This window comes from Vipera ursinii (genome assembly GCF_947247035.1).
Source record: "Vipera ursinii genome assembly, chromosome: 6".
In the NCBI taxonomy this organism is placed as follows: domain Eukaryota; kingdom Metazoa; phylum Chordata; class Lepidosauria; order Squamata; family Viperidae; genus Vipera; species Vipera ursinii.
Window position 1 is genome coordinate 68,901,653 of NC_139515.1, and position 50,520 is coordinate 68,952,172.

A 50,520-nucleotide genomic window follows, 5' to 3' on the forward strand; every position below is an offset into this window, starting at 1 on the left:
TGATTTAAAATAATGTAAAGGGAAGTTCCCAGTCACAAACACATGTCTGTCAAAAAATGACATTTTCTGTGTTTCACCATCATTCCGTTATAAGGAAATTGGGAAAGAGATGCCAAGGCAAAAACTAGCTCAGAGAAGACTGCATAGATCACATAATGATAGTATGCCTAACTACATGTAGCAGAAGCAGATAGCTGAAACCTGCTGCCAGCAAAAAGGTCAATCACTTTAGAAGGGAAGTGTTCAGATTGATAAATTAGTGAGACTGGCAAACGGAAATTAATTTATCATTGTTTTCTATATGGTACAGTGAGGAATAATGGGGCTGATGCTGCTACTGTGATGCCATTTTCAATGTGCCTATACCATTGCGCAGTTAACTTTCCTCCAGATAATATGAATCTAGGGAATTCTGCTTGCCTCTCTTTTATCAGGTTGGAAAGCTGATTATCTAGTGCGATTACTTTCCAAGATAGGGAGAAGTAGCTGAAAATAAAATAGGATTTTTTAAAAAAAACTTATTAATATGACAAGTACTAGGAGAAAAGTGACTATGACAGAGACAGTTCAGTACCGAAGGGAAAGAGGTAAATGCATGCTCGGATACACCTCTGATCATTCCATCTGAGCTCACTTTCATAATAAAAGGTGAGCCTGTGATTTTTACTTCCTGAAATTGGGGAAACTGTCAGATTAAGGTCCAAAACTTTAGGGCTATGCCCCAATGTGCCCTTTTTGGACTTCCCTGTTGTCCTACAACAGAGATGGTGAACCTTTTAGAGACCGACTGACATTCACCATTATGAAATGCTTTGAGCAGCTGATAAAAGGACTTTATTGTATCTAGTCCCCCCCCCCCCGCCAGCATTTGACCCGCTTCAGTTTGCCTACCGACCAAATCGTTCTACGGAGGATGCTATCTCTTCTGTTCTCCATCTGAGCTTGAAGCACCTAGAGGAAAGAAATACTCATGTGTGTTTGTTGTTTGTCGACTTCAGTTCAGCATTTAACACAATCATTCCCCAGCATCTAGTAGACAAACTGGGCCTTTTAGGCTAAACATCCCTTTGTGCAACTGGATTCTTGATTTTCTTACCAACAGGACTCAATATGTGTGAGCTGGAACAAATACCTCTAATACCATTTTCTTGAGCACAGGTTCTCCTCAGGGCTGCATCCTAAGTCCACAGCCTATTTTTAAATACCAGAAAAACCAGAGAGATTATTGTCGATTTCAGAAAAGGCAGGCCCAGCCACACTTCTCTGTGCATTAATGATTCACCTGTGGAGATGGTTACCGGCATCAAATTCCTTGGTGTGCAGCTAATGAGTAGGCTGGCTTGGTCACTCAACAGTGAGAAAATGGTGAAGCAGGCACAGCAGCAACTGCACTTTCTGCTCATCTTCCTTCCCCTGTTCTGACCACTTTCTACAGGGGGACGATTGAGAGCATCCTGTCATACAGCATACTTGTGTGCCTATCCTTGGTGCATTGCAGGGGGCAAACTAGTTCACACCAGCTGACTAGTGGATATTTTCCTTTTTGCCATCATGTATGGTAGCAATCACAATCCTCAAGGTACTGTACAACTGGCCATTTAACAAACGTCTGAAGTTACACCCCCCCCTCAAGCTGTTTCAAAGTTACAATGCCTGCAGTGTCCCCACAGTCATTCACTCTTACAACTGACCACTCTTACATCCTGTCCTGCTGGGTCCCCACAACACTGGGCCCATTTTGTCACCCAACCGTGTTTCAACATTCCTCTCCACCCCCAGTCACCATTTGCTAGCTCACCTTTAAAAGATATTCATTGCTCAGGAAGTCGGAATAGGGAAGGGCCCAATTGAAGAGAAGAAATCTCGCTGGTTTGGCTTTCCTCCCTACGCTTTCCTCCCCCAGGGCCAGCAGTGCTAGCATAAAGCAGCGTAAAGGATTGTGAGAAAAGTAAAACCGGCAGGATTTATTTTCATTTTTCCTAGCGCCACGAACTCTAGCGTTACACTAGAGTTGCTGGCCCTGGGGGAGGGCAGGATTTCTTCTAGATTGGGCCACGTGGCCCAGCAGCAAAGCGGCCTAACGTATTCCAACTTCCTGAGTTCTGGATACCTTTGAAAGGTAAGTGTATGATTGCGATGGTGTAAGGCAGGGCTTTTCAACCAGTGGTACGGGTACCTTGGTACATTGGCACCTGGCAGGTGGTACGCGACCATCCTAGAAAAGTGGTAGCGGGGGAGGGGAATGAGCTGAACCGGTGGCAGCACCGCACAAGACTGGAGCTGCAGGGCTGTCAGGGCTCAGTGGAAGTGCCAGGACCAGCGCCAGGTTCCAGCTGGAGCTTGGCGCTGATCCCGGTGCTTCTGCTGAGCCCAGAAGAAGCGGCTATCAGCTGGTATGTTGAAGCGTCTCCAGGGTCTTGTGATTTACATTCAGATGCTTGGCAACTGATTCATATTTATGATGGTCACAGTGTCCCAGGGTCATGTGAGGTGACCAAAAACCATCCCTCAGACGGAAATACAAACCAAACACCCACCCCCACCCCCAGTGCCAATCCTCAACAGAAATGCTCACAACAATGAAAACCTCAGACAGGAGGAAGAGTGCCACAGGGCAGGCAGGCGTCTTGCTCGGCTGTGGCTTGGGGGGCACTTTTTTCAGTGCCATTATAACTTCAAACAGTCACTAAGCGAACTGTTGTAAGTTGAGGACTACCTATACTTCATCACTTTTCCTTTTGGGGGAGGGGTCATCAAGTTTTTGACATCTTGCTAGGCGACTGGTGGTACTCGGATGTTGCCATATCCTAAAAGTGGTACAATGGGTGAAAAGGTTGAAAAGCCCTGGCGTAGGGTAGGGAAAAGGCCAATAGGGCTTTGGGGAATCCAATGGACAGGAAGTAGAACATGGGATATCTCGGAGGTTAGGGTGGGAAAAGCCCTTGGAAGGCCCAATGTGGATGGTTCTGTCCCTGCACTAGGTCTCCCACGGTCTCTCCCACCCCTGAGTTACCCCATGCTCTACTTACCCCACATATTTCTTTAACGAATCCATTGGGGACAGCAGGGATGGTGAGATTGCTAATGACATGGCTCCTTTAATGTAGAACTCGACTTCTGACAGTAATGAGCAGGCTTCAGAATATCTATTATAGGCAAGTCTGTGCTTCCAATCAAATTCCATTTCATTTCAAATGGCCTACTAACTCATGCAGAGTCATGCAGGTGAGATGGGTAGTGTAGAAATTTGATAAATAACTCAAAACATTCTAGTAGAGGGGTGTCAAACTGCCAGCCCGCGGGCTGGATGCATCCATCATACCAAAACCGCGCCCACCCCATTGCCAGCAATGGCAAAAAAGTCACGATAGGTGGCGACATGTCACGTGATGTTGCGAGTTTGACACCCTTGCTCTAGTAGAGAAAATGTTGCCATGTTCTGTTCAAAATTGCAATTCCTGGAGGGATTGTAGGATATAGGGAATCATAAATTAACCACATAAGTTAGATTCATACAGCTGAGTAGATTTAAGAGATGGTTATCTAGTTCGGTTTGTTAACATTGTCTACTTTTTTCAGTTAATAAGCTACACTGTGACTCTGCTCCTTTCTTTAATGTTAATGTTTTATGTTACATTTGGCATCATTCATTTCAACATTTTAATGCAAGACTAACCTAGCATTCTTCAATAATTGAAAATGATACATATGCTGCTTATCATCTTGTTATCTTCACAACAGCCCTGTGAAGTGGTTGAGGTGAAAGATTTTATCAGTAAGTTGGAAAACCAAATAGGTGTTTCACTCCACAATCACATTTTCTCACTCTAAACTTTGCACACAATACATCCTCTATATCAGGGGTGTCAAACTGCCAGCTCATGAGCCGGATGCATCATAGCAAAACCACGCCTACCCCACTGCCGACAATGGCAAAAAAAATCACAATACGTCGCGACATGTCACATGACATTGCAAGTTTGACACCCCTACTCTATACAGTTGGGCAACAAACACAACAAACAGCATCTTAAAGAGAAGAAGGTCTGTTATCTAATGCAACTGATTGCAATTCATTTGAGCATATTCAATAATAAATTACTCTTCAAAATGCCACAAGGCTGTTCCTCCCATAGGCACAAATATTTCAAATAAAAATGGAATTACAGTCTCAGCAGTAAAAAAAACAAACGAGTCAGTTTATTATAGTGGTTAAGGCATCAGGCTAGCCATGGGAGACTGAGTTCTAGTCCTGCCTTTGTCACAAAAACAATTGAGTGATCTTGGGCAAGTCACTCTCTCTCAACCCTAGAAAGGAGGCAATGGTATAGCCCAGGGATAGGCAACCTTGGCTCTTTTATGACTCGTGGACTTCAACTCCCGGAATTCCTGAGCCAGCTGGCTCAGCAATTCCAGGAGTTGAAGTCCACGAATCATAAAAGAGCCAAGTTTGCCTACCTCTGGCATAGCCATTTCTGAAAAGGCTTGTCAAGAAAACTGCAAGGCCCAGTCCAGGCAATCACCAGGAGTCAAAAACTGACTCGAAGGCACATACACCCTGAAAAAAAACCCCATTTCAAATAATACAAATATTTCCGTCTGTTTCATTCTGAATTTTTTGGAAACCGTGCCCCGGTTTCATTCTGTCTTCTGCATACCAAAAAGCATATTTGCACACATAACTGCAGGAAAAAAAGCTGAAATAATGTAGCCAGAGCTAGAGTCCCGTTCTTCTCATAAGTTGTTAAAAGGAAATCAGATAGAATTTAATATTGGGTTTGTTGAAAGAAAAATCTTCATCAGGGTCCAGTCCAAGCTGGGAATAAACAAAATGGAGACTGCTTTAGAAAGAAGGTTCTTGTTTACTGAAGAGCAGAACCACAACAGCACGTGGCTCTGGGGCAGCTGACCACATGGGGCTGGGACTGGTGGGTTTTTATATCTTCTTGGGCTTTTGAGGTTGTTTCCTGTTCCTATTTGAGGCTTTGTATTTCCTGTGTCATGCACTTTGACCTGAGTCTGAGTGTGCCCTTTTGGTATTGGTGGGTTAATCCTATTAGGTCCCCAAAACTGATGTCGCTTACAGTTTGGGTGGGGTATGTAGATTTTAGAGGTTTTTGTCTTCCTAATCTCATAGCTTCTAGCTTCCTGGCCTCAACCTTCCTGAATGGATTATTCAGATTTGCATTTTTAAAAGCTGGCCTCTGCCTAGGGCAGGGGTAGGCAACCTTGGCTCTTTTATGACTCGTGGACTTTAACTCCCAGAATTCCTGAGTCAGCTGGCTCAGGAATTCTGGGAATTGAAGACCACGAGTCATAAAAGAGCCAAGGTTGCCTACCCATGGTTTAGTGGTTAAGGCACCAGGCAAGAAACTTAAGAGACCATGGGTTCTCCTTCTGCCTTGGGTGGGTTATCTTGGGCCAGGAATTCTGGCTCAGGAATTCTGGGAGTTGAAGTCCACGAATCATAAAAGAGCCAAGGTTGCCTACCTCTGGCCTAGGGGCTGGGGCTGATTTCCAGGGGCTGTTTCTGTCTTTTTAAAGATCTTCTCCATTATTCCTTTTGGGAAATATATTCTGCCTTTTTAATATTCCCCCAAATTATTTCTTTCTCTGGATTCTTCCCACAGGTTCCTTCACCAAGCAAGATATTGAACAAAATACAGGTAGTCCTCGACTTACAACAGTTAACTTAGTTACAACTGCACCAAAAAAGAGACTTATGACCCTTTTTCACACTTATGACTATTGCAGCATCCCCATGGTCACGGGATCAAAAAAAAAAATCAGATGGTTGGCAGCTGACTCATATTTATGCCGGTCGCTGTGTCCCGGAATCACTTGATCCCCTTTTGCAACTTTCTGATACGGAAAGTCAAAGGGGAAACCAGATGTACTTAACAACCGGGTTACTAACTTAAGAACTGCAACGATTCGCTTAACAACGGAGGTTGGAAAGGTCGTAAAACGGGGCAAAATTCACTTCACCAATGTCTCAGCAACAGAAAATTGGGGCTGAATTGTGGCCGTAACTCGAGGACTACCTGCAGCCTTGAACAGCCCCTCGGGGAAACCTCGTCGCGGCGGCTCTTTCGCTCCCTCCCTATCACGAGGCGGCCAAGACATGACCGGCAAACACATGACCGGATCGCAGCGACTTGCAAGACCGAGCCCCGCCCTAGGCCGAGGAAAGCCTTTTCCCGCCCACAGGGGGCGGGGCCATCTGCCGGAAGCAGCCCTTGCGCCGGAGCCTCCGCGATGTGCCGGGGACTGGAATTCGGCGGCTTGGGAGGCGGCGGCGGCGGCGACTGCTAGGATTGGCCGGCTGCCGATTGCGAGGAGGGCGGCACGGGTGGCGCTGGCTGCAGGGTGATGGTGCCCGGCGGGCCATGCTGCTGAAGCTCCTGCAGAGACAGACCTACACCTGTCTGTCCCACCGCTATGGGCCCTGCCTTTGCCTTGGAGGCATCGTCCTCCTGATCGTCTCCGCCTTGCAGTTCGGCGAGGTAAGGCGCGATGCCCGGTTGCCAGCAGCCTCCGAGCGCTGAGCTCCCGTTGCCCGCCACCCTGCCTTCCCCCGGCTTCTCTCTCTCTCTCTCTCTCTTCCTGGAGGGTTTTCTCATTCTTTGCGCCGGCCTTCTGTCTCCAAGCGATGTTCCTTCTCCAGGCCTCCCCTTTCAGAGAAGTGCTTTTGCTCCCCCGTGCATTTCAGCCTGGCCTCTGGGCCCTTGAGGGCTGCCGCCTTGGCGGAAGCGTTTCCCCTTCAACGGTGTATCAGCCAAGGCCAAAAAAAACAACAACCACGCTTCACCCGTTGGATTTCTCTTTGGCGATCGCCCTGAGAAACGCAAAGCTCCTGCTGCGAACTTTATTTTCCTGCAGCCGCTGAACCTCTTGCCCCTTCTCTCCCGTGCTCGGGTCCTTTTCTTTTCTGGTTTCTCTATAACATAAAACACAAATAACTTCCCTACAATTTATAACTGCCTTCCCTTGCTTGCAGTGATTTCCTGCTGCTTTGTTCTGTGTCTTTTCCCGTGGGAGCAGCCAGCCAGTCACCCGTGGTGTGTCAATACATGAAAGGCCGTGGAGGCAGCCGCCTTAGGCAACTCTGGTTTTCCCGGCTCCGGCTCCTAAGTCTTCAGCAGTTCTGATCCGGGCTGCAAAAATCCGGGCGGCCATTAGGTGACAAAAAATGAGAATGAGGGTTTTTTAAAAAAAAAAAAATTATCCGTTGCCATAGCTAAAGATCATCCACTTGTTGGCCTCCCAGATGTGATATGTAGTAGGCATCGTAACATAATAGTGGCGTAGAGGTGAGGAAGCTGCGAAGAAAAGGCTATGACGAGGAGTGAGGATGCGAGACTTGTATGTGGCTTCCGAGTTTGTCAGCCGTTTGTCAAATTTCAATTTGCTCTGGACAGGGCATTTTTGGGGATCCCAGCCTGGAAGCTGCTTGTTCTTGCAGTCTTCTTGTGAAGGAACCAGGGTAGAGATAATAAACATTCATTTTAATTAACTTTATACGCTGCCCACCTTAGCTGCAAAATTCCAGGCAGCTAATAGGTGGCACCAAAAAATCTCAAAAATCTCCTAATCCTTTTATTTAAGGGATGCCTGGACTTTTGCAGCCTAAAAAGAGGTAGGGGATCAGGTGAAAAATTTCTGAGAAGAGGATACACCTACAGGAAATCAAACAGCAGAAGAGAGAACCCATGAATGATAAAATATGGTCATTAGCATCATTCAGTAACATAGAAGACAGATAAATATAAAACAAGATGGAAATTAGCTGCTCAGAAATTATGGGATGTTATAATTAAGAAGGCCATATCCCATTTTTCTGATAGAGGAGGTGGGCTAAAAAAGATCAGCTGGCGAAATTCTTAAAGCAGCCTCATGTGAATTTTTTCCCTTAAATGCATGAAGGCAAATGGGTGAAAAGTTGAAGGATTTCTGCAAAAGGCAGGTAAACTGTGGGTAAATGCTCCTCCCCATGAACATGGAAACTGATAGTCAGCTAGTTATTTTCAAATGACATTGCGATTTATAGATAAGCTCCAGGTCATGTAGACTGCCGTATTGGATGCCTAACAGCTTTTATCTGCTCATCACAGAGTCAGTGAACTCCCCTAGTGCAGGGGTCCCCAACCCCCGGTCCGTGGACCGGTACCGGGCCACGGCATGCAAGCAACGGGGCCGCACAAACAAGCAAAGCCCATCCACGAGATACAGGCAGCACACAAAACCACACACCCTTCGGTTCATGGAAAAAAACTCTCTCCCACGGAACCAGTCCCTGGTGCCTAAAAGGTTGGGGACCTCTGCCCTAATGCTTTGTATTAGCTTTTATTTTGTGGACTCATATGGGACCTTGTTATGGAATTCACAGGCTGTTTCAGAATCCATTAATAAGTGTCTGCAGGGATGATAAATCATGACAAATGACAACCTTGACACTGCAAAGGCAAACCACATAACTTATGTACAAATGTCTTATGTCATAAATAAGTACAAAAGGCCAAGGTTTATGTTATGATATGCTTTTTAGTTATTGTGATTTGAAGTGGACAACAATTCTCTGAATCCTAGTAGTCAAGAAAGGCTTCGTAGGATTGTGGACTGGGGCAATTCTATGCTGAAATTATTTGTGGGATGAAGTTAAGTGGCAAACTGGTAGAATTTAAAAATAAAAAGACATAACATTTTTCTGTATTGGAATCTTACAAGTCATTTTTACACATGTATGGCTGGAAAAAGAAAGAATTATACCTTGATTCAAATTAGAGCAGGTATGTCATGTTTAAAAGGATCTTTAATAATAACGAGGTTTGATATATTTGACTATATTTGTGGAGAACTTTCCACTCTTTAGGAACAACTTAAGTAGTTTATTCCACTTTATAAAATATCCTAAAAATGTAAGAAAGGGCAGACTTAAACCTTGTTCTCTGCATTTCCCTTTACAAGTTATATTAGTTTTGAAATGTATTTCAGTTCAATTATTTTAGAATATAATCTCAAGCATTCTTCCATAGGTTGCATTGGAGTGGAGCCGGGACCAGTATCATGTCCTGTTTGACTCTTACAGGGATAATGTGGCTGGGAAATCATTTCAGAACAGGTGAGCCTCAGATCTCAAAAGACATTGCTTCCCCATTGTGTAAGAAAAGCAAATGCTACTGTTCGCATAAGAGGCAGATTGGTTTAGCGGTTAAGGCACCAGGCGAGAAACTTAGAGACCATGGGTTCTCCTTCTGCCTTGGGTGGGTTATCTTGGGCCAGTCATTCTATCTCAGCCCTAGGAAGAAAGTATAGAGGCAAAACATTTCTGAAAAGCTTGCTACAAAAATGCAGGGTTTTGTTCAGACAGTCACTGAGAGTCAACACGGACTCAAAGGCACACACAGAAAAAAGAAGAAATTGCAACAACGCTTTCTTCTGCATTGTTTTTCTCTTTCCCCCTTCCCCATATTCACTGTACGAATTGAAGAAAAGAAGAGAGAAAAATATAATGAAATACCAAAAAGAAATATATAAGGGATGTTTTGAAAAAACCAGATGTTGTTATATCCAATACAAATGTTGTATACAAATGTTTGGTTTTTTATTTTTACTTGAAATAGTTTTAATTGTTAAAAAATGATAATATTGAAGAAACAATGTTGCTGTAATTTTGTCCAGATTCTTGGAAGTGGAGATAAATGTTTTCATTTTTTTAAAGCAATATGATACTTTGTAAATGTGTAGAATTGATGTACATATGAATGTACATAGTGCATAGTATCTGTTATAGAAACAATCTTTCAGTGTGGAATCTTAGATAACTTTAATCTTGGTCCCCATGATTTGGCTCAAAACCCAGCCAACAGTTGTTCAAAGATGGCCACATTTTTCCTATGTCACTTAGTTACTATATTCTTACTTTGGTTGACTAGCCATGGTCAGCTAACCCAATTTTCAATGTTTAAATAATTAAACCTAGGAGTTTGGTTTTTATATACTAGGCTGAAATGTGGCTGATTTATTTGTAGCTTAATGTGTTTTACAAAGAATTAAAGGTTCCTGGCATTTTCAGAGATTTGGAAATAGGCAATAGCTTTTTCAAAAACATGCTACCTTGAGGATAGCTCTGATCTGGTGTATTGATAGCTACTAAATGTAGAACAAAATACAATTCTGTTTTGCAGATACTCGACATCAGAAGGCAGCAAAATGGCAATTTGGATCCTTCTCTTAGGCAGGAACAAGTTCTGGATTAGTCTTATTCCATTCATCTAGATTGGCCTTTGAACCTTCCTAGATAGCAAAGTTTTTAAAAGGCTCCTACCTGCCTGAGTAGCTATTGTTCTGTTGGATTTTATTTCACTTTTTCTTAGTTTTGATTTCAAGCTTTTTCCTCTATTTTTAATATTTTTGTCTTTTGAAATGCAAATTAATTCATATGCCATATACCGGGGGGTAGGCAACCTTGGCTCTTTTATGACTCATGGACTTCAACTCCCAGAATTCCTGAGCCAGCCATGCTGAGGGAAAACAGAGAGGATTCCAAGCTAAGCCATGGTGGCTCAGGAATTCTGGGAGTTGAAGTCCATGAGTCGTAAAAGAGCCAAGGTTGCCTACCCCTGCCATATACAATCCTTTTGCTAGGCCAAAGGTCACAAAACGTGCAAGCCTTATGATCTCTATATCTCTTAACCATGCAACATGCAACCTTGGGAGAGTAGAAAAAGGCCAAATCTGGATGTTAAAGTCTATGAAGTCTCTATGAATTGTAAAATTGAAAATGGAGAAAATTACAGACATTTTTATATTAGGTTCTGCCTGATTTGAAAAGGAGGTACACCAAGAATAATAAAGAAAAAAAATGTTCAGAAAAAAAATATTTTCTGAAAATAGCAAATCCAATCTTTATGTGAACCCATATTTATCCTTAGGAGAAACATACAGGTTTTTTGTCAAGATAGCCAAGGACAGATTAATTAGGTAATTCTTACACTGTCAAAGGTAGAGATAGTTATAAATGATATCATTGGTAAAAAATGAAAAAGAAAAAAGGAGGTATTAAATTAGATAGTTATGTCACTTTTTAAATTCTCCAAATAACTGAACACCAGGCTTCACAAATTCTCTGTCAGATATCTAAGAACTGTCCCAAATTAGCTGCAGTTTGTGATAGCAAGGAACAGCAGTTATCTCCAAGAGCTGTAAATAAATTAAGAGAGTTCTTAATAGACACATAAAATTGAATTTCTGTGGTGGCAATTAAAATTAACAGTGCTATTACTACTTTAAAATCTGTATATACCTCAACTAGATATCACAGTTTAACAAACATTCTTTGTGCCTTCTGTGTAATCCATGTAGAACTATATATGAATATTCAGTTATTTGTGCTGCTACTCATGCTTTTTAATATCCAACATGGATTTTATTTGTAAAATTTTGGAAGAAAGGACAACAGAAAAATAATGTTTCAATGCATTTATTTAATGTTTGTAATTCATGGTAGTGTCAGTTCTGATTCACATACAGTAGATGAGTCGCATGCTGTTGCTTCGGATTTTAATTCACATTCTAAATAAACATAGATTTTTTCCTATGAGTCATCAGCCATTTATAATTTTGAATAATCATAAGAAGGATGGAGATACTTGCTCAGTGTTGTCTGCAAAATCTCTTGCAACCTTAATTACACTTTATCAAACATACTTTATTTCATTACAGTAATGTTATGACTTCAAATGCTGGAATTCTGTTTGAGATAATTGACCTAGGTATGATCTTAAAGTGATGGTCCCATTTTTAAATTTTTTTTGCAAAGAAGCAGGCTTGTCTCTTCTTTGCATTTGAGGTCTAGTAGCAATGAGAAATTTGGGGGCATTTTTAGCTGATTCCATGGGAACCATTGTGATTATTCTTACTCCCTTTCACATACACACAAAAAAATTATGATGCAATATAAGAGGTGATCACCTGGATAGCTGAATTGGATATCCAGTTATGAGACCATTGCCATACTTCCATAGAAGTTTTACTTATAATTACATGGACTGTGTATATATGTTAACTTCTGACATGTTCTAATACACTAAATAATAATAATAATAATGGCTGTAATATACCTTTTGCTCAACAGTCCAGCTTTCAAACTATTGAAAATTATGAATTGGGCAACTTCTATGTATCAGGGCATGATTTATGCAACTATATAAAAGCTTCTGTGGATTATTATTGTTTGCTTCTTTAAACTGTAGGACACAATAGCTTACTATACTTAAACTGATTTTATGGAAAGCCTTGTCTATCATACATTCATGTGACACCATGAGAATTGCTAGCAATACCAATGACTTATAGGGATCCCAGTGAACTTATTAGCTGGGGAAGGCTCATCTAGAACAGGGCTTTTCAACCAGTGGTACGGGTACCACCTGTGGTACATTGGCACCTGGCAGGTGGTACGCGACCATCCTAGAAAAGTGGTGGCGGGGGATGGGAATGAGTTGAACCAGTGGCAGCACCGCACAAGCCTGAGCGAGAGATAGCTGCAGGGCTGTCAGGGCTCAGCGGAAGCGCCAGGATCAGCGCTTCTTCGGGGCTGTCAGGGCTCAGCGGAAGCGCCAGGATCAGCATCAGGCTCCAGCTGGAATGTTGCAGCATCTCCAGGGTCTTCTGATTTACATTCAGATGCTTGGCAACTGAATCATATTTATGACGGTCACAGTGTCCCAAGGTCATGTGATGTGACCAAAACCTGCTGCAACCACCCAGCAGAGGGGGGGGAATAAAAACCAAACACCCCCCACCCCCACTGCCAATCCTCAACAGAAATGCTCACAACAATGAAAACCTCAGACAGGAGGAAGAGTGCTGCCGGGCGGGCAGGCAGGGGTCTTGCTCGGCTGTGGCTTGGGGGGGGCACTTTTTTCAGTGCCATTGTAACTTCGAACAGTCACCAAGTGAACTGTTGTAAGTTGAGGACTACCTGTACTTCATCACTTTTTTCCTTTTTTTTTTTTTTGGTCAAGTTTTTGACACCTTACTAGGCGACTGGTGGTACTCGGATGTTGCCATATCCTAAAAGTGGTACAAAGGTTGAAAAGCCCTGATCTAGAATTTCAGTCTTTTTAAACATGCTAAGCCTTTGGATTGTGCTTTCCCTCTGTTGTGTTTACACTCCATTGACAAGACATTTGAGACTGGTGGGGTGGTGGTGTTGCCCTATAAAGAGGGCATCTTTGCTCCCGACCTATGTTCTTTTTCACAGCAGTTTTGAACTCTCAGGAGCAAATACACAGTAGTTGCCTCCTGGTCCTCTTGAATAAAGGCGAATAGATCTGTGCCCATTCAGGTGGTCCTCGACTTACAACAATTCATTTAGTGACCGTTCAAGGTTATAACGGCACTGAAAAAGTGACATGAACATTTTTCACACAACCTTTGTAGCAGCCCCATGATCATGTGATCAAAATTCAGATGCTTGGCAACTGGTTCATACTTATGACTGCTGCTGTGTCCCAGGGTCATGTGATCAGCTTTTGTGTCTTTCTGACAAGCAAAGTCAATGGGAAAGCCAGATTCATTTAACGACTGTGTTACTGGTACTAACGTATCAAGTGCAGTGATTCACTTAACGACTGTGGCAAGAAAAGTTGTAAAATAGGGCAAAACTCACTTAACAAATGTCTCAGCAGAAATTTTGGGATGAGTTGTGAGTGGTATGTCGAGGACTACCTGTATTTAAAACTACCAGCAGAATAATAATAATAACAAGGATTTATAATGCATCATGCCTAGCATTTGGTCATAGGTACCTACCAGTTTCTGCGCAACCCAGATAAAAAATAAGAGGTAGCTAATTATTTTGGATCTTTAGAGTAGATTGGCTATTTCAAGGATTAGACAAACATATTAATAAGTGTCTTAATTTTCCTTAAATGGAATTAAGTTCTGCAGAGATGTTGAGTTTAATGTGATTGTTTGTAATTCAGGATTTCACCAGTTGCTCTAGTTAGGCAAATCCACATTTCAGCTTATTCACCTTTGCTGATAGTTGTTATAATGGCTAGGCAATACCCATCCTTTCTAATTAAAAGTACAACTACAAGTATCTAAGAGCCTTGGTGGAGCAGTGGGCTAATGCCTCCTTAAGTAACACCAGCTGCCTGCAATTATTGCAGGTTCGCGTCCCACCAGGCTCAAGGTTGACTCAGCCTTCCATCCTTCTGAGGTAGGTAAAATGAGGACCCAGATTGTTGGGGGCAATAAGCTGACTTTGTAATAATGCCGCGAAAGCCCTAATAAGCAGGCATATACATAGAATGAAGGCTATTCCTAAGCACATTGGTTTGTGCTTTAGATTGTAAGCCGCCCTGAGTCTTCGGAGAAGGGCGGGATATAAATGGGATTATTATATATATAGGGTGGCAATATATTAAGAATATTTTTTTAAAAAAACTATTGTTTTGTCTGATCAAGGAACTGTATCGGATTTAGGAAAAGGCTCTGATCTTAATTTCCAATCCAGAAACTCTGTGGATAATTTATATTCACAACTGGTCATCAAAAGGATAAAATGGGGAAATGAATCAGTGAAACTTTATATTGCATGAAAGTTGTTGAGGAGCGTTGGGAGATGATATTAACTTTCATCTTTATTCTTTCTTATCCCATTCCAGCCTTCTTTGGGGTCAGTATACAGTTGATTAAAGCAATGAGTATCTGGTTGTTGGCAAAGTAATGAAAACATTGAGATCAAATTGTCTCTTTAGCTTTTTAAATATTAACTATTTTTTTTAAAATAAAAAGGCTGTTGATGCATTGCTTTCTTTCACAGAGGTATTTCTGGAATGATAATAGAAGAAAATCACACAGATCGTTTATTAAAAGCAGGATGGATTACTAAACGTTTGATGTCTGCCAGCTCATGAACTTGATGGAGTAATGGAAAGTTTCATTACAATAAACCTTATGGTGTTCAGTGACAGGAACTGGAAGGTTTCACCAACAATGTTAATGTATCAAATGTATTAAATCCCTTATCATTTGTAACTTGTGTATTCCAGTATTTGAAGAAAAACTTAATGTGCAGCACTATATAATGCTTCACAATTAAATCCTGATAGACTAAATAGGATTTTTAAAATGTGTTTTTCAATTATTTCTAAGGCTTTGCTTACCTATGCCTATCGATGTAGTGTATACCTGGGTGAATGGTACCGATGTTGAATTGATGAGGGAACTGCAACAGGTGAGGAAACAGATGGAAGAAGAACAGAAAACAATACGGTATGGATTTTGTTCTTTGTGGAAGTGTGAAACAAATGTTATTTCTTAATGAGGCACTTTTGTTGAAAAGATATTAGTGAGCAAAGCTATTAACAGAAAAATGCCATCTTATGGATATTTTGTTGATTTTCAAGAAAGAGGATATATATATACAGGGCTTTTTTTCTCATAGAACGCTCAGAACGGAGTTCCGGCACTATATATATATATATATATATATATATATATATATATATATATATATGTATGTATGTATGTATGTATGTATGTATGTATGTATGTATGTATATGTATATGTATATGTATATGTGTATATGTGTGTGTGTGTGTGTGTGTGTGTGTGTGAAATGCTTGTTAACTAGTCAGTGTTGTGACTACTGCCTGTGGATGGCCTTCGGTTAGGCCGAAACAGGAAATAAAGATTTGTCCCATGTTTGGGGCCTAGCAAGGTAATCTAAATAGTTAACAAACATTTAACACATATCTCCCTTGCTTCTCAGCTAACAAAAAGAGAGAGCGAGAGCCTGTGGCCTAGGGGTTAAAACAATTGCCTAATGTGCAATCAGCCCAGGTTCGAATCTCAGAAGGGTATGGCTGACTGATGAAAACAAATAAGTTTGAAATGCATATCAGTCTCCCCTTTAATTCTTTGTTAGCAATCTAAAAATTTACATTATATATATATATATATATATATATATATATATATATATATATATATATATATATGTATATGTATATGTATATGTATATGTATATGTATATGTATATGTATATGTATATGTATATGTATATATATAAAATACATTCATATTGTATCTGTAGTATATTTGAGGTGTGTAATTGCGTTATGTTTACTTGTTCTTTAGGGAATTTCTTGGAAAGAATATCACTGAGCCAACAAAGAAAAGGTAAAAAAAAACCCAAGTATTTTACAGCTATGTTTTCTGTTTTCTGTATTTCAAATTGGAGCTTAACTATGAGAAATTTTAAGTGAGCCAAATAAATAATATTTAACCTTAATAAAAATTAAGACAAGAGAATATTGTAGGAAAATGTGTAAATTTTCTCTAATGTCCAATAATAAATATTTTCCGTCTTAACCACATGGACAATCTGTGTTAGACTCTGATTATTATAACCCAAGTCTTGTAAAGCATATATCATTCTCCTTGTGACTATATACTGTATAAGGCACCTTGCAGCAGTGGTTTCCAACCTTTCTCACTTGGCAACCTGATGGGAGGGGGGGTAGAGGGGATTGTTCTGTGTTAGTGGCAGGCATGTGCATGACCGCCTGCCACTCAAGTGGAGCTGTGCGTGCTTGCCCGCCACTCATGTTGCCTATTTCCAAACAGGCTGAGGCCCATTAGTGGGTCATAGCTATATCTATCTGAGAGAGATATTTAGCTGTAAATATAATACAGAATTAAATTATTTGGAGGACCAGATTCAAATGAATCAAGCTAGTAGCTGTCAAAAATGCTCTTACAAAATGACCTGCTTGATAATGTGGTGGAATAAAAATTAATGTGGAAGATCAATAAACGGTCCATCTTAATAGAAGGAAAAAAAGAATGAGGTCAAACAATGTTGAAATAGGGTGGGTAGACTGCAGGAAAACCATTGGTTACTGTTGTAGGGCTTCGTGGGCCTAGTTTTGCACGCTAGGAATGTTTTACAGACACTTGGAAGTTTTTATTTTGTTTTGTTTTGAAATTAAAGGTGGAATGTGAGGCCTTCTGCTAACATTCTCAGCCTTAAAGGTGATGTGGGCCTGAATATTAATGAGCTGCTAAAGAAAACTATGGAAAAAACAATATTGTACTAGCTTTTCAGATTGGGTTTGATCAAACATCTGTCATACATAAATAACAAGCTACGCAATATTAATCCTAAATGTAAGTCTGGCTTTGATCTTGTTTTGATCCTAGTGAAAAACAATTGGAGTGTTTATTGACACATTGCATCAAAGTGCCAATGCTTGTCTTGGATCCCGCTTTGCCAAACAACATTACTCTTAAGGACCTGCCATCTGTCTATCCTCTGCTGCGATCTGCCAAGAATATATTCTCTGTTGCAAAGCCAAAAAATCCTTCCACCAATGTGACGGTTGTTGTTTTTGACACTGCTAAAGAAGGTATGGATCTGCTTTCATCTGCTGTTGCTGGAATACGTGTGGTTTCAATTTACCACTGGGCTGTTGCTTTTCTTCAGAAACTTCTACAAAGAATTTCACTCCTTCTCCCCTTGTTGCCATGATTTAAGAAAATCATTGGATAAATGTAGTAGCAGAGAACAATGTATCTGAAAAAATAATCTTTTTGATCTAATTCTATATGCAAATATACATATAAATAGATATTCTATCTATTTATCTATTCTTTTAGCCGAAGATGCCCATTCTCTAATGCTGAAGGAGAGTATCAAGCAAACAGCATGGAGGGGATATTTGGTATGTTCCCAAACATTTGCTGGAAAGTTAATATATATGCTTGTAATAAATTGTGACCTGCAGCCTAATATTTTGTTTAAAAAAAATCCAAGCCACTGGTTTTAAATGTTTGTTGTAATGTTTCTTGATAATTGTAAGTAAAAAGTTTAAATAATCTCTATATAATATTTAACATACTTGAACATCCCCCCTCCCCCACACACAAATACGGTAGAGTTCATCTCTGGTGTCGGGCCGGGCATGCCCGACATTCAGACGGGCCGCGGGGAGACTCACCCGACCGTCAGGCTCCTGCCGAGCGCCCCGTCAGGCCCCGAAGCCTCTCGCCAGCGCCCATCGCCTTCCAGAGGGCCAGGACAGCGTACGGCCCTCCCCAGCCGCCCGAAGCCTCCTGCCGGCGCTCGTCGACTCCCGGAGGACTGGCTCGGCATACGGCCCCTCCCAGCATCCCCGTGACCGCCCGAGGCAACGTACCGGGCCGCAGGGACGTTCGCCGGCATCCTCGTCTCCTCGCCATGCTGCCGGGCTCCAGAAACGGCTGGCCACGCCCACACCACTCCGACGGGCCGGGAAATGGGACAATTGAGAGAACGGCGCAGCGGCGGGCCGCCTGTCAGCTGGGGAGGCCGCGAGCCAGCCAGCCGGCTCCCAGAAGCTGCTTACAGGCCGGGAAGGAGCTGTGCGATGGGCTGGGCGATGCACCTGAGCTGCAGGACAAGAATGGGTGCCCGGGTGGGTCAGGGGGTGACGGAGACGACCGGTGGGCCGGGGAGGGGTTTAGAGCGCAGAGTGCAGCGGTCTGGGGTGCCTATCTGCAGCATTGAGTTACATCTGGTCCATTTTTGAATCCAGCCTTTCTTTTTCTAGTTGGTGGCCCAGACCTCAAATTTGGTTGCATTCTTTGAAGAGTTATTTTGCTGATGGACAGAGAGACAGACAGAATTCCAAGATGCTTTGCACATTCTTTCTCAGGTGTTTTGGGATTAGAAAAAATAAAACATGATGGTTTTTCTTCTTCTTTCAGACTACGGATAAAGAAGTTCCAGGTTTAGTGATAATGCAAGATTTGGTGTTCCTGAAAGGATTTCCACTTACTTTCAAAGAGACAAACCAGCTAAGAGCAAAGCTGCCAGACATCCTTGTGTCCAAAATAAAGCAGGTAGGATGGTGTGAGCCTGAGGAATGAAATCAACTGCCATTCAATAAAACTTAACAATTATAAATAATAGAATATGCCCCTTTACTAAATACTATCTTTAGTTTTCCATTCTTCTCAATCCTGTCCAATTTTAAAGTAAGAATACTCATGCAGTCAAAACTGAAATTTGAAAATGTGAAGATCCATAAAGCTACCTTACTACAATGTACTAATTCATTGGAAAAAAGTGATATTATAATTAAGAAATTACAGGAGAACATCAACCAGGTATTGACTTATTTATTCATTTATTTTCAACATTTTACATGGCTGTGTATATTATATAAAACAGTCCTAGCCAACTAATGTATACATACACAATAAAAATACAAGTTTAAACCTCTTAACACATCAACAGCACCATCACAATACCCTCTCAGGCACTCAAACAAAAGGCTGAACTGACCTCCCTTTGTATCCAAAATTGAACCCAGGACAGTTGATGGCAACCGCTTTAGAGGCTGGTTGAATATATCTGTAGAGAAGTTTCCAAGAATTCCATGTTTTGTGGGGATTTTAAAAAAATATTTTATTGATTTTTAACATACACCTTAATAGTTGGTAAACAGCATGTTGTCTGGGTTAGTGTTTAAAAACAATAACAATTAATTTCTATAATTCTGTAGTCCATATAATAGCTTTACTTGATTTCCTCTTCTTCCAGTAATATTCCATTTTGCCAACCTTAAATTAATACAGATCACGAGCTCAAGGTAGGGGTGGGGGAGTGGCGGTTACCATTAGGGAGACCTTATGTCCGCGGGAGGCCACCGTTTCTCAGATAGTCGGGTGTGAGTCTCTCTTCATGAGATTTGGTCCTGGGGCGCAGTTGGGCTTGCTGCTGGTGTACATTTCGCCTAGTCTCACAGCGGCAGCCCTGCCCGAGCTGCTCGATATCCTCTCGGGTTTGGTGGTTGAGTTTCCCAAACTTATAGTTTTGGGAGACTTCAATCTACCATCCCTGGGAGGTTCATCTGAGCTAGCTCGGGAGTTCATGGCTTCCATGGCGGCCATGGACCTGACGCAAGTAATTTCAGAGCCAACTCATGAGGGAGGCCACACCCTTGACCTGATTTTTTTATCTAGACGGTGGTTGGATGATCTAGGTGGGGGCTCTCCATTTATTATGCCCCTGTCATGGACCGATCATCATCTCCTGCGGCTGGTCTTCCGCTTTGCCACCCCCCGCCGTGGGGGTACGGAGCCAATTAGATGGTACCGCCCCAGACGCTTAATGGATCCTGATAGATTCCAAGCGGCGCTGGGGTCCCCACCTGCCTCCACTGCTCACAGCTCGGCTGATGCCTTAGTGGAAGCCTGGGGAAGGGCAGCCACTGAGGCACTTGACCGGGTTGTACCCTTGCGGCCCCTGACCCGGCGCAGATCCCAGCGAGCTCCATGGTTTTCCGCGGAGCGCCGGGAGATGAAGCGCCGGAAACGGGGCCTAGAGAGCTGCTGGAGGTCTAGCCGATCCGAACCCGACCGGTTGCGGTTAAGAACCTATATTAGGTCTTATCTCGCAGCGATGAGGGTGGCGAGGTGTAATTACTTCTCCACCCTCATCGCGTCCGCAGATAATCGCCCGGCCGCCTTGTTTAGGGTGACTCGCTCACTTCTCAATCAGGAGGTGAGGGAGGATCCCTTGCAAGGTCGTGCCGAGGAATTTAGTCATCATCTGTCGGATAAAATCGCTCGGATTCGGACCGGTTTGGACTCCAGCTGGGCAGAGTCAGGCGATCAGGACACGGGCGGTCTTGTCAATGTTATCTGGGAAGAGTTTGATTCTGTGACCCCTGATGAAGTGGACAGGATTATGGGGAGGCTGAGCTCCTCCACATGTTTGTTGGACCCGTGCCCTTCCTGGCTGGTTTATGCAGCTAGGGAGAGGACACGAGGCTGGCTCCAGGCGGTTATATCTGCTTCTTTGAGTGAGGGTTATTTCCCCACCGTCTTGAAGGAGGCGGTGGTGAGACCTCTCCTCAAGAAGCCTGCCCTGGACCCAGCCGTTTTGAACAACTTTCGTCCAGTCTCCAACCTTCGCTTTCTTGCGAAGGTTGTTGAGAGTTTGGTGGCGCATCAGCTCCCTCTGGTCCTGGATGAAGCGGATTATCTGGACCCCTACCAATCGGGTTTCAGGCCCGGGTACAGCACGGAGACGGCATTGGTCGCTCTGGTGAATGATCTCTGGAGGGCGCGGGATAGGGGACATTCCTCTGTCCTAGTCCTATTAGACCTCTCAGCGGCTTTCGATACCATCGACCATGGTATCTTGCTGCGGCGTCTCAGGGGATTGGGAGTGGGAGGCACAGTTCTTCAGTGGTTCTCCTATCTCCTGGGACGCTCGGAGTCGGTGTTGGCAGGGGGGCAGAGATCGGCCCCTAGGTCTCTCGTTTGTGGAGTTCCTCAGGGGTCGGTTCTCTCGCCTCTCCTGTTCAACATCTATATGAAACCGCTGGGTGAGATCATTCGTGGTTTTGGAGTTGGGTATCATCAGTATGCCGATGATACCCAACTTTTCTTTTCGACCCCAAACCACCCCAGTGATGCCCTCGCCGTGATGTCCCGTTGCCTGGAGGCGGTTTGGGTCTGGATGGGGAGGAACAGACTTCAGCTCAACCCTGACAAGACTGAGTGGCTGTGCATTCCGGCATCCCGGGACATTCCAAATGTTCCATCTCTTTCTATGGGGGGTGAGCTCTTACCCCCCGTGGATAGGGCTCGCAACTTGGGAGTCCTTCTAGATTCACGGCTTACTTTGGAAGAGCATATAGTGGCCGTGACTAGGGGGGCTTTCGCCCAGGTTCGCCTGGTGCGCCAGTTGCGGCCCTATCTGAACCGGGATGCCCTGTGTACAGTCACTCATGCGCTCGTGACCTCTCGCCTTGACTACTGTAATGCTCTCTACATGGGGCTTCCCTTGAAGACCACTCGGAGGCTCCAACTGGTACAGAATGCGGCCGCGAGAGTTGTCTTGGGAGTTTCCCGGTACTCCCATGTTACACCTTTGCTCCGCGAGCTGCATTGGTTACCAGTTGTCTTTCGGGTGAGGTTCAAGGTGTTGGTTACGATCTTTAAGGCCCTACATGGCATGGGTCCGGGTTACCTCAGGGACCACCTGCTGCCGGCATCGACTCCCCTCCGCCCTGTGCGTTCCCACAGAGAGGGCCTCCTCAGGGTGCCGCCAGTCAGGGAATGTCGACTGGTGGCCCCCAGGGGGAGGGCCTTCTCTGTGGGGGCTCCGGCTTTATGGAATCAATTGCCGGTGGAGCTCCGGATGGCACCAGACCTTCGTACTTTCCGTCGGGGCCTGAAGACCCATCTGTTCGAATTAGCTGGTCTGGCCTGATGGGGGATTATGGGCTTTTAATTGTTTTTAATCTGTACTTCTGTTTTTAATTGGGCATGGATTTAATTCTTTTTAATTTTTGTATAGTGTTTCTTATGTATGCCCTGTGAACCGCCCTGAGTCCCATCAAGGAGAAGGGCGGTATATAAATCAAATAAACTATAAACTATAAACTATTTAAATAAATGATAATTAAATATGGACATTTTTCTCATGTTTCTGCAAATAATAACCACATCAATATAAAGCTTCTTTTCATTGATCATCTTGATTGCCTTGTCATAGATCCTGTTTACAAATTTCTTACTTAATTTCCCCCCCTCCCACAATATTCAATGCATCCTTACTGGTTAAGATTTTCTCAAAATTAGTTACAGTTAAGTATTTAAGTCTTTTTTCTCATACAAGCCATCACATTTTTACATTTCTCTTATCTTAAAGAAAAATAAGGAAAAAAAGACAAAACAGAGAAAACATTTGTTTTACATAAACCATCCCAATATTTTTATATTTCTCATGTCAAAAAACCAAAGACAAAAGAAAAAAGAAAGAAGGCATACTATGTTACTTGAGGGGTTCATCCCTCTTAAACTAATCTTCATTTATATTCGTAGTCTTTCTATTTATTTAAACATATTCAAACATATGTTTAATTTTTAAATAGTCCCTCTAGTAATTCCTTGTTTTTAACAACCAGATGTTATTTAAATTAAATATTTAATTTGGTAGAATTGGGAGAAGAGATGTTAGTTGGTTCTACTGCCCTTCTTGAGACAGATACTAGATTTACTTGACAAGAGGACACAAGGAATTTCATAGATCAACCTTTGATCACTAGGTGTCACTGCATCCTTATCATATACATTTGAATACTCTACTTAGTTCAAGATTTTTTAAAAATAGGTGCCTATAAATAAATATTCCAGATTTGTGCCTTTTGGAGCCAGGAAGAATAATGAAACCTGAATTTTAACTGAATTTTTCTACAAGTATAAATGAATATTGGTACCGGCCAAACTGGAAAGGCATATTCCTACTCATAATGGTATCTTATGACTATCACTTGTTGGTTATAACTTTTGATTTATGATTGTATCTTATGACTTATGATTTATCACTTTGTTGTTTGTATGTATACTGAGAGCTTGTGGACCAGAGACAAATTCCTTGTGTGTCTAATCACATTTGGCCAATAAAGTCTAAAGAGTTTATACTCACGAAATGAGGTTTGTACAAGGTTCCTGAGCTGTGGTTGCAGCAGCAAGGTTTATAGCTGCCTTTTATTTCTGCTTGTTACCAAATGGAAAAAGCTTTTAGTGCTTTATAAAAAATATTAAAAACTGAATATTTAATTAAATATTTGGCATCTCCAGCATTTTCCCATCTTTTCAGATGTTTTGAACTATAATACCGTCCTCAGCCTGCAAACACTATATTTCAAAGGGATTATGATCCATAACAAAGAAAATTTAGTTAGCTCCATATAGATCAAATTATACCTTTTTTTAGAAGAAAAACTGGGAACAAACATCAAGTGCATAAAATGGGATCCTAAATGTTTTGCCATCCCTGTAATGGATTATAGCATGCAGAAGTCTCATCTAGGAATTTGGAGAATTGTCATGTAATGTATCTAAATATTAGGATAGTTTGCAGACGGTATCTCTTTACGTATCATCTGCAAGATCCCAAAATAAAATAATTCCATGTTAAAAATTAAAACAAATTTTTATTTAAATTTAAAACATAGAATTAATTACCAAGATTCTCCCAAGAGACTGGATATTTAAAAAATAGTGTCCACTTTAGGGAATTATCTGTCAAACCTTGCCAGTTTCCTACAGGATCCCTGGTCTTGAACTGGGAATCACAGCTGTATATGAAATTCTTTGATATTTAGGAAGGTAAGATGCCAGAAAACAGATACATTAATGCAACCTTCTCCACATGGAATGGAACCTCTGAATATTGCATAAACAGATATGAGATGATGGATTGCAGAAAGGACAGAGTGACATTGTTGAGCCTGTAAAGCCATACAAGGTATCTGAGGACAGTCTTGCAATCTGTAGCCTTATTTTTGGAGAGTGTCTCCCTAACTCACCTTGGTCTTAACTCCAAGGACGCTAGCCTTTCATCAGATCGTCAAGAAGATAATGCTCTGGAAAGACAGAGAGTTATCAAATTTTCCTAATGGCAGAAGTTATGAGTCACATTTGGAGCTATCAGGTAGCAAGAGAATGCAAATCATCAAAAGCCTTAAAGAGTCATAAGTGACAGCTGCTCTTACTTTTATGACTGAATGAGATGGATAAACTAAACAAATGTGGGAGAGGGGAAAAGTCTTATAATAATTCTGGCTCGGAGCTACGTTACCTTGCATTTATGATAGCTGAATAAGCAGGCAAGACAAATATATTTTATGACACAATTGTGCTGCTTTGCCACAATTGTCTGGGTTTTTAAGTAAGTTAAAATGGCGTACAGCAGGGGTGTCAAACTCAATTTCACTGAGGGCCGCATCAGCACTGCGGTTGCCCTCAAGGAGCTGGGTGGGTGTGGCCAGGGTGGGCGTGGCTAGAGTGCGTATGGCCTACTGGGTGGGCGTGGCCAGCTCTACATCTTTGGCATCAAGGGTGCCTAGGGGGGCCTGGGCAGGAGTGGGACAGATCTGAGGGTCTCTGGCAAAAGGAGGGTCTCTGGGCCAGGGCCAAGGCAGTGGGGGCCGTTCCCTCACTGTTTCCAGGATGGCTTCGCGGGCCACATGGAACCACTTCGCGGGCCGGATCCGGCCCCCGGGCCTTGTGTTTGACATGTCTGGCGTACAGGGAGTACTCAACTTAGAACCATTCAGATAGTGACAGTTTGCAGGTTACAATGGCACTGAAAAGGGGGCCTAAAACGGATCCTTGCACTTACAACCATTGCAGCGTCCGCAGAGTTACATGATCAGAATTTGGGTGTTAGGCAACCACCATGTATTTAGAATAATTGCAGCATTCTGAGGTCACATGATCCCCATTTGCAACCTTCCCAGGCAGCTTCTGTTAAGCAAAGTCAATTTAATGATTCATTTAATGATCACGTGATTCACTTAACAAAAGTAGTGATGACAAAAAAGATTGTAAAATTGGGCACAGCTCACTTAGCGGCTTTGCTTAGCCATGGAAATTCTGGCTCCAGTTGTGGTCCTAAGTCGGGGAAGATCTGTATTTAATAAAGTTTTTAGTCTACTTTCAGGTAGACATTCTTCAGCTAAGAAACTGTGTTCTTTAGATTAGTTAGCACTGAAAGATTACACTTCCAAGGGTGTGTTTTGTTTAGTGCATTTACTGCGTCTGACTGAAAAAAATATGTACCCTTCCATTTATCAAAATCACTTGTTTTGTAAATTTGCCTTATTCTTAATTTTCATTCAAAATGTAATATGTTCACATATAAAAACAATAACTCTGCACCTCCCAGCTGTGATTTTTTTAAAGTTTGAAAATTCTTTTAGATAACATTGGAAAGGAAACAATGTTTTTAAAAAGCAAATGGAAGATAGCAAGCCCCAAAATGATTTTAAAATGAATGAGATTCAATTTGCTACTTATCTTCATCTTGATCTTTTATAATGGATTTATACTGAGACAGACTAGATCAGGGGTAGGCAACCTCGGCTCTTTTATGACTCATGGACTTCAACTCCCAGAATTCCTGAGCCAGCTGTGCTGTTGTTATGCTGACTCAGGAATTCTGGGAGTTGAAGTCCATGAGTCATAAAAGAGCCGAGGTTGCCTACCCCTGGACTAGATCAACACAATTTTAGCTGTTCTTGCCATTTTTTTCAGAATTTCCATTTCTCTCATATGTGTGTGTGTGTGTGTGTGTGTGTATACACATATATGTGTGTGTGTGTGTGTGTGTTTTTATATATATATATATATATATATATATATATATATATATATATATATATATATAACGCAGTAGGTTAGGACGCTGAGCTTGTTGATCAGATGGTCAGCAGTTTGGCGGGTTGAATCCCGAGTGCCGCATAGTTATGCCGGCCACATGACCACAGAGACGTCCTTGGACAAGCGCTGACTCTTCGGCTTTGAAACGGAGATGAGCACCGGCCCCTAGAGTTGGAAATATATATATATCATATCAAATGGTTTCCTAGTAATGGATTACCTTTCAGCAAGCGTGCAATAATGATTGAGATTCTGGGAAGATCAACAAGTGGGTTTGTTCGCCTTGTCTGTATCCGTTTTCTCTGTACTTTAAGTCAGTATTTCTTAACCTGTATAACTTCAAGCTTTATCCTGGTTGGGGAATTCTGGGAGTTGAAGTCCACACTTCTTAAAGTTCCTGAGGTCAAGAAACACTGCTTTAAGCCAAGTTCAAATGCATTGGAGAATACTGTATACAGTTGTTTGGAAGTTTCATTGCAAGATCTTATGTGGTATCTCAATATGATACTAAGCATAAATGATGTACTGTTTGGGAAGATACGATGTAATAGGATTATAAAGTGTTTATTTTAATTAAAAAATAAACCCAGATTTATAGATCTTAATGTAATGAATATCAAAGAAACCAGTTGATGTGAGATTCAACACATTTGACCTTCTGAGGCAGAACTTGAAGAATTGGAAACAACCTCTGTATTTATAGGTTTTTTCCTTTCTCCTCTCCTCGTGTGTTGCCTTTCTGTATAAATTCATTACTTTGTCAAATAATAGTTTGTCTTTATTAATATAACAACTGGGCTTATTAGTGCTTCCAGAACCAAGGTTGTATATTGGTGCCAAATCTATATATTGTAACAGCTATAATAGTAAGCCATTTGAGTTATGAAAAAGGAAAAAAAAATAACTAATTTCATTCCAAGGTCTGAAAATATTGCTTTTCTATACAGTTGCAGCTTTATTCCGAAGCCAGCGTAGCTCTCTTGCAACTGATTGATCCCAAGGTTTTCCAAGAGCTGAACAAACAAGCAAAGAAGAATATGACTATTGAAGGAAAAGAACTGACACTTAATCCAGCTTATTTATTGTGGGATCTCAGTGCCATCAGCCAGGTAGGCAAAATTCTTTGGTAGGAAAAACATGACAACTACATTTTATAGTTATGAGGAAAAAAATAGAAATGGTGAATTGAAAAATGTGTATCTGTAGTCTCAATATTTTGGATCATTTTCAACCAGATGGCTAGTGAGAATGGGAGCTATAGTACAAATATATGTATGTTGAAGAAGTCACATGCTCTTCCAATAGTCTAAACAGGATGAAGATATTTCACCCAGCCGCTTTGAAGATAATGAAGAGCTGCGGTACTCAATGCGATCAATAGAGAGGCATGCCCCATGGGTACGACATATCTTCATAGTCACAAATGGGCAGATTCCTTCCTGGCTCAATTTGGACAACCCTCGGGTTACTATAGTAACACATCAGGTAAATGTTTTTGGAAACCTCTACTTACTTCTTGCACCTCTATTTACTTCTTGTTAAAAAAAAGATGTTTGTGACATTGATAAGTTAGGTGAAGGAGATAAGGGTAGCATTCACAGTTCATGAAAAAATACGTTAGCACAATCTTCTCTAACCTCGTATCTTCCAAAGGGGCGACTTCAAATCCTCACAAATCAGAAAACACCAAGTCGGAGAACCTTGATTTATTGCAACCTGAATGAGTGGCATGTATCTTAGTAAACCATTCTTCCTTTTTTTCTGTTTTTCTCATGTGGCGCTCAGCAACTTTTTTTTTTAATCCCATTTATATCCTGCCCTTCTCCGAAGACTCAGGGCGGCTTACAATCTAAAGCACAAATCAATGTGCTTAGCAATAGCCTTCATTCTATGTGTATGCCGGTTTATTAGGGCTTTCACACACCCCCAAGCGGCATTATTACAAAGTCAGCTTAATTGCCCCCAACAATCTGGGTCCTCATTTTACCTACCTCGGAAGGATGGAAGGCTGAGTCAACCTTGAGCCTGGTGGGACTCGAACCTGCACTAATTGCAGGCAGCTGGTGTTACTTAACGAGGCATTAGCCCACTGTTCCACCAAGGCTACCTTTTGTTTCTGTGTTGCTTACCACAGCTGGCAATGCTGGCTGACCTGAAATGGTGGTTGAAGTTCACTATGATTAGTTGAAAACAAAGCAGAACATATAACATAGAATCCATAGGAAAGGACCTCAGAGGTGTTCTAGTCCAACTTCCTGTTCAAGGCAGGAGACCTTGTATCATCCTGGTCAAATGGTTGTCCAGTCTATTCCCAAAAGCCTCTAGTGATGGAACACCCTCAACTCCGGGAGGCAAGCTGTTCCTTTAATTAATTGTTAATCTGTCAGGAAATTTCTCCTTCTCGACTTTTTGTGCTGCCCTCTGGTATTTTGCAGAATAAATCAATCTCCTCTGTGACAGCCTCCTCAAGTACCCCCCGTTGATAGGGCCCGCAACTTGGGTGTCCTCCTGGATTTACGGCTCAGTTTGGAAGACCATATAGGAGCTGTGACCAGGGGGGTTTTGCCCAGGTTCGCCTGGTGCGCCAGTTGCGGCCCTATTTGGACTGAGATGCCCTACGCACAGTCACTCATGCGCTCGTGACCTCCCGGTTAGACTACTGCAACGCTCTCTACATGGGGCTGCCCTTGAGGACCACTCGGAGGCTTCAGTTGGTGCAGAATGCAGCCGCGCGAGTTGTGATGGGAGTCTTCCGATACTCCCGTGTAACACCTCTTCTCCGTGAGCTGCATTGGCTTCCAGTTGCCCTCCGGGTGAGATTCAAGGTGCTGGTGATGACCTATAAAGCCCTACATGGCATGGGTCCGGATTATCTTAGGGAGCACCTGCCGCCAGCATCAACTTCCCATCGCCCTGTGCGCTCCCATAGAGAGGCCCTTCTTAGGGTGCCGCCAGTTAGGGAGTGCCGGCGGGTGATCCCCAGAGGGAGGGCATTTTCTGTGGGCACGCCTGCCCTTTGGAAGGATTTACCTGTGGAACTCCGGACCGCCCCCGATCTGCGTTCATTTCGCCGGGACCTGAAAACCTGGCTTTTCGATTTATCAGGCCTGGACTGAAGGGGTTTTAGCTTTTTAATATTGTTTTAATTGTTGGGCTTTAATTAATTTAATTCATTTTAATTTTATATTATCTTTTTATATTGTCTTTTATATGCTGCCCTGTAAACCGCCCTGAGTCCTTCGGGAATAGGGCGGTATAGAAAACGAATTAAATAAATAAATAAATAAATAAATAAATAAATAAATAAATAAATAAATAAATAAATAAATAAATAAATAAATAATACTGGAAGACAGTTATCATGTCCTAGTTTCAGTAATATGCAATAAGCTTGTTTTAAATTACCAGAAGATAAAAATTGTTGGTGAACTTATTGTAGGTGCGGAGGCATGAGCTAATGATTTGGTTCATACATAGCTCTAATCCTCCATATGGGTTTTTGCTTTTGGGTTTTTTTTTGTGAAAGGTGACTCTCCCCTTCAAATATTATGGTTTGGTATAAAACAATCTCAGTGTGATGTGTCTAGGATAATGGAAAGTCCCCCAAATCATAATTTCATATCCTGGGCTAAAAGTATCTTGAAAGAAATGAGACATCATCTTCCATTTTGACCTTCATTTGAGAACATAGTTGAAAATGCACTTGTTATAAGAATGATGATATTACCATACTCTTATTTGAAAAAAATCAACTATTCTTGTATGAGAAATGTTCAAGTACATTCATGTTTTCCTGCTGTTATCACATAGCATGTAGGAAAGCAATTAAAGAGCTTCTCCAAACATTTGGCAATATGTTTTGAAACGTGTTTTAATATTTTTTTTTACAAGTAAGGTGTTTTTATTTTTGTTTTACTGATCAAGGACATATTCCAGAATTTGAGTCATCTGCCTACCTTTAGTTCTCCTGCCATTGAAAGCCATGTTCACCGCATCAGAGGTCTATCCCAGAAGTTCATTTATTTAAATGATGATGTGATGTTTGGGAAGGATGTCTGGCCTGATGATTTCTATAGCCACTCCAAAGGTCAAAAGGTAATTTCATCTCAAAACAATTTGATGTATAGGATTTAATAGCTCGAAAAGCCTTCCTTCTAGCCCAGCTTGTCCCTAATAATTGTGGCTATTTTATTAGCTATAGGAAGGTGGGTTCCTACCCCTTTCCCCAATGCTTACATGTGACATGAGAGTGGTGATGGTGGTGGTGCCTTACTTTCAGGGAAAAGCAGAAGCTGTTGGAAACAATGTGATGGCTCAATGGCAGGCTAGGGAACGTGGATCTCTATGAAGATGAGTGCACGATTTGAACGAGGTTTCTTGACTGCTGAATGTGACCCAATTTGTAACATCTAAGCAGAGATATCCTGTTTCCTTTCCTTTCCTTGGTTGCTTGGGTTCTGTAGTGAATCTCTCCCCAGTACTCTTTTCCCCACTCTATTTATCTTTTCCCTGTATCTGATTTCTATTCTGTTGCATTCCTTTTTGCTGTTTTTTTTGGATGGAGTAAGGAAACTGTGTCTTTGCATTTTTGTGTACAAGAAAGGTTTGTGAATGAAAGAGAATGGTGGCTACATGCAGACAGAGGATCGATTATTTTTATGATTGATTTATTGATTATATGCCATCAAGTCAGCGTCATCTCTCAGCAAACATATAGATAAGAGTTCCTCCAGGATGATTCTAGCAGAGAGAGATACATACATACAAACATGCACACAAGAGTGTTATGTACGTATGTTTATTGGGGAGGGAAAAATACAGTCTTCATGTCCTAATGGCAATAGGGACTGGAATTTCTATTGCTAAATAATAAGGCCATAAAATATAATTTAAACGACTGCATTGCTCAGGGGCAGCAATTCTGCTAGTCCCAGTTTCCACTCTCGGTCGTAACTCCAGGACTGTGCAAGTCATTAAGCAGGAAGAGGTGGGAGTCTCAGGCAAGCAGTGCACAGGGTGCAATGGGTGCTGCGGGTGCGGTGGGGGGAGTGCTATGGATTGGTGCTATAAAGTGCGGAGAGTGCAAGAGTGTCATGGGGAGGTGCCACAGGCAGGTGCTAGGGAGTTATAGGCAGGTGCAGTGGTGGCACAGTGGTTAGAATGCAGTATTGCAGGCTAATTCTGCTGACTACCAGCAATTCGATCCTGACTGGCGCAAGGTTGACTCAGCCTTCCTTCCTTCCAAGGTTGGTAAAATGAGGAGCCAGATTGTTGGGGGCCACATGCTGACTCTGTAAAGAGGGCTGTAAAGCATTGGATTTTGAGTTTTGTTCTTTTTTTTGTTTGCTGTCACATGAAGGAACAACAAGAACATGTTTGTCCACATATAAATCAAGGTTAGCATTATATTCTTGGCAGATGCATATCAGTCTCTGCTCTACAGAGGTGAGTTTAAACCACTTTTTGAAAAGCTGTGAATATGAAAACATCCTGTCTTTCTGACCATTACCAGGTTTATTTGACTTGGCCGGTGCCCAACTGTGCTGAAGGATGTCCGGGTTCATGGATTAAAGATGGTTATTGTGATAAAGCCTGTAACAACTCTGCTTGTGACTGGGATGGAGGCGATTGTATTGGTAAGGAGAAACACGTCTTAATGCCTGGCCTTTTATATTTCAGGAACCAATTATTAGATGGATGACATGTTTATGTTTTAGGAAGCCACAGACGTACATTCATCAGGCTGTCTTGAGCCATTCAAAGGCCTGTTTACAATGACAGGACATTTTAGTTCAACTTTCAGCGGTAAGCATGATCATGCAACTGCATCTATACAGGAAACGTATCACTTCCCCTGCAACATTTTTCTGATATGGAAATATTTGTACAGAGAAAATAAGAGACCTGGGTGTGTAGTGTTAATTTTACTACATGCACCAAGCAGTTGCTACTCAGCTTTTCCTATAACAGAATAATAGAGTTGGAAGGGACCTTGGAGGTCTTCTAGTCCAACCCCCTGCTAAGGCAGGAAACCCTATACCATTTCAGACAAATGGCTGTCCAGTCTCTTCTTAAAAACTTCCAGTGTTGGAGCATTCACCGCTTCTGGAGGCAGGTTGTTCCACTGGTTAATTGTTCTAACTGTCAAGAAGTTTCTCCTTAGTTCTAGGTTGCTTCTTTCTTTGGTTAGTTTCCATCCATTGCTTCTTGTCCTGCCTTCAGATGCTTTGGGGAATAATCTGACTCTCTCATCTTTGTGGCAACCCCAGAAATATTGGAACACTGCTATCAAGTCACCCCATTATTTAACTTTCCCACCATTTGGAGGAAAAAGGTTGTGCTTGTTTGATATGCAGTAGAGATAAAACCTAAAGTTACAGGTAGTCCTCGACAGTTCATTTAGCGACCGTTACAACAGCACTGAAAAAAGTGACATATGACCATTATCACACTTATGACCATTGCAGCATCCCATGGGCATGTGATCAAAATTCAGACACTTGACAATTAACTCCTATTTATGACAGCTGTTGTGTCCCAGCATCATGTGATCAAATTTTGTGACCTTCTGACAAGCAAAGTCAACGGGGAAGCCAGATTCACTTAACAGCCATGTTACTGACTTAACACATGCAGCGATTCACTTAACAACTGTGGCAAGAAAAGTTGTAAAATGGGGCAAAACTCAATCGACAAATGTCTCACTTAGCAACAGACATTTTGGGCTCAACTACAGTTGTAAGTTGAGGACTACCTATATTTTCATATCCCAGTGTTAATATCTAAAGTAGTGGTTTACCACAATTTGTTGGCAGTTCCTTCATGGGGGTGAGACATTCAGTATGATAGCATTTCATCAGTGAAAAGGCCAAAATATCCGAAGTGGCTGCGATGAATTAGCGGAATAGACAAGTGTCTCTTGAGTTCGAATTATTTCTGTCTTCCTCTTGCCCCATGCTAGATGTATTAAATAGTAGAACAATCCTGTTTGTGTTACTCTTGATCTTTATTTCTAAAAGAAACTACCCAGGCAGAAAAATGGTTTTGGGGTTTTGTTTTTGGTATATTTGATATTTGGAATATTGAAAACTTTAGGAAAGTTTTCTGTGCACAAGTAATCCTACACTAACAACCAGTTGCGTAATGACCTTTCAAACCTATGACGGACCTCAACAGAGCTACTCACAATCTGCTTTTGAGTTGCAAGGCCACACACCCCTCCTCCCCACTACATTGTGATTGCATTTTGAGCATTTGGCAACCAGTTCACCTTTATGGCTGTTTGCTGCATCCTGCGGTCTCATAATTGTGACTTTTTTGCTGGTTTCTGGCATTTACTTCTGATATCTGGCAAAAAAAAACCTATTGGGGGGAAAAAGGATTCAAATAATGACCACTGGTTACTGAACACTTGGGGCATTAGCTTAATGATGGTTGTAAAAAGAGTCATGACTTTGATTCCAGTCACATGATGTCTCCACTTACAACCAGAATGAGTTACAACCGTAATTTTGGGCTCAATTGTGGCCGTAAATCAAGGACTGCCTGTAAAACCTTTTACTCTTAAAAAAATAAAAGCATTTAAATTAATAATTTAAGAATTAAGCTACAATTAGATTTCCTTAACCATCTCTTTTTTTCCTTTGTTTAAAGATTTTTCACAGTGACAATATGTGGCACTGCCATCTTTTTTTTCCTTTTTTAGGTAACAGTGTGGGTAGCCGTTATGGTGCTGGTGGCGGAGCTGTGGGAGGTTTGGGAAATGTCCCATCCTGGCAGTTTGGAGCAGGAATAAGTGGAGTTTCCTATTGTAATCAAGGCTGTGCAAATTCATGGCTGGCTGACAAATTCTGTGATCAGGCATGCAACGTTCCCTCCTGCGGATTTGATGCTGGTGACTGTGGACAAGGTATGTCAATACATATTTAGCAACAATGCCTTGTGTGCGAAGGAAGGCAGCGAAGTGAACCAAATGCTTATAAGACACATTTAGGTTTGGGGAAATTTTATTCTTTTTTTTAAGCTTATCTTCATTTTGTTTTGGTTTGGATATATTGAAGTGGAGTAAAATAGGCCTGTAGCGTAATAGGATAAGCAAACTGAATGGTAGAATAGGGACCTAACCTTTCTGTTATCCTTCAATTGTATACAAAATAATATATCCTTTCCTTACTTTCTTTCACTATTTTTTTTAGTATGTTAGTGCTTTAACACGAATTCTTTGGGGAACGTGGTTATATTTCTTATTGTGTTGAAATTTTACAGTCTACCTGAAGCACTAGAACAGGCTAGGGCAGTGGTTCTAAAGCTTTTCTTCACCGTGGACTCCCTTTAAAACCTTTTGTAGCCATGGAACTCCAAGATTTAACTCGTAAAATTTCTTCAAGCCTTTGCAGACCTCCTTTGACGACATCACATCTCCTCAGGTGTCTGTGGACCACAGGTTGAGAACCACAGCTAGGGTATTCATAACTCATTTCCTGTATATGTCATGTGAAAATATAATTGTCCACTTTGATTAGACTTCAAAACCTGGAAAACACTGTTTGTCTTAGAAAGATAAGATAATGGGAAATTAGCAGATCATACCAAGTTAGCATGGTGTATTATTGGACTAGAGTTATGGATACCCATTTCCAGTTCACTAAGTGTCCAGCATCCAGTCATATATTTTCTTTGCCTAACCCAGTGATGGCAAACCTTTTAGAGACTGAGTGCCCAAACTGCAACCGAAAACCCACTTATGTATTGTCGGGTGCTGGGTGGGCATGGCCTATTGGGTGGGCATGGCTGTGGTGGTAATGGCAGACTGAGTGGGACTAAAAAGTTCAATCAATCAATTCCAACTTTGCAAGTTCTTTTTTTTCCCCGCGAGTTGAAATTGAACCCTTTTTTCCCCACACCACGGTAAAGGCCTAAAGTGAAAAGGTTTTATAAAACTGAGCTAAAGGCCTAGGGTTGGGACGGCGGTGCACATGTCCACAGAGAGGGCTTTGCATGCCACCTGTGGCACGCGTGCCATAGGTTCACCACCATGGGCCTAACCTATTCCAAGGAATTGTTAAGAAGATAACAGAGGACCTGGGAGAAAGGATGAAAACAACAGCACCATGTAAATAACAATACTCTCTTCTTCCAGATCACTTTGGTGAGCTGTACAAGGTAACTCTTCAGAAGAATCAGACTCATTATATCATTCCGAAAGGTGAATGTCTACCTTATTTCAGCTTTGCTGAAATAGCCAAGAAAGGACTGGAAGGGGCTTATAGTGACAACCCAATAATACGTCATGCTTCTATTGCTAACAAATGGAAGACAATCCACCTGCTACTGCTTAGTGGAATGAATGCAACCGTGATTCATTTTAATCTTACGTTTCAAAGTAAAGATGAAGAAGAATTCAAGATGCAAATAACCTTAGAAGTGGATACTAGGGAGGAATCCAAATTGAATACAACTGCCACCCAGCAGCCTGCGAGTGATTTAAAAGCTACAACTTCAATGCCAGAAGCTGAAATGATATTTGAGAATATTCCTGAAGAAAGACGTTTCCCAAGAGTTAAAAAACGTCTCAACGGTATATCCAATAATTTAGATGAAGAAATGATAATTCAGGCAGTCAATATGTCTGCACTTCCTGAAGATGTAAAGATAGCTCTGCAGAATTTGGAATTGCAGCTGATAGTTGGCGATATCACTCAGAAGGGTTATAATCTATCCAAGGCTGCTCTCCTAAGACCACTCCAGATGATGCCTTCAGAAACAAAGGCGGGTCTAGATGATCTTGAGGAAACAAGGAAAAGGGACAAAGGGATGAAAATCGTTGGAAAGACCATGCTTTGGCAGAGACCTTTCCAAAATGACAGTGAAGGCAAAATAGTAGCTACAGAAAATATGCAGAATATGTCTCTACCAGGATTTGTACCAACAAGTAGCATTTTGGTGGAAATGAGGGTGACCAACAATTTTTCTCTAAGCTCCCGCTCTACAGTAAAACCAAAATCCACACCTGTTGTCAGGAATATGGATAAGAAGCACAGATCTCAGGAGAAAGCCTTGAATACTCTAATGCAGAAAGAAATCCAGGAAAGTAAAATTGAACAAAGAAAGAAGAAAGAAATAGATGTAAATCCAGCATTTTCTGAGGAAGATATCGCAGAAGGTCCAAGAAGAAAATTACAGTATTACACTGGAAATTATCAAGGCTTTTTGCCATGGGAAAAGCATAAGTATTTCCAAGATCTTCTTGATGTAAGTATGCAAAGGAATAAAGTATTTTGGCAATGACTTTTTACTTATTTCCAGCTCTTACTGAATTCTATATATGCTTTTAAAACAACAACAAAAAACAATTGTGTTCAAGAAACATATTACAGAGCAACTCCTAAATTTAGTAAACAAATATATTCAGATGGTGTTAATAATATAACTGTGCGTATATGCTCAGAATTAACCTCAATTGAGTTTATTAGAAATTATTTCCCAACTGAATGTAAAATTGCAGCTATAGACTCATCTGATATAACCTTTCACAGACAAGTCAGGTCTCTGAATCTTATCCCTTCCTCAACATCACTTGTAGTCCTCAACTTACAATCATTCATTTAGTGACTTTTTAAAGTTACAGTGACACTGAAAAATGTGACTTATGATTGATTCTCACACTTACGTCCGTTACAACATTCCCATGATCACATGATCAAACTTCGGGCACTTGGGATGTTTTTTTGACAGCTGCACTGTCCCCAGGATCAAGCAGTCAATGGGGAAAGCCAGTTTTGATTAATGACTAAATCATTCACTTAATAATTATGGCAAAAAAGTTCGTAAACTGAGGTGCAACTCCCTTTACAACTGCCATGCTAAGCAATGGAAAATTTGGGTTCAATTGTGGTTGTATGTCAAGGACTACATGTAACATGGAGTGATAATGACTTATCTGGAAGTTTTATGATGACAATTCCATCATAGTTTGACTCTGAACAGACAAAAGCACTATATTAATGAAAGTTTCCTTAATATTTCTCACAGTTGTAAATAACAAGTTATTCATTCATTAGGATAGCTTATAATTTTCTGTATTAATCATTATCTTTAATATAAATAACAGAATGTTAAAAGGGATAGTGGAAGCTATACAATCATCTCTAATACAAGCAAACATTCCTTAATGTTCAACTGTACTTAAAATATTCCCAGTTAACAAATGTCCATAACCTTCTGAGACAACCTATGCCAGGGGTGTCAAACTCAATTTCATTGAGGGCCGCATCAGCATTACAGTTGCCCTCAAGGGGCCAGGTGGGTATGACCTGGGTGGGCGTGGCCTACTGGGAGGACGTGGCTAGAGTGCGTATGGCCTACTGGGAGGGCATGGCCAGCTCTACATCATTCGCATCAAGGGGGCCTGGGCAGGAGTGGGACAGATCTGAGGGTCTCTGGCAGGAGGAGGGTCTCTGGGCCAGGGCCAAGACAGTGGGGGCCGTTCCCTCACTGTTTCCAGGATGGCTACGTGGGCCACATGAAACCACTTCGCGGGCCGGATCTGGCCCCCAGGCCTTGTGTTTGACATGTCTGACCTATGCCATTGCCCAGACCGAATTTTTGATTAAGTCAACTGGAACAGTAGCCAACATTTGAGTTAAAAGAATTCTGTTTTAGGCAAGAAAGTTAAATGTTCAAAAAGTGATCAAAAGGAAGACACATGTGATTGTTTACTGTATCATGTCAATCTTAAATAGGAAGTTGGGACATACTGCAGACACTCAAATTTGGTCCTGTTAGGTTTTGAGTTGATGTTATAAAATTCCAAAGTTAACTAGGGGTAAGAAAGTAGCCAATAAAGATCAGCTCAGTTTTCAAAATATAACATCTATGCTTTTTCCACCTTTTATAACAAGATCACTCTTTTTGGTAGGCGGGTATGCTCCAGGTCCCTTCAATTAAACAGTTGCCATCTATTGGGCCCTAGGAAGTGTGTCTTTGTTGCAGCAATTGTTCTCTGTAACACCCCCCCCCCCAGACATCCATATAACTCTTTCTGAAGACTGTCTATTCTTCCAAGCTATGGGGTGGTGGATATTAAGTCCCATTTGGTTGTTTTTTATTATATTGCATATTTGCCAGATCCATGTGATTGTTTATCCTCAGTCTTAGGGTTCTTTGTATTTTAACTGTAAGCTGCCTACGTTTGTCGGGACTTGGGCAGCCTCTAAATCTAAGTAATTAATTAAAAAACAAGTTATTTGCAAAAGTGGATTAAGCAAGTAATTTAGGCTTTTGCATTAGGTAAAAAAATATTGAAGCTGAATTGATTCTGTTGCTTATGTGAGTATGATATGTGTCCTTGTTTTTTAGGAAGAAGAATCATTAAAGAAAGAGCTGGCTTATTTCACAGAAAGCAAACTTGTTGGAAGGCAGTTGAAAGATACATTTGCTGATTCCCTCAGATATGTAAATAAGCTTCTAAATGGAAAATTTGGATTCACCTCTCGGAAGGTCCCTGCTCATATGCCTCATATGATTGATCGAAAGGTGATGCAGGAATTACAGGATCTGTAAGTCCAATGGGGGAGGCTAATTGTTCTGTTTATTTAAATATTTTACTTCCATTTTTCTACTTAAAAACCACTGTAACTAAATACTCATAGTTCTTTGTTGATGGAAATATTATTCATTGGAATCTTTGAAGATACAAGTTTAGCATGGTTTGGCTCAGCAATTTTCAGAATCTTAAAATAGCAATAGCACTTAGACATATATACTGCTTCACAGTGCTCTGTAGCCCCCTCTAAGTGGTTTACAGAATCAACATATTGCCCTCACAATCTGAGTCTTCATTTTACCAACCTTGGAAGGATGGAAAGCTGAATCAACCTTGAGCCAGTAAGAATCAAACTCTTGGCTGTGGGCAGTTAGCCTGCAACACTGCATTCTAACAACTGCGCCACCACAGTGACATAGGACTGATGTAGTTGTTTTTCTAAGCTGTTCAGGCAAACATCTTTGGATGTTCAGTATTTGGAGAGCATGATTGCTGTCAATATACTTGACTTCCCAGTCCCAGAAGCTATGCATTTGTGCAAGGCATTGTGTGTGTGAGTGAGTGAGTGAGAGAGAGAGAAGAGAGAGAGAGAGAGAGAGAGAGAGAGAGAGAGAGAGAGAGAGAGAGAGAGAGAGAGAGAGAGAGAGATGTAGGACTTTTTTTGTCATAGACCTTAGTTGCACAGATGTCCTGGCACTTGGTTAGGGATGACATTGCAGAAGAGTGACTTATAACAAGTCTCAACAAATATCTGACATTGTCTGAACAACCCTAATTTTTGCATTTAATTTGCAGGCCAAAATTGTATAAGAACTACTTTACAATAAAAAGATACCGCTGAGGACGACAATTGTATACTATCTTCCACTGGGAAAATTAGTTAGAACCCATGGTGGCGCAGTGGTTAGAATGCAGTGTTGCAGGCTGACTCTGCTCACTGCCAGCAGTTTGATCTTGATGGGCTCAAGGTTGACTCAGCTTTCCATCCTTCTGAGGTTGGTAACATGAGGATCCAGATAGTTGGGGGAAATACGCTGATTCTGTAAACCACTTAGAGTGGGCTGTAAAGCATTATGAAGCAGTATATGTCCAAGTGCTTTTCTTACTAGAAACAGTTGCTGAAACTTTGTAAATGTGAGTAATTCATCCCTTTTTTTTCTGGACAGCTTTCCTGAGGAATTTGACAAGACCTCCTTTCATAAAGTACGCCATTCTGAAGATATGCAGTTTGCTTTTTCATATTTCTATTATCTCATGAGTGCAGTTCAGCAACTAAATATTTCCCAAGTTTTTGATGAAGTTGATACAGATCACTCTGGAATATTATCTGATCGGGAGATTCGTACATTGGCCACAAGAATTCATGAGCTCCCTTTAAGTTTGCAGGTAATTTAAATAAAACCTTGTAGCTTCTTCCATATAATTGCAGAAAGTATGATTTAATCCAGGAACATGCAATAGAGTTGGCCAAAGTAGTTTTTCTGAGTGAACTTCATGGGATTTTAAAAATATTTCACAGTAAATCAGTAAATCTTGTTCAAGATGTCAATAGTGTCAGTTGTGGTGAAAGAGAAGAGTCTTGGAGATGAAAAGATATCTTCTATAAATTATACTTTTAAACATATGACAAATGATACAACAATATGCATTTAAAATATTGTCTCTATTTGTCAGCATATTAACTTTCCCCAGGCTGGTATTTTCTATAGTTGGGAGAGCAAGTGTAAAAGCTGTTCTTCCACTTCTAATTAACCACAGCTTGCATGTTCTGAACAAGATAAACAATGGTTGATATTAATTATGGAAAGTTTTAAGCAAGCTACATTCAAACTTTGGTTAAGAAAACATACAAATTAACTATTGCTAAAATTAAGTGGTAAGTTATGTTTAATCAAGAGAGTTGCTTTCGAACTCCACTTTGCAGCTAGTATGTGAAGGCCACTATAGTAGGTAATGTTGATCTAGGACACGGAAACCCTAGATTTAGAATCTCATTCAATCATGGAACTTTGGGAGTATCTTATTGTAAACTATTTCAAAGGGAATGGAATGGAGTGGAATGGAGTGGAATGGAATGGAATGGAATGGAATGGAATGGAATGGAATAGAATAGAATAGAATAGAATAGAATAGAATAGAATAGAATAGAATAGAATAGAATAGAATAGAATAGAATAGAATAGAATAGAATAGAATAGAATAGAATAGCAGCTGGAAGGGACCTTGGAGGTCTTCTAGTCCAACTCCCTGCCCAGGCAGGAAACCCTATACTATTTCAGACAAATGGTTGTCCAGTTTCTTCTTAAAAACTTCCAATGTTGGAGCATTCACAACTTCTGGAGGCAGGTTGTTCCACTTATTAATTATTCTGTCAGGAAATTTCTCCTTAGTTGTTGAGAGAAGGAATTTGGGGGGGGAGCATAAGGTTAAAAGATAAATCATGCTAATTTGAGTTAGATGCAGTTTTCATAAACAAAATTCTGTAACGTGAACTGAGGCGAAGACAATATAGGTAGTCCTCAAGTTATGATCACAGTTGAGCCCAAAATGTATGTTGTTAACTGAACTATTTGTTAAGTGAGTTTGCCCCATTTTACGACTTTTCTTGCCACAGTTGTTAAGTAAATAATTGCATTTGTTAGGTTAGTAACATGGTCGTTAAGTGAATCTGGATTCTCCATTGACTTTGCTTGTCAGAAGGTCGCAAAAGCTGATCACATGACCTCAGGACATTGCAACCATCATAAATAGGAACCAGTTGCCAATCAGCTGAATTTTGATCATGTGACCATGAAAAACTCATAAATCATTTTTTTCAGTGCTGTTGTAACTTTGGTCACTAAATGAACTGTTGTAAGTCGAGGACTACCTGTAGAGAATTCTCTTTTGTCAACTTATACATAGGTTCATATGATATTTGTAAAGTGTTTGTCTTTTGGTAGCTATTTAAAATGAAGTGTCCTATTTTGCATCCTAGTTCTCAGAATGTCATCATATGTTTGGAATATATCATTTCAGAATAATGAATGCTATTCAGTATACCAAAATTTCTTCTTATAGAAATAGAACCTGTCAGGAAGAAAGATTGTCACTTAAACTTTTCCTGATTATCCCATTTTGAGAAATATTATTGAATTTTAGGGGAATGATTTATTTGCATCTAAAGCAGAGACTTAAGTACAGGTTGGGCAGTTTTCATCAAGATGGTAAAGAAATTAATGTGCTGAGATAATCACATTTGTTATTTATTATATATTTAAGATTATGAAGATTGCAGTAGGAAAAATGCATAACCCTTTCCCCTTTTTACCTCCTTACTAGGATTTGACAGGACTGGAGCAAATGTTAATAAATTGTTCTAAATCCCTTCCATTAAATATAACTCAAATTAACATCATACCACCAACACAAGAAGCATACTATGATCCCAATCTGGTAAGCAACTGCTATAATGTGAGTTTATTTTAGCATTAATTTGAACAGATAGTGATGTCAGACAAAATCAATTAGCAACAAATATATAATTTGTAGGTCAGATTGTTAAATTGCTTTTATATATTACTATAATATATACTTCTTCTGCCAGCCTAGCAGTTCGAAAGCATGTAAAAATGCAAGTAGAAAAATAGGGACCACTACGTTGGGAAGGTAACAGCGTTCTGTGCGACTTTGGCGTCTAGTCATGCCGGCCACATGACCACGGAGACGTCCTCGGACAAGCGCTGGCTCTTCGGCTTTGAAATGGAGATGAGCACCGGCCCCTAGAGTCGGAAACGACTAGCACGCGTGTGCAGGGGAACCTTTACCTTTACCTTTAATATATACTTGTCAGGTGCAAACAACTGGGTCCATATGTGAAGGTTCAAAATTACTGATTTATTGCTCAAGCCCCTTGCACAGGAATCTTCTTAGATTAATAGTTTGCACCTGGGTAAAATTTGATAAGGGTCAATGGTGATAAGGGAGATATTGGACTTAATCTTCTTGTAACCACGTAGAGCAGACATGTCCAACTCATGACGTCACGTGACATTGCACAACATATTGGGACTATTTTGCCATTGCCAGCAATGGGGTGGGTGCGGCTTCTGCATGATGCGTTCAGCCCGTGGGCCGGCAGTTTGACACCCCTGATGTAGAGTCTCTAAACTGTTGGCCCACTTGACTCCCCCCCCCCTGGCTCTAAAAGATTCTCTCCTTGTACTATATACTATTGATGCTGTAGAATGTTCTCTTCACATTTTTATTTGAATTGTTTCAGTTGGGTTTTCAGGCACAAGATGTAAGTCTATTTTAAAAAATCCTTTTAGAATTGAAGTTGTGTTTCTAGAATTATTTATGGTCTTGCCACCAAATGTTTCTTAAACATTTGGAACCCCTGCTCAGATCTTAGTGGGTGTGTTTTTCTGATTGTCAAAGATTGACAAATATTTTTCTTCCCTGTTGGAGAATATATTGCATACTGTAACGTACGTGTGAAATATGGAAATGAATGCAATTATTTTTAAAGTTACTCTATTTTGTATAATATTAGAATTATGTCTGTGACATTTGTTGAACAATGGCTATAAATCTTGACTCTGAGGAAATAAAAGAATATCAGTGAGTTTTTCTAACTGAAAAAAATACAGAGGTAGTGATCCATATTTTTTCATAATTGTTTATTTTTCAGCCTCCGGTGACTAAAGGTCTTCTAATGAACTGTAAACTTGTGACTGATAGAATTCGCAAAGCATATAAGGACAAAAACAAATATAGGTATTGATTTGTTATTGTACTAAACTGCAACAATAATAACAAATAACGAGAGAGAGAGAGAGAGAGAGAGAGATCAAATTCAAAAATGGGCTGGATCAACCTGAAGACTTAAGAGAAACAAATTCCCCCCAAAATCTACTAACTCATCCTGGTGGGAGGGGCAGTTGGGCAGTGGCTCAAATGCTCCTAATTCCTTCATTCTAAGACCCCTTGAACATATGACCCAGAGAGAAGCATATGTAGCTCACCCTGTGCTTCCCATTTTTCAAATACACACAAATACAACACCAGAGTTCAGAAACGCAGATGCAAGCACAATACGTTCCTTTGTTACACAGAAGAAAATACAGATGCCTTCTCTCATCTCAGGCGCTACACCAGGTCATTATGAAGAATGCAGAACTCCATGCCTATATCTGCATTATGTGAATTAATCAACCTTTAAAATAATGTCTAATTTATAAGTAGGAAAGAATGGAAGAAAATAGAAACCATCACAATTGGAGATAGCTATTAAAATATCATTGACTAAGGATAAATCAAGCAGTCCTGGATCAAATAAAAGCTATTTCCTTGAGATGATCAACAAGTCGAATGGGGAATGGAAGGAGATGAAATTTTGCTTGACAAGATTGAGGGAGGTGAAGGGGAAAAACAGAAAATAAAGGGTGGAACAGATGAAAGAAATATCACTATAATGCTGCTGAAAGAGTTATGAGTTATTCCTGGAGACGGAGTAAGATGGCAAGCATTTGTCCATAGAATTTCCATGAGTCAGATCCAACTCAGTGGTAATTGAATTGAACTATGAAGAAAAGGATAATGCCATTCCTTTAATTTCCTAGTTCATATTATTTTGTTGATGCTTACATTTTTTATATATCATCAAGGTTTGAAATTATGGGAGAAGAAGAAGTAGCATTCAAAATGATCCGTACTAATGTTTCTCACGTAGTTGGACAGCTTGATGACATACGAAAAAATCCCAGGTGTGCATCATTTTTTAATCTCATTTTTTTATCCTGTAGAAGAAATATTTTTGAATAGGCTTTTAATCGTTAATGGTTTAAGTTGCTTTTAATCGTTAATGGTTTAAGTTATAATTTTATTTATTTTAGATTACACTGAAATTTCAGTAGTTCTAAATTGTTCTCATTTAATGACCACTGAAGCATCTTTTAATGGACACAACTGATCTAAACTATCAATACCCCAGTTGCTTTTGATTTGTTTGATTTCTAAACAGGGAGTTTCCCAGAGCTTAAATGGGAAACTTAAATATTGTCTGTCACTTTGCTGTAAGGTTTCAGTAAGGTCTATGGGGAGCTGGAATCGGGGAAGATATTTAGTTTTTCATGTATAGTACTCCATTCATATAATACTAAGCAAAGAATGTACAGTTGTGTTAAGTATGTCAGCTGTGGCCATTCTTGAATGCCTCTGATCTGCAAGAATTATCCATGCCTTTGTTGCATCATGTCTAGACTATTGTAATGTATTCTATTGCATTGTCTTTGAAGTGTCCAAAGATTTCACTTGATATAAAACCTGGTTGCTAGGTTGTTAATAGTGAACCATACTGTGATCATTTAAAAGGTCAGGACAAATTGCCAATTATTTTCTGGACTTAGAAGATATTGGATGTAACCCTTAAAATTTTGAGCAGCAATGAAGTTGGTTATCTGAGGTCTTGAGTATCTCATTACAGACCCTTCTTGGTGTAAAGATCTGCAAAACAGGCAATTCTGACTGACGCTAAATCCAGGCTCTCTGGATCACTGCCATATTAGGGATAGCATCATTTTGGAACTAAGTGGGACCCTCAATCCCTTAATTGTGAACCTTTTAAAATTGCTAAAGAATTATTAGTTTCAATCTTTTAATATGGCTTTATTATACATCATTTCTGTGACATTACTAACAATGACAAACACCGATTGCAATGAAACCATGTTCTCATATTAGGAACATAAACACTGTTAGTGGTCTGTAAAATACATACTACAGACAAAGAGAATATAAATCTTTTAGAAATGTAAAGGGAAGGTAATACAGTCTTATATATCTGTGTAAGTACAGATGTTAGTGTTATACAGTATATAGTAAATGTTCTCAACCTTTTTATTCTTATTACTTTGAAATGTAAGATCATCACATTGCTTTTAACTGAAATAGGAGAATGTATCAATTGACATTAATAGCTACCGGTAATTAAAAAGTAAAGTAGATTTGGCTCCAGCAAGATTTTTTATTATGTGTTTTTCCCCCAGAAAATTTGTTTGCCTTAATGACAACATTGATCACAATCATAAGGATGCCCAGACTGTAAAGGCAGTTCTTAGGGATTTTTATGAATCCATGTTTCCCATCCCGTCACAATTTGAACTGCCAAGAGAATATCGAAACCGCTTTCTTCATACGCAAGAGCTTCAGGAATGGTGAGTCCTTCGGCACCCTTGAAATTAATACACAGGTATTGTGTTACCACTCGAACTAAAACTTTCTGAGTTGACCAAAGGAAATTCTCCTTTCTTTTATGGTGAATTGAATTTACTTAAAATTAAAATAGTTAATATTTCTATTTTTTTTAAAAAGACAGACAACAGAAGAACAATAATTCAAACATTTCATTGATAGTTCAGATTCTGTGTAATTTAAACGTGCTCTCTTATAGGGTCTCATTTTAATAATTTAATCTTTGCTTTCAGCCAACTGGGTAAATGTTTTAATTAATGCATGGGTAAAATACCAAAATTTGTGTCAAAGTTTTATTTTGTTCACTCTTTCAAATGTTGGTATCTTCCTCAGTCAAAGATTACAGGTAGTGCTTGACAAATTGAGCCCAGAAGTGGTCAGTTGTTGCGGCCATTAAATGGATCACCATGTGACCTGATTTGATTTTAAGACCATTGTTATGACATTCCTTAAGCGAGTCACTGCATTCATTAAGTGAATCACATGGTCGTTAACCAAACTATGAGGTCATTAATTTAGCATATTTAATGACATTTTCTGTTTGAAAATGGCAAAAAAGTTGCAAATTGTGGTCACGTGACCATAGAATGTTGAGCCCAATCATAAATGCATGTTGGTTGCCAAGCACCAGAAATGCAATCATGTAACTCTGGGTATAGGGGCAGTATAACTTTTTTTAAGTCCAACTTAAGTTCAGACTAATTAAGCAACAGGTCATTAAGTAAGGACTATCTGTAATGCACAAATGTAAAATTAAGGATCGGGGATTCTCTCCATCCACTTCCCAGAATATAGGCCTCTTATTTTTATTTTTTTAAAAAGGCTTCCCCAAAGCTTGTTGAAAAGCATCCTTTTGTATAGAGTAATCTTTTGGTTACATAAATTTTCTCTGGTATGTTGGATTTAATCATTCATTTAAAAAAACCTTGTTTTTATCATATTTACTTAGGAGAGCCTACAGAGATAAGCTGAAATTCTGGACACATTGTGTATTAGTAACATTGATTGTGTTCACAGTCACCTCATTTTTTGCTGAGCAGGTAAAGCTACATACATCGAATTTTTCCTGGGAGATCAATCACTGTATACTAGATGTTCAAGTATGGGAAAATACAGTAATATACTAAGGTCAAAATCTTACCTTGTTGTACCAGCCACCAGTTGTGTGGCTTCTACAGTATCAAGCAAATACTGCAATAAATTCATCAAAAGGAGTAGATGATGTAATGGGATATATAATGGGTGTGGAAACGAGAATTGCCCTAAGATGACCTCTTCATTTCTGCTTCTATGAAAGGAATTGCTGTTACAGTCATGGGAACAAAGATTCTTAGTTCCAAATGTTTAGGAAGGGCATTTTTTACAACTACACATTTGGATTGATAGTATGTTGCTTAAAGAGACAAATAAAATACAATTATGTTTTATGAACATATTTATGGGTATCTGGCTAAAAGGCTGGGCCCCAAAATTGAGATGCATATACATCCCCAATAATACCAATAGTGTGTTCAGAAAGAAAGACTGAGTAGATTAATCTTCTTCAGAAAAAATCATGGTTAGAATTATTATAATGATTTGATGGAATATATCACTTTCTAGATTAATGGGGAACCAGGTATGTAACCGTTTCAAAGGCATTATATACAGGGTTTTATGGTTCTCCTCAAGGGGTGTATTATGCTATAAAGATTGCCATACTTTCTAGAGAAGAACAGTCTTACCTATGAAATACAGATGTTGGAAATACAGATGTTGGATAGATGTTTCCAGAGTATAGAATATAGCGACATGAACATGTGCATCAATGTTTTTTTAAAAAAAATAACTTGTTCTTTTATTTTTCAGCTAATAGCTCTTAAACGAAAAATTTTCCCAAGGAGGAGGATTCAGAAAGAAGTTTGTTATGAACGAATGAAAGTGTAAAAGAATACTTATTTGTAAATCAGACTACCTCAACATGTGATAAGCATGTAAAGTCTTTAGTTTCAGAAGTGTATTGATAGTTATTTCTAGGGCATATGTAGAAGTGGCCCCATCCGTTATTGTTGTGTTTCTATGTGTGATCCATGCTACTGAATTTAGAGAGGGAAAATATGTTTGTGAGGCAGGAAGCATTGCGTTGCCAGATTTCAAATGTTTGTGACTCACAAGTGATCTTCTGAATGCTTTATCCTTTTCATAAAAAGGGTTACTGAAAAATAGCTGCATTTATTGCAGCATCCATTGCCAATGAAATATAATACTGGAAAGTTAAGTTTTTATTAGATGTGTTCTAAGCTTCTGTCGCAAGCCATTTAATGAAGTATTAACCATTTGTTTACTTCTTTAATTTGTTTATTCTGCTCTCTGAATCAGAAAATATACAAATTTGGGCTGTAATTCTGCACCCCACTAATACAAAGAGTGGGATATGGGCTAGCATACATTGAAATCGTTATCACAAGTATGTCATGGTATTCTTTCCTGCAGCCAGTTAGATCAATAGGATTTGCGTATGTAACTAATTTCAGGTTCCTTATCTGTAGATTACTGTAGAAGAGAAGGAAGAATGTGATATGAAGCCTAAAAGAGAATCAGTTTCCAGATGTTTTTATGAGTATGCGAGTAATCTTTAAATTGATAGAATTCTCTGGCAGCATTGTGGCACAACTGGAACTCCCAATCAGGTTTAGAGTCCCTACCATTTATCTGTGGGAATCTTGCACTTTGCTTTAAAACAAAGGGGCAAAATTGCTACTTTAGCTTCACTACTTCCAATTTACATGCTACTTACTTATTGTATTTATATGTGTTCTAGGTTATTTTCTGAAAGATTCAAAATGTCAGTTTTGTTGCTATGTTTTCTGTAATTAGGTACAAAAAAATTGGTACATAAATGCTATTCAAATCTGTGGTGCCAAAGTAATGCCTTCGTTAATCATAATGTAAATTGCTGCTCAATCCACTTAATTGAATGCCGAATTAACATTTAAATGTTACAATCAAGTAAAGAGGCCTAGATGTAACTATTATTTATACAAAGGAATATTTTAGCAGTGAAAATGAGTTGCTACATTTTGTCATACATTGTATTGTTTTGTAAGTGTATTAGCATGAAACCGACTTAATTTCTCATATCATGTTTTTAGAAAACTGAGATTTGTTCTATAATCTGCTTTATCAATAATTTTCCAAAATCAGGAACAGAGAAAAGGGTAATTTAAAAAAGATACTTTGAATGAATTGTTCTCAGTCATGAATAACTACTAGAATTAAGATTACATCAATCATTTTATAATGAAGATAAAAGATTTTCATTGTATATATACTGTAAGATATATGTTTTCTTTTAATAGATAATGTCACTGATTTAAAATGTTTTCTGGAAGATGTGTCAAAGAATGATCAAAGATTTAATTTTCTGAAAACTTTAAATATTTCCAAATAAAAGGCACCTTATTCTTTATCTAGAAAAACAAGATTAATTTTAAATACAATAAATTTCTTTCAGCTTCTGTAAAGTAGCTTCTTTTAACTTTTTTAAAAAAATAAAAGCATTTTACCATGACAAAAAATTGAATAAAGGACAGAAGAGATTGTTGTAATGCTAAAAAGGACGGAGGGATAATTGAGTTTGTTTGTAACTGCTGTAAAGGATAGAAGTAGCTTCTGTAACTATGGGGCTTTTTTCTTTTAACAGTATTCTGTTCTGCACTTTTACCTTTTTTCCCTTTTCTTTCTTTATCTACTGCTATATGTCTTTTAGCTATGTAAAAACGTTTAATAAAAATTAAGAATAAAAAGCACTACTAGATACATGAGTTATTTCAGTGATCAAATGATGAAGACTAACATTTGGAAATGGCAAAACTGAGCTGTTTGATCAGGGGAAAACAATTAGTACTTTTTTTTGGAAGACTGGAAACCTTCTGCAGACTTTTTGCTAAAAGAAAAAAGTGAAATGATTTATGGAATTAATGATTGAAAAAAATGAGGAATAAGGCTTTCTTAGCTGTATTGATATCCTCTTCTGCATCCTTGCATTCAATATTTTCCAAATTTGATAAACAAACTGTGAACTACTGCCGTTTATTTTGAGTCCAAGTTGAAATCAGAACTGACCAAGGGATACAATTGTCATAGAGACCTATCTCCGCTAAAAAAAAGTCACATTCAGTGTGTAATGGGAGCCAAAGTAAACACAACAGATTTGTGTTATAGCTGCTGGTTATATTTTTTGAAGATTAAGATTACTTGCAAGGGGAAATGCAAAAAGCACTGTTGAGGGCCATGAAAAATGAACAAAAATGCAGCCAGGAAAAATGCATTTTTACAATATTCATTTCACCAATAAGAATATATAGTTGTTTTGGTCTCCCCCCCCCAATGCTTTTAAGCTGTGATAGCCATCCAATGTACATGTGTACACTCATTAGGTTTGACTGGGAAGACCTTTTGACTTTCAGTACAAAACGACAGAAGTCTTCTCTTAGGGTTATCAAATCTAAATGAAAA

The 50,520-nt window shown here is 40.0% G+C and overlaps 1 protein-coding gene across 4 annotated transcripts; it reads left to right on the forward strand.

Annotated features, from left to right (window-relative positions):
- Positions 1 to 6,259: 6,259 nt before the first annotated feature.
- GNPTAB (N-acetylglucosamine-1-phosphate transferase subunits alpha and beta) lies at positions 6,260 to 49,811 on the forward strand. 4 transcript variants are annotated; one of them, XM_083365733.1, is made up of 21 exons: positions 6,260 to 6,506; positions 9,036 to 9,121; positions 15,169 to 15,288; positions 16,158 to 16,199; positions 17,223 to 17,428; positions 17,679 to 17,743; positions 18,768 to 18,902; positions 27,194 to 27,355; positions 27,552 to 27,737; positions 30,171 to 30,341; positions 31,759 to 31,882; positions 33,952 to 34,155; positions 35,386 to 36,497; positions 38,604 to 38,803; positions 39,957 to 40,176; positions 42,112 to 42,225; positions 43,463 to 43,548; positions 44,439 to 44,537; positions 45,819 to 45,986; positions 46,973 to 47,063; positions 47,872 to 49,811. In XM_083365733.1, the coding sequence occupies exons 1-21, from the start codon at positions 6,390 to 6,392 to the stop codon at positions 47,947 to 47,949; spliced, it is 3,786 nt and encodes a 1,261-aa protein (XP_083221859.1). In that variant the 5' UTR covers positions 6,260 to 6,389; the 3' UTR covers positions 47,950 to 49,811. The 4 variants fall into 4 exon arrangements, 3 of the variants coding, with proteins under 3 accessions (XP_083221859.1, XP_083221860.1, XP_083221861.1); XM_083365734.1 differs by having other exon boundaries at positions 27,552 to 27,731; XM_083365735.1 differs by lacking the exon at positions 27,552 to 27,737.
- Positions 49,812 to 50,520: the final 709 nt, after the last annotated feature.

Coding starts and splice junctions, on each gene's coding strand:
- GNPTAB (XM_083365733.1), top strand. CDS start 6,390: ATGCTGCTGAAGCTCCTGCAGAGACAGACCTACACCTGTCTGTCCCAC. Junction 16,200..17,222: donor ACTGAGCCAACAAAGAAAAG/GTAAAAAAAAAC, acceptor TTTTGATCCTAG/TGAAAAACAATTGGAGTGTT. Junction 34,156..35,385: donor TGCTGGTGACTGTGGACAAG/GTATGTCAATAC, acceptor CTCTTCTTCCAG/ATCACTTTGGTGAGCTGTAC.